Source organism: Oncorhynchus clarkii, chromosome 26, assembly GCF_045791955.1.
Source record: "Oncorhynchus clarkii lewisi isolate Uvic-CL-2024 chromosome 26, UVic_Ocla_1.0, whole genome shotgun sequence".
Classification (NCBI taxonomy): domain Eukaryota; kingdom Metazoa; phylum Chordata; class Actinopteri; order Salmoniformes; family Salmonidae; genus Oncorhynchus; species Oncorhynchus clarkii.
In genome coordinates, this window is record NC_092172.1 from 14,944,202 (window position 1) to 15,005,149 (window position 60,948).

Genomic DNA, 60,948 nt, shown 5'->3' on the forward strand with positions numbered 1-60,948 from the left:
TATAATTGAATTTTAAAGAATGTTCATTGAACTTACCAGACTAGGTTGTTGTTGATATCAATTTGGTTTTGTGGTTGGGGTGGTGGGTAAAATGTTCAATAAATTGTACATCATTTAATTTATTTTGTTAAATGAATGTATGGTGGCAGGCAAGTAATAAATATTGTATATTTAATTATAAATCTTCTTGCTCTCTGTGTTTTGAGTCATGCAGACCAGAAAGTCACACAATTTAAGATACTTTTAGGGTAGAGAGAGTTTAAACAAAATTTTAACACCATGATCATGTTAGTCTTTATCTTGTGTGAGTATATTTAAAATAAAGAACCTATTTTATCATATTTTTGTAACAATATTAACTTTAAATTTGTTTCACGTTTTGCAATGTATTCCTTGTCATAAGAGGCCATACCCCAAACAAAAGGTATGTCAACGTTGTTTCATTAACGTTGTTATCGTTAACCAAAAACGTTCTAGTATGTTTTTGACATTTTTGAAGATTGAATTCTAATTTAAAGGTGCTACACAGGTTTTTTGTTGTTGTTGAGTTTATGTATTTTAATTTTAAAAAATATTCATAATATATCTGTAGTAATAGTGGAATGATAGTGTTTCACAGTATTTCTTACCCACTAGTGTTGTGATTGGCTGTGATATTCGCCTATTGATTTTGTTCTTCCGTCTGTAAGGCCCAGTACATCACCGGGAGCAAGCTTCCTGTCATCCAGGACCTTTATACCAGGCGATGTCAGTGGAATGCCCTATTTATTGTCAAAGACTCCATCCACCCTAGTCATAGACTGTTCTCTCTGCTACCGCATGGCGGTACCGGAGCGCCAAGTCTAGGTCCGAGAGGCTTCTAAACAGCTTCCACCCCCAAGCAATAAGACTCCTGAACAGCTAATCAAATGGCTACCCAGACTATTTTCACCCCCCAATACTTTATAGAGCCACCTTTTGCAGAAATTACAGCTGCGAGTATCTTGGGGGTATGTCTCTATAAGCTTGACACATCTAGCCACTGGGATTTTTGAATTATATTTTCAATATAATATGGAACACAAAAATACTGTATATGCATGTTCTATGTGCCAACTACTTTTCCTTTTTTCAGATATTAGTTAAGGACATTTTTCCAGCAAAGATCTATGGGACAGAAACAAGAATAATGGAGGACAGTGACCGAGTAGTAAAATATAGTACATTTGGGTGCAAGGATGAGTCAGAAGTGGTACATGTGTACTTGTGTTTGGATGGGGTTGCAGTATATGTGGACTAGCCAACAGAAGGGCAATTACAGTTGTGTGTTCTCTAAAACCCAATATCCACTCTCTGAAGAGCAAGAAAAAGGAGATCATTCACTTTCCATCCAAGTGATAGGATCTTTTTACTCTCTGGATATGTTATCGTTGTTAGAAAGAGTGAACATATGGATAAAATACAGTTAGAGTCAGAGGTTTACATACACCTTCGCCAACTACATTTAAACTCATTTTCACAATTCCTGACATTTCATTCTAGTAACAATTCCCTGTCTTAGGTCAGTTAGGTTCACCACTTTATTTTAAGAAAGTGAAATGTCAGAATAATAGTAGAGAGAATGATTTATTTCAGCTTTTATTTCTTTCATCACATTCCCAGTGGGTCAGAAGTTTACATACACTCAAATAGTATTTGGTAGCATTGCCTTTAAATTGTTTAACTTGGGTCAAACATTTTGGGTAGCCTTCCACAAGCTTCCCACAATAAGTTGGGTAAATTTTGGCCCATTCCTCCTGATAGAGCTGGTGTAAATGAGTCAGGTTTGTAGGCCTCCTTGCTGGCACACGCTTTTTCAGTTCTGCCCACAAATTTTCTATAGGATTGAGGTGGCAACTCCAATACCTTGACCAATACCTTGACTTTGTTGTCCTTAAGCCATTTTGCCACAACTTTGGAAGTATGCTTGGGGTCATTGTTCATTTGGAAGACCCATTTGCCAAGACCAAGCTTTAACTTCCTGACGGATGTCTTGAGATGTTGCTTCAATATATCCACAGAATTTTCCTCCTTCATGATGCCATCTATTTTGTGAAGTGCACCAGTCCCTCCTGCAGCAAACCACCCCCACAACATGATGCTGCCACCCCCGTGTTTCACGGTCGGGATTGTGTTCTTCGGCTTGCAAGCTTCCCCCTTTTTCCTCCAAGCATAATGATGGTCATTATGGCCAAACTGTTCTATTTTTGTTTCATCAGACCAGTGGACATTTCTCCAAAAAGTACAATCTTTGTCCCCATGAAGCAGTGGCTTCTTCCTTGCTGAGCGGCCTTTCAGGTTATGTCGATATAGGACTCGTTTTACTGTGGATATAGATACTTTTGTACCTGTTTCCTCCAGCATCTTCACAAGGTCCTTTGCTGTTGTTCTGGGATTGATTTGCACTTTTCGCGCCAAAGTACGTTCATCTCTAGGAGACAGAACGCGTCTCCTTCGTGAGCAGGTTGACGGCTGCGTGGTCCCATGGTGTTTTTACTTGCGTACTTTTGTTTGTACAGATGAACGTGGTACCTTCAGGTGTTTGGAAGTCAGAAGCTTCTAAAGCCATGACATCATTTTCTGGAATTTTCCAAGCTGTTTAAAGGCACAGTCAACTTAGTGTATGTAAACTTCTGACCCACTCGAATTGTGATACAGTGAATTAATTATAAGTGAAATAATCTGTCTGTAAACAATTGTTGGAAAAATTACTTGTGTCATGCACAAAGTAGATGTCCTAACCGACTTGCCAAAACTATAGTTTGTTAACAAGGAATTTGTTAACAAACTATAGAGAATTAAAATGACCAGTCATTCTTACCTCTGCAAGAATGGCTCTGCTGTTCAGATGGAGGAGTTTGATGTTAATCGAATGGGGGCAACTTTTACGATTAAAAGTGTTATTAACATTGACACAGGCAACTACAGTTGTGTGCTTGATCTGCAATCAAAACCCCTGGAAAATGCATTCAGGAAATGATATGGAAATAATTCAGCCTTTCTTCAGGTTAATGGTGAGAATGTATAGCTTAAAACTTTGCAAAACACTTTTTATTCATAGTCACTATATGAAAGGAAGAGTTCAAGAGACCAACAAATTGACAACAAAAAGGGTAATTCATCCATCTACTCTGTATTTCAGAGGCTGCACATAATGTGAGACTTGTCAATGTAATCTGATTGATAAGTTCAACTGTTGTGGTCGTACTTCTACTGACTGTTAGTTACTACTGTCCAGACATGGTGAGCTCAATGTCTTGATATATGGGACACAGGGAACTTTGGTATAGTTTGGGGATTTTCACAAAAGTCAGGTAGTAAGTTTTACGTTTCTCTGTTGGGGGTGTTATTTCTGATCATGAGAGGTGCAAGAGGCCGTTTGCATAGAAAACCTGTCCAGATGTAGACCTATTCGGTCACATTCCTATTTTTAGCCACGAGCTCTGTCTCACAGTATTTCACACGCTTTGCTGTTTACAGAGAAGCACTGAAGTGAAAATGTATAATGGTGAACACAGGAATATAAATAGGACTTGGGGTCTCTCCACACATAGCTTCCATCCACATGTCAAGTCACAATGAAGGACGTGGACCTGACGTTTTCTGTGGTTTTTGTTCTCAGATGCAGCAACTGAAGGGCCTTAAGCAGAAGCCGTGTACCAGACCACACACATAGACAGGATGTTATCAGTACATTTAATAACAGCAGACTGCAATCTTTTGTCAAGCCATACACGTGGACTGTTCATCTTGCATTGTGCAAGTGTACAATATCAGTCTTGTCTACTCACTCCTTGCATGCTGTAGTTTAATGTAGTGAACATTATTGTTAAGTCCACGTTATTGTCAAGTCCACATTTTCATTATGTTGATAACTGATACACTCAGCATTCCATTTCATGTTTCACTCGTGCACTAGTTGAGCTACTGAGCTAGTGAATAACAATGTATGGATCCCTGCAATGGTTTCAGTAAAGTTCAAAGGATATCAAAGGCCCGACCTCCATTCGTATAATCATAAGACATACAACATAAATAGAGACGTTACATATGCTCTCTTGCAAACTCTAGTTGATATGATTGCCTATTTTTGTGGACTTCATTTTGTGAAGTAGTGGAACTTGAATGAGAGTTTTGAAAGGGATGAAAACATTTTCTAGAGTACTACATACTACAGTATCATTGTTGGACACTATTGTTGGAAATGTTTCTATTCATTATAAATGTGTTGGTGTGAGCTTTTTATAAGCTCAGTATCATAGGCCTGTTGAGTTTGGAACCCAGCATTTGAAAATGAATAGGAAGACTGTGTGTTACACATTGCAAAAAGGTCTAATGTAACACTGTCACGCCTGCGGTGCCAGACTGCCTTCATTACTTACACCTGTCACCATCATTACGCGAAGCTGCGCATCATTGGACTCACCTGGACTCCATTACCTTGTTGATTTCCCCTCCTATATCTGTCTGTTTCTTTGGTTAGATCCCTGTGTCAGCATTAATGTCATTGTGTGTTCCTGTCCAGACCCTGTCCTGTCCTGTTCCATGTCCGTGGATAATTAAATGTTCACTCTCCTGTACCTGCTTCTCATCTCCAGCATCGTTCCTGACAGTGACTCCCCATCACTTACAAAGCCCTAGCTAAAACAGACTCAAAGATCTAATGTTGCTGAAAATCCACATCAGTAGATACCAACCTACACCATTAGTCACTACATATGAATCCCACAGCCTCTAACTGTAATGATACAGGTATCGAGGTGACGGAGTACTAGAAAGTCAAAGAAGATGATAAAGTAGTAACCCATAGTAACTGATTGAACAAATACATTACATGTTTGGGTTGCATTGTAATCAGAACATCATATCATAGAAATTGTCCAAGTCACTGCTTCTTAAATGCTGCTGCATTAGCGAGCATTTACCATACATTTAGCTGTAGTTAAATTCACCACAATATACGCATGCACACAGGTTCTCTCTTAAAGATGGATAGCCATTGTAATATATTATTTTCATGATCTCTTTTCTACTGACTATGTGTGTGTAAACAATCACACAGGTTATAAAAAGCAGTCGTGCTGCGTCCAGCCATCTCACTCAATGTATTACCTGGTGTTAATCAGAAAGGTGTGTGGTAGTTGGGAGAGAACTCAAAGGTAATACCTAAGTACTGGTGCTTGTTATGGTGAATCAAAAAGAAGTAACAACTAGGTAATTATTATGTAACTACTAGATGAAATGAACTAAGACATTTGACTATGTGTGTCTTTAATATAAGCAGGGCGAAGTGGGTCATTGGAAGCTCTGTGATGCAACCTCTCATCATGATCAAAGACGCTTCTAATAGGCCCCTATTGTTTCCCAGATATGTACAAAACATTAAGAACACCTTTCCATGACATCGACTGACCAGGTGAAAGCTATGATCCCTTATTGATGTCACTTGTTAAATCCACTTCAATCAGTGTAGATGGGGCTCCCGAGTGGAGCAGTGGTCTAAGACACTGCATCTCAATGCAAGAGGTGTTACTGCAGTACCTTCTTCTAATCCAGCTGTCATTGGGAGTCCCATAGGAAGGTGCACAATTGGCCCAATTTCAGCTAGGTTAGGCTGTCATTGTAAATAAGAATATGTTCTTAGCTGACCGTCCTAGTTAAATGAGGGGGAGGAGACTGGTTAAATATGTTTTTTTAAAGCCTTGAGACATGGATTGAGTATGTATGCCATTCAGAGGGTTAATGGGCAAGACAAAATATTTAAGAGCCTTTGAATGTGGTATGGTAGTAGGTGCCAGGCGCTCTGGTTTGTGTCAAGAACTGCAACACTGCTGTGGTTTTCCACATTCAACAGTTTGCTGTGTGTATCAATGGTCCACCACCTAAAGGACACCCAGCCAAACTGACAACTGTGGGAAGCACTTGAGTCAACATGGGCAGGCATCCCTGTGGAAAGCATTCGACACCTTGTAGGAACGTTATACCCCGACGAATTGAGGCTGTTCTGAGGTTAAAGGGGGTGCAACTCAATATTAGGAAGGTGTTCATAATGTTAGGTATACTCACTGTATAATGCCTTATGAGACATGCATAACACATTATAATTGCAGCAGCTAATAACTGCTCCTAAATATAACTACATTCATGAAGCATTAAATACTAGTTTTACTGTACTCCTCACACATGGCATAATTGTAATTGAACCTACAACAAGGGATTATGCTGTTACATTTTAGTGGGATATACATTATCAATAGGCTTTTATTTGTCTTTTGGCAAAAGGATATTAATAAGATGCTAAGATGCTAAGACATGCTAAGATATGTGTTAATATATTGTAGAGAAAGGAGCCAAGCAACGAGTGCCCAAGGAAGATACTTGAGGTAAGCCTAATAATAGTCTATTATCGTCTCCATACTAGTGTTACACAACAAGAGATATTGTAACAATGGACTTTGTTTCATTTTCACAGGCACTGAAGCTAAAAAGGACTACAGCAGTATGTACTGTAATCTGCCAACCTGGTCCAATGGAACAATATGACAGTGAACGCAGGGGGCAAGTTAGCTTTACAGGGCCAGCCTTTTGTCAAGAAAATGAGGGAAATGAATGAGCAGCCTACAATCAATAACCAACGTTACTTTGCTCAATGGTTATTTATAGTACTGTAACGGGATTCTTCCTGTGAAGGAGAGGCGGACCAAAATGCAGTGTGGTTATAATTCATGGTTCTTTAATAATGAAACTATACATGAAAAAACGACAAAACAAGAAACGTGAAAACCCGAAACAGTCCCGTGTGGTACAAACACTGACACAGGAGACAACCACCCACAAAACCCAACACAAAACAGGCTACCTAAATATGGCTCTCAATCAGAGACAATGACTAACACCTGCCTCTGATTGAGAACCATATCAGGCCCAAACACAGAAACAGACAAACAAGACATCCAACATAGAATGCCCACTCAGATCACACCCTGACCAAACAAAACATAGAAACATACAAAGCAAACTATGGTCAGGGTGGGACAAGTACTGTTTTTAGCATTCTTTGCTATAAGTTTGTTGTTTGATGCTATGGGGTAGTGACATTCACTATGAAGGAATTCATTCAGAATATATTAACAGAATGCTTAAGAATGTATAGATTGTTTATTGTTATAATTAAGAAATAAGGCATGAGGAGGTGTGGTTTATGTCCAATATACCACGGCTAACGGCTGTTCTTATGGATACCATATACATATACAAACCCCAGAGGTGACTTATTTCTATTATAAACTGGTTAAAATTTTAATTAGAGCAGTAAAAATAAATGTTTTGTCATACCCGTTGTATAGGTCTGATATATATCACGTCCTCTCAGCCAATGAGCATTCAGGGCTGGAACCACCCAGTTTATAATGCATCTTAAGATTCAAGAGTATAATGCGTTTTTTTTGTATATTGAAGGAAAACTCTACCCAAAAACTATATTTTGGTATTTGTTTAATTAGTCCATTGTTGATATTGTCCCAAAATGTTTTGCATGTCATCAATCAAGTTTTGAAGATAAGTGCCAGATATCTGTATTTTAAAGTTATTTCTGATACATATTGCATCATATAATGAATGCCAAATGCAGCATCTGATACAAAATGCATCATACAGGCCAGATTTCTGTATTTTGAAAGTGACACATCTTTAAAACGTCATTGCTGACATACAAAACATTTTTGGACTCTATCAACGACGGACTAATGAATATATTTTTTGAGTGGACTTTTTCTTTAATAGCCATTTAAATTCACACAGTTTTTGTCTATGCAAAGATACATGCACAGTTCTTCTCTAATTTGTCTTTCGTCATTTTCAGTATAGCTACATGTGAAACTGTATAGTTAGCCATATAGCACAATGAATATTACAGAACCTGTTAATTTCTCTAATGACACGCCTACTCTTGAAACTGAACGTATAATAAGGGATTGAACACTTTGTTACTTTGTTATTCGTACAATGTGAGGTTACTGTTATGAGTTTACATTTGTGAGGCACATCAACATTGTATTTCTCTGAAACCAAACCTCTACCCAATGTCTCAGCCAATACATCATGGCAGCATTAGGACTCACATGGTGTCACACTCTGGCCATAGAGAGGCTTTTATTCTCTATTTTGGTTCGGCCAGGGTGTGACTAGGGTGGGCATTCTAGTTTTTTTATTTCTATGTTTTCTATTTCTTTGTTTTTGGCCGAGTGTGGTTCCCAATCAGAGGCAGCTGTCTATCGTTGTCGCTGATTGGGAATCCTACTTAGGCAGCCTTTTTCCCACCTGTGTTTTGTGGGTAGTTATTTTCTGTTTAGTCTCTGTTACCTGACAGAACTTTTACTTTGTTCGAGTGGTTTTGATAATAAAAAACCTTTTGCCACATTTCAGGCTTCAAACATAAAGATATAAAACTGTATTTTTTTGTGAAGAATCAACAACAAGTGGGACACAATCATGAAGTGGAACGACATTTATTGGATATTTCAAACTTTTTTAACAAATCAAAAACTGAAAAATTGGGCGTGCAAAATTATTCAGCCCCCTTAAGTTAATACTTTGTAGCGCCACCTTTTGCTGCGATTACAGCTGTAAGTCGCTTGGGGTATGTCTCTATCAGTTTTGCACATCGAGAGACTGACATTTTTTCCCATTCCTCCTTGCAAAACAGCTCGAGCTCAGTGAGGTTGGATGGAGAGCATTTGTGAACAGCAGTTTTCAGTTCTTTCCACTGATTCTCGATTGGATTCAGGTCTGGACTTTGACTTGGCCATTCTAACATCTGGATATGTTTATTTTTTAACCATTCCATTGTAGATTTTGCTTTATGTTTTGGATCATTGTCTTGTTGGAAGACAAATCTCCGTCCCAGTCTCAGGTCTTTTGCAGACTCCATCAGGTTTTCTTCCAGAATGGTCCTGTATTTGGCTCCATCCATCTTCCCATCAATTTTAAGCATCTTCCCTGTCCCTGCTGAAGAAAAGCAGGCCCAAAGCATGATGCTGCCACCACCATGTTTGACAGTGGGGATGGTGTGTTCAGCTGTGTTGCTTTTACGCCAAACATAACGTTTTGCATTGTTGCCAAAAAGTTCAATTTTGGTTTCATCTGACCAGAGCACCTTCTTCCACATGTTTGGTGTGTCTCCCAGGTGGCTTGTGGCAAACTTTAAACGACACTTTTTATGTATATCTTTAAGAAATGGCTTTCTTCTTGCCACTCTTCAATAAAGGCCAGATTTGTGCAATATACGACTGACTGTTGTCCTATGGACAGAGTCTCCCACCTTAGCTGTAGATCTCTGCAGTTCATCCAGAGTGATCATGGGCCTCTTGGCTGCATCTCTGATCAGTCTTCTTCTTGTATGAGCTGAAAGTTTAGAGGGACGGCCAGGTCTTGGTAGATTTGCAGTGGTCCGATACTCCTTCCATTTCAATATTATCGCTTGCACAGTGCTCCTTGGGATGTTTAAAGCTTGGGAAATCTTTTTGTATCCAAATCCGGCTTTAAACTTCTTCACAACAGTATCTCGGACCTGCCTGGTGTGTTCCTTGTTCTTCATGATGCTCTCTGCGCTTTTAACGGACCTCTGAGACTATCACAGTGCAGGTGCATTTATACGGAGACTTGATTACACACAGGTGGATTGTATTTATCATCATTAGTCATTTAGGTCAACATTGGATCATTCAGAGATCCTCAATGAACTTCTGGAGAGAGTTTGCTGCACTGAAAGTAAAGGGGCTGAATAATTTTGCACGCCCAATTTTTCAGTTTTTGATTTGTTAAAAAGGTTTGAAATATCCAATAAATGTCGTTCCACTTCATGATTGTGTCCCACTTGTTGTTGATTCTTCACAAAAAAATACAGTTTTATATCTTTATGTTTGAAGCCTGAAATGTGGCAAAAGGTCGCAAAGTTCAAGGGGGCCGAATACTTTCGCAAGGCACTGTACATTATATACAGTACTCAGAAAACAAAAAAATGACATTTTATTCAGACAAACAGTTGTTTATCATCCACTTATTCTTGGGAGTTATCCACTTATTGAGTATTCTGATCTATGCAGATACCTACCCTTTGAGGCTCTTTGTCCCAACGTTCATGGTGAGATAAGGGGGTAACATAGTGCTACATTTAAAATCTGTCGGCCTGGAACAACACTGGGTCAAGGTTCAGATTTACCTTTGCAAGAATGGAGTTGGGATAAGAATGACAGTTCTGGAGGAAGGTGAAGATGACACCAGTTTCACCATCATGGATGTTACAAAAGAAGACTCCGGGATCTACAGCTGTGTGTACCCCAGAGATAACCTTCTACCAGATGAAATGAAGTAAACAGGCGAATTTAATAGCCGTCCAGGTCTACGGGGAAGAAAGTAAGCTTTTGTTAATGTGTGTGTATGTTTGTAATGATTAGAAATAATGGTGAGTGAATTGCTGTGCATATTCAGAATTTATCAATTTGATGTCTGGTTGAGTATTTTTTTCTTTTCTTCAGATGCAAAAATACCTCATACTATTAAACCATAAATTACATTTTTGATACTAAATCAACTTACACTTAGGGACAAATCTCGTGGTATCCAACTGTTAGTAGTTACTATCTTGTCTCATCGCTACAACTCCCGTATGGGCTCAGGAGAGACGAAGGTCGAAAGCCATGCATCCTCCGAAACAGAACCCAACCAAGCCGCCTCATCCAACCCGGAAGGCAGCCACACCAATGTGTCAAAGGGAACACCGTGCACCTGGCAACCTGGTTAGCGTGCACTGTGCCCGGACCGCCACAGGAGTCACTAGCAGCTGGCTGGCTGCGACAGAGCCTGAGGCGCGAACCCAGAGTCTCTGGTGGCACAGCTAGCAATGCAGTTCCCTAGACCACTGCACCACCCAGGAGGACTTATGGACACATTTTAACTTACACGTTGGCATGAATGATTCGGGAGACAGGCGCAAGAATGCGTAATAGGGGTTTTATACTCAGCCCAAATTGCGGTGTGCCATGTAAAGGCACGGGGACGAAGACTAAACAAACATGTAACAAAACACAGGGTTGAAACCCACACAAAAAAGCGAGGAGTACCTCGAATAAATGACACAAATGATTATTACACGGGACGAGACCAGTAATCATCTGCGCAATCCACAAGGGTACGAAAGCCCAGAACACACTGCACAGGTTCTCACACGACTAACGGACATAGTAACAATAATCAACACCACTATGGTGAACAAAGGGGACATATATATAAATACGATCAGTGGGAATAGGGGCCAGGTGTGCGCAATGAAGGTTCCAGGGGGATCCATGACACCACTTAAATTAAATATTCAGCTTTTTCTTTTTTTAGTAGAAGTTACGGTTCACCCCTTATTTAGTATTTTGTTTCATGCAGAGATCTACCCCACAAAGCTCTATGGACCATCTAATGTGAGTGAAGGGGGGACTGTAGATTTTAAATGTAGCACTACTGGCATCAGAGGACCTGAGGACAAGGTTCATGTTTACTTTTGCAAGAATGGAGTTGGGATAAGAATTGCGGCGCTGGAGAAAGATGAAGATGATGCTATTTTCACCAATATAGAGAAGACTCAGGCAACTACAGCTGTGTATACACCAGAAATAAACTCATACCCAGTCAGGTGAACTCAACAGGGGAGAATTATCTTGTCTTTCATGTCTGGAAGGCAAGATTCTGAAGCTAAGCAGAGTTGGTCCTGGTCAACCTCTGGATGGGAGACCAGATGCTGCTGACAGTGGTGTTGGAGGGCTAGTAAGAAACACCATTTCCAAGGTAAAAAACAAACAAACAATTCCACAGGCCAGTGATTGGGGACAATGCCCTGTGTAGGGGGCTATCTTTCAGATGGGACATTAACAGGAATTTAAGCTTTCTGACAATATCAGATATGTCGATGTCTGGGGAAATGTTCTTGTTACTTACAACCTCATACTAATCGCATTAGCCTACATTAGCTCAACCATCCCGCAGGGGACCCACCAATCCTGAAGAAGATTTAACATCCCTACTCTTACGATAACTTCCATGGGATCTTTAGTGACCACAGAGATTCAGGACACCCATTTAACCCTTGTATCCTGTCGAAATTCACGATCTGGCCTTCCTACCATCATGGCTACCTAATCCTCCCCAGTTTACAATTGGCTCATTCATCCCCCCTCCTCTCCCCTGTAACTATTCCCCAGCTTTTTGCTGTAAATGAGAATGTGTTCTCAGTCAACTTACCTGGTAAAATAAGGGTAAAACATAAACAAATAATAAGGTGTCCAACATTAGCAGCCTGCTCCTGTTAGCTGAGCCAGTCAGTGAAATGATGCTGCAAACCAACCAGCTACCTGCTTAGTGCTGCCCACAGTATTGAATGCTTTCAACAAAAGCTATCTAACTAGCAAGTTACTGTAGTAGTGCTGATTCTAAAATTATTCAGAGTTTTCATGAAGCAGCTGTTCTGCCGTGAGATATTGTAGCCTTCTGTCCCGAGTAAGCCGTTGTGATAAGCTGACCCAACAAAGCAAGGTAGACTAAGGTAGCTATGTCACTAAACTAGCTAGCTAACGTTTACAGCAGTAAACTAAGCAGCTGGTCAACTTGATTCACTGCACTGGAGGCCAATGTCCTTGCATATAGTTTTTGCAGGAGATAGCCAACGCTTTGTTTTGAATTTTTCACAATGATAAACTATTAAATCACTGTCACCGCTTTTGTAGTAAAAACATATGGAACAATGTTTTCATAATTTGAATGGTGGATGATCAATATTTGAATATGAGTTCCACATCCTACAAGACAGATTGATTGAGGGACGAGCGTCGCATAGAAGTGACACAGTCTGACACAAGATAATGCTCTGATATAGCATCAAGTGAAACACCAGAGTCTAATATATCAATGGTCTTTACAGAGGGGCCAGAGAGTGAAGAAGAAGTTGGTGACGCGTATGGAGTTGAACATGTGAGACTGGTTAATGTAATCCAATTGATAAGTTCAGCTGTTGTGGTCATACTTCTACTGACTGTAATGCACTGACATATAAATATTTTTTATTGAGTAATATGTGGTTATACCATATAAAATACATGTTTTACTGTACTTACCACATATGGAACAATTGTAATTGAACCTATAATTGGTTATGTATTTAAAACTGTTACTTATACAGTGGGACACATAAAGTACCAGATGGTTGCGCACACAGTCAGTTGAATCTCTGACTGTAGGATGGGTGATAGGTGAAATGTTCAATAAACTAAGAAACTGAGATTTTAATCATATCAACTGTATTGAACTTGTCATTTGCCAAATTGGTTTACTGTTTGGAATGTGGAATATGGAATTTTAATAAACAAATCTGTTAACAGTGAAGTTAATCAAAATATAGTAATTGTTCTTTGGTGTAAAATGAACAGCTTAGAAGATAAGATATTTGTTTACATGTTATAATGGTAGATTAGTCCACGAGCAGTTCTGCAAGGAAAACATGTACATTCTACAGTACATGTAACATTTATTAAATAAACAAATTTGATATAATGTTCTTCATGTTTCTGATTTCATTTGATAACTTTATGGGCATGTACAGTGGGGCAAAAAAGTATTTAGTCAGCCACCATTTGTGCAAGTTCTCCCACTTAAAAAGATGAGAGGCCTGTAATTTTCCTCATAGGTACACTTCAACTATGACAGACAAAATGAGAAAAGAAATCCAGAAAATCACATTGTAGGATTTTTAATGAATTTATTTGCAAATTATGGTGGAAAATAAGTATTTGGTCAATAACAAAAGTTTATCTCAATACTTTGTTATATACCATTTGTTGGCAATGACAGAGGTCAAACGTTTTCTGTAAGTCTTCACATGGTTTTCACACACTGTTGCTGGTATTTTGGCCCATTCCTCCATGCAGATCTCCTCTAGAGCAGTGATGTTTTGGGGCTGTTGCTGGGCAACACTGTTACAGGAATTAAATTCCTCTATGTTTTAATACCCAATTAAAATTAAACACTCTGTCAATTCCCAAGAATTTGTAAGACTCTTATTTGCATAAAATGGACAGAGACCAGTCTCAAAATCAACCAGCAGCGTTTATTCTCGAGAGTACTGAACATGATACAGTTTACCACAGGTTATAAACTGAAAATGACGTCATTAGTTTTCGTACTACCCTGTCTCGTCTCCTCTCCAGTACAATGGCTGTATAGTTCTCAAGCCTTCCCTACTAAGATAATTTACGACCCGAGCCAACGTCTGCCTGTGTAGATAAGCATTCTAGCCAGTCTGGCTATAAGTTCATTCATTTCTACCAAGGAACAGACAGTCATTGTTCTAATTCTTGATTATATTTACACATATTATATTCAGTACTAGGGTTAAAAGAAAATTCATACATCTATACAGTAACATAATAGTATTCTGATTAGTCAGTCCTGATTGAAATGTATACATAATTAGTCATTATTGATAAAAAATCCCTTAACAAACACGACTTTCAACTCCCTCCAAAGATTTTCTATGGGGTTGAGATCTGGAGACTGGCTAGGCCACTCCAGGATCTTGAAATGCTTCTTACAAAGCCACTCCTTCATTGGTGTGTTTGGGATCATTGTCATGCTGAAAGACCCAGCCACGTTTCATCTTCAATGCCCTTTCTGATGGAAGGAGGCTTTCACTCAAAATCTCACGATACATGGCCCCATTCATTCTCTCCTTTACACGGATCAGTCGTCCTGGTCCCTTTGCAGAAAAACAGCCCCAAAGCATGATGTTTCCACCCCCATGCTTCACAATAGGTATGGTGTTCTTTGGGGACAACTCAAAATTCTTTGTCCTCCAAACATGACGAGTTGAGTTTTTACCAAAAAGTTATATTTTGGTTTCATCTGACCATATGACATTCTCCCAATCTTCTTCTGGATCATCCAAATGCTCTCTAGCAAACTTCAGACGGGCCTGGACATGTACTGGCTTAAGCAGGGGGACACGTCTGGCACTGCAGGATTTGAGTCCCTGGCGGCGTAGTGTGTTACTGATGGTAGGCTTTGTTACTTTGGTCCCAGCTCTCTGCAGGTCATTCACTAGGTCCCCCCGTGTGGTTCTGGGATTTTTGCTCACCGTTCTTGTGATCATTTTGACCCCACGGGGTGAGATCTTGCGTGGAGCCCCAGATCGAGGGAGATTATCAATGGTCTTGTATGTCTTCCATTTCCTAATAATTGCTCCCACAGTTGATTTCTTCAAACCAAGCTGCTTACCTATTGCAGATTCAGTCTTCCCAGCCTGGTGCAGGTCTACAATTTTGTTTCTGGTGTCCTTTGACAGCTCTTACGCCTTGGCCATAGTTGAGTTTGGAGTGTGACTGTTTGAGGTTGTGGACAGGTGTCTTTTATACTGATAACAAGTTCAAACAGGTGCCATTAATACAGGTAACGAGTGGAGGACAGAGGGGACTCTTAAAGAAGAAGTTACAGGTCTGTGAGAGCCAGAAATCTTGCTTGTTTGTAGGTGACCAAATACTTATTTTCCACCATAATTTGCAAATAATTCATAAAAAATCCTACAATGTGATTTTTCTGGATTTTTTTTCTTCTAATTTTGTCTATCATAGTTGAAGTGTACCTATGATGAAAATTACAGGCCTCTCTCATCTTTTTAAGTGGGAGAACTTGCACAATTGGTGGATGACTAAATACTTTTTTTGCCCCACTGTAATTGTCAGATTAGGATAGAAAACACTAAAGTTTCCAAAACGGTCAAAATATTGTCTGTGAGTATAACAGAACGGATATTGCAGGTGAAAACCTGAGGAAAATCCAACCAGGAAGTGCCTCTTAGTTTGAATGCTCCCTGTTCCATTGCATGCCTTCCCTCCATTTAAAGGGATATCAACCAGATTCCTTTCCCTATGGCTTCCACATGGTGTGAACAGTCTTCAGACATAGATTCAGCCTTTTATTCGGAAAAATGTGCGAGAACGATCACATCGCTTTGGTAGATGGCTGGGTGCCAGCAGAGTTTTGCATGCGCAACAGCTTGGAGCAGACATTTTCTCTCTCTCTCCTATTGAAAAAGCTACGGTCTGGTTGAAATATTATTGATTATTTATTGTTGAGTGTAGGGGACAGTACCCTCCCTTTGCAACCCTAAATCTGATTGATATGTTCAGTCATTGTGGTCATACTTCTACTGACTGTAGTGACTGATAGTTACTGAAAAGTAGGCTAATCATGATGTCTTTTTCTCTCATGATGATAAACGGTAGTAATGCACTGACAGATACATATTTTTTTATTGAGAACTACACTATATATACAAAAGTATGTGGACACACCTTCAAATTAGTGGAAGCAATGTCAGCACAAGAACTGTTAGTTGGGAGCTTCATGAAATGGGTTTCCATGGCCTACCAGCCGCACACAAGTCTAAGATCACCATGCGCAATGCCAAGGGTCGGCTGGAGTGGTGTAAAGCTCGCCACCATTGGACTCCGGAGCAGTGGAAACATGTTCTCTGGAGTGATGAATCAAGCTTCACCATCGGTCAGTCCGACAAACAAATCTGGGTTTGGCGGATGCCCGAATGTATTGTGCCAATTGTAAAGTTTGGTGGCGAAATAATAATAGTCTGGGGCTGTTTCTCATGGGATGGGCTAGGCCCCTTAGTTCCAGTGAAGGGAAATCCTAGCACTACAGCATACAATGACATTCTAGATCATTCTGTGCTTCCAACTTTGTGGCAACAGTTTGGGAAGGTCCTTTCCTGTTTCAGCATGACACAGCCCAGCCCATGTGCAAAAAGCGAGGTCCATACAAAAATAGTTTTTTCAAGATCGGTGTGGAAGAACATGCCTGGCTTGCACAGAGCCCTGACCTCAACCCCATCGAACACCTTTGGGATAAATTGGAACACCAACTGCGAGCCAGGCCTAATCGCCCAACATCAGTGCCCGACCTCACTAATACTCTTCTGGCTGAATGGAAGCAAGTCCCCGCAGCAATGTTCAAAAATCTAGTGGATAGCCTTCCCAGAAGAATGTAGGCTGTTATAGCAACAAAGGGCGGACAAACTCCATGTTAATGCCAATGATTTTGGAATGACATGTTCGACAAACAGATGTTGTAGGTTCACATTTTAGTGTGAACCTATAAAGAATTGTATTTAAAACTGTTACTTCTACAGTGGGATACATAAAGTACAAAATGGTTGCAGTCACAATCAATTGGACCTCTGGTAGGATGGGTGATAGAATGTTCAATAAAGTATATAAACTGAGAATTGAATCAACTGTATTGAACTCCTTAACTTGCCAAACTGGTATACTGTTTTGAATGTAGAATTTGGAGTTATTATAAACTAATCTGTAAACAAGTCAAGTTTAGCAAGATATTTGTTTATATATTGTAACTGTAGATTAGTCCACTAGCAGATCTGTAAGGAAAGCCTGTAAATGTTACTAAAAATGTGATATTTAATAAATAAACAAATTTGATATAAAGTTGCTGATGATTTCAATGGTAGCTTATGTACCAGGCCACTTCTCCTCTGCAACATAAGGGTGTAACACTGTAATGACAAAATGGCTTTGTTACGAAAGTATGCCTAAATATGTCTAAAGTATTTGAGAAAACGCAACGAACAGACCTATGTTCCGGGTTTTGACTTGTACAATGTGTGGTTACCATCATTAGTCTGAATAGGTAAGGTACGTCAACAATGCATTTCGCTGAAACCACCACTGAAGTCTCAGTCAACATCATGGCAGCATTAGGACTCCTATGGCTTGTGAGCTGTGAGTATTTTCTACTTTTCAAATAATACAAACATTTTCAAATAAATATTTATGTTAATTTCCTGAACAAAATACTTTCCCTGAGTGTATTCATTTGTCCATGCAGCCGTAGCATCCATCCTTGTCAAATGTGAAGATGCAACATCTGAACACAAAAGTAAAGTATTTCTGTTTATTGTTTTGTAGTGATTAGTGTTTTGGAAATATTTAACACATCAGTGTATACAATACATTATATATTTTTACAACAGAAATTACATTCTTAATAATACACACACTTACACTTAAGAGAAATCCTAACTTCCACTTAAGTCACATTTTCAAAAAGAAAATATTGGTATTTTTTTTATGCAGAGATCTACCCAGCAAAGATATTTGGACCATCTAGCGTGACTGAAGGGGTAAACATCAATTTTAAATGTAGCACTACTGGCATCAGAGGACCTGAGGACAAGTTCAATTTTTACCTTTGCAAGAATGGAGTTGGGATAAGAATTGCGCTGCTGGAGGAAGGTGAAGATGATGCTATTTTCGACATGGAGAATGTCACAAGAGAAGACTCAGGCAACTACAGCTGTGTGTACACCAGAGATAAACTTGCACCTAGTCACTTGAGGTCAACAGGGGAGAATTTAGTTGTCTTTCAGGTTGATGAAGAATGGAAAGGTAAGATTCTGTCAATATCTTTGTATATTGTATGTTTGTAATGATAAGATAGCTATCCATACGGTATATTTGTCCATTTGTTGCAGTGCTGTTTGAATATTCGTAATTCAGTCACATTTTCAGCCAATACATTGCTTTGTAATGAAAGGCTACATACTCTGACTGAGCAACAAGTTAAATATGTGAATCTCACAGACAGTTGTTTATTTTTTACTTTTATGCAACTAGAAAGCCCAGTGATAAATAATACATATATTAACATATGGATTTATATTTGAATATCCACTGCTGTACAACATAGACATAGTCCAACTGCAACCTACGGATAATTATATCAGGGAATTAGACTGGCACTGCAAGGGTAATCATTATTTACACTGTATCAGACACATTTCAATGTTGCTGATGTGAACACCATAAACAATGAAGAAGAGGTCAGAGGACTGATGTGTTTCTTCAAATTGAATCATTCAGTTGACTACACTCTGCCCATATTTGGTAAAGATGTCTGTCTCTATAGAAAACTGGTATTTTGGCCCATTCCACAAGTACACAAGGTAGAGATAGTTATCTAATGTTTCAACAAAACTTTAACACCATGATCATGTTGAGTATCCTGGGTGAGTATATTTCAAATAATTAACCTATTTTATCATATTTTTGTAACAATATTAACTTTAAATTTGTTTCACGTTTTGCAATGTATTCCTTGTCGTAAGAGGCCATACCCCAAACAAAAGGCCAGCCCGTCAGGGTCGCCTAGGTGGGACGCCGGGTGGTGCCCCTAGAAGGACTCACCTGGACTCCATTACCTTGTTGATTTCCCCTCCTATATCTGTCTGTTTCTTTGGTTAGATCCCTGTGTCAGCATTAATGTCATTGTGTGTTCCTGTCCAGACCCTGTCCTGTCCTGTTCCATGTCCGTGGATAATTAAATGTTCACTCTCCTGTACCTGCTTCTCATCTCCAGCATCGTTCCTGACAGTGACTCCCCATCACTTACAAAGCCCTAGCTAAAACAGACTCAAAGATCTAATGTTGCTGAAAATCCACATCAGTAGATACCAACCTACACCATTAGTCACTACATATGAATCCCACAGCCTCGAGTCTCTAACTGTAATGATACAGGTATCGAGGTGACAGAGTACTAGAAAGTCAAAGAAGATGATAAAGTAGTAACCCATAGTAACTGATTGAACAAATACATTACATGTTTGGGTTGCATTGTAATCAGAACATCATATCATAGAAATTGTCCAAGTCACTGCTTCTTAAATGCTGCTGCATTAGCGAGCATTTACCATACATTTAGCTGTAGTTAAATTCACCACAATACACGCATGCACACAGGTTCTCTGGCCTATTATATACTTTATACTTCCATTGAAGTAAGATTTGTCCTTATTGATGTTATAGGGGAAGTTTTAGGGTGTGAAAGATTGAGGGGGGTTTATTCCATGTCATTGACCACATGGATACACTTAGATAGAATAAGATCTGTCTAAATGATGATGCATCTGTCTACATTTGGTCTCTATTTCAGAGGCTGCACATGGTGTGATACTGGTCACTGTAATCCGACTGATAAGTTCAACAGTTGTGGTCATTCTTCTATTGACTGTGGTGGCTGTTAGTTCCTGCTCTTCAAAAAGAGGTAATTAAGATGATTAATATGTCTTTCTGGATGACATACAGTAGTGATCTACTGACAGATAACAACTGTTGGTAACCCTTCGTGTTAATACTCTCTTCATAATGCATTACAAACAAGTACACTGAGTGCACAAAACATTAAGAACACCTTTCCATGACATCGACTGACCAGGTGAAAGCTATGATCCCTTATTGATGTCACTTGTTAAATCCACTTCAATCAGTGTAGATGGGGCTCCCGAGTGGAGCAGTGGTCTAAAACACTGCATCTCAATGCAAGAGGTGTTAATGCAGTACCTTGTTCTAATCCAGCTGTCATTGGGAGTCCCATAGGGAGGCGCACAATTGGCCCAGCGTAGTCTGGGTTTGGATGGGTTAGGCCATCATTGTAAATAAGAATATGTTCTTAACTGGCCTGCCTAGTTAAATGAGGGGGAGGAGACTGGTTAAAAAAGTGTTTTAAGCCTTGAGACATGGATTGTGTATGTATGCCATTCAGAGGGTGAATGGGCAAGACAAAATATTTAAGAGCCTTTGAATGTGGTATGGTAGTAGGTGCCAGGCGCTCTGGTTTGTGTCAAGAGCTGCAACACTGCTGTGGTTTTCCACATTCAACAGTTTGCTGTGTGTATCAATGGTCCACCACCTAAAGGACACCCAGCCAAACTGACAACTGTGGGAAGCACTTGAGTCAACATGGGCAGGCATCCCTGTGGAAAGCATTCGACACCTTGTAGGAACGTTATACCCCGACGAATTGAGGCTGTTCTGAGGTTAAAGGGGGTGCAACTCAATATTAGGAAGGTGTTCATAATGTTAGGTATACTCACTGTATAATGCCTTATGAGACATGCATAACACATTATAATTGCAGCAGCTAATAACTGCTCCTAAATATAACTACATTCATGAAGCATTAAATACTAGTTTTACTGTACTCCTCACACATGGCATAATTGTAATTGAACCTACAACAAGGGATTATGCTGTTACATTTTAGTGGGATATACATTATCAATAGGCTTTTATTTGTCTTTTGGCAAAAGGTTATTAACATGCTAAGATATGTGTTAATATATTGTAGAGAAAAGAGCCAAGCAGCGAGTGCCCAAGGAAGATACTTGAGGTAATCTTAATAATAGTCTATTATCGTCTCCATACTAGTGTTACACAACAAGAGATATTGAAACAATGGACTTTGTTTCATTTTCACAGGCACTGAAGCTAAAAAGGACTACAGCAGTATGTACTGTAATCTGCCAACCTGGTCCAATGGAACAATATGACAGTGAACGCAGGGGGCAAGTTAGCTTTACAGGGCCAGCCTTTTGTCAAGAAAATGAGGGAAATGAATGAGCAGCCTACAATCAATAACCAATGTTACTTTGCTCAATGGTTATTTATAGTACTGTTTTTAGCATTCTTTGCTATAAGTTTGTTGTTTGATGCTATGGGGTAGTGACATTCACTATGAAGGAATTAATTCAGAATATATTGACAGAATGCTTAAGAATGTAGAGATTGTTTATTGGTATAATTAAGAAATAAGGCATGAGGAGGTGTGGTTTATGTCCAATATACCACGGCTAACGGCTGTTCTTATGGATACCATATACATATACAAACCCCAGAAGTGACTTATTTATATTATAAACTGGTTAAAAATGTAATTAGAGCAGTAAAAATAAATGTTTTGTCATACCCGTTGTATAGGTCTGATATATATCACGTCCTCTCAGCCAATGAGCATTCAGGGCTGGAACCACCCAGTTTATAATGCATCTTAAGATTCAAGAGTATAATGCGTTTTTTTTGTATATTGAAGGAAAACTCTACCCAAAAACTATATTTTGGTATTTGTTTAATTAGTCCATTGTTGATATTGTCCCAAAATGTTTTGCATGTCATCAATCAAGTTTTGAAGATAAGTGCCAGATATCTGTATTTTAAAGTTATTTCTGATACATATTGCATCATATAATGAATGCCAAATGCAGCATCTGATACAAAATGCATCATACAGGCCAGATTTCTGTATTTTGAAAGTGACACATCTTTAAAACGTCATTGCTGACATACAAAACATTTTTGGACTCTATCAACAACGGACTAATGAATATATTTTTTGAGTGGAGTTTTTTTTAAAATTCACACAGTTTTTGTCTATGCAAAGATACATGCACAGTTCTTCTCTAATTTGTCTTTCGTCATTTTCAGTATAGCTACATGTGAAACTGTATAGTTAGCCATATAGCACAATGAATATTACAGAACCTGTTCATTTCTCTAATGACACGCCTACTCTTGAAACTGAACGTATAATAAGGGATTGAACACTTTGTTACAAAAGTATGGCTGAATCCATTCTCAGTATATGAGGAACGTTATCAGCTATAGTCTGTTTTTTTATTCGTACAATGTGAGGTTACTGTTGTGAGTCTACATTGTGAGGCACATCAACATTGGATTTCTCTGAGACCAAACCTCTACCCAATGTCTCAGCCGTCATAATGAGGAGGCCAAGGCGCAGCGTGATAAGATAACATAACTCTTTTAATGAGAAGAACAAACACTGAACAAAACAATAAAATGAACCATGAAGCTATATGACTAGTGCAAACAGGCAACTAAACGTAGAATAACAACCCACAAACTATCCAAGGAATATGGCTACCTAAATATGGTCCCCAATCGGAGACAACGATAAACAGCTGCCTCTGATTGAGAACTAATCTAGGCAACCATAGACATACAAACACCTAGACTAGAAAACCCCATAAACATACAAAACCCCATAGACAATACAAAACTACACAAACCACCCTTGTCACACCCTGACCTAACCAAATAATAAAGAAAACAAAGATAACTACGGTCAGGGCGTGACAGCCAATACATCATGGCAGCATTAGGACTCACATGGTGAATATGTTCTACTTTTCGAGTGATAGAAAGGATCAAGAGCAACATTTATTTTAATGATCTATGTTTATAGTATCTTACAAAGCTCATCTGCATCATAGAGAAACAGGACTTGATCAAGTATTCTAGTTCCAAGTAGTCACAGCATCCAAACTTGCCAAATCTGAATACACAGGTAAAGTATATATGTTTAAAAATATAGCATCTACATTATATACAGTACTCAGAAAACAAAAAAATGACATTTTATTCAAACAAAAAGTTGTTTATCATCCACTTATTCTTGGAAGTTATCCACTTATTGAGTATTCTGATCTATGCAGATACCTACCCTTTGAGGCACTTTGTCTCAACATTCATGGTGAGAGAAGGGGGTAACATAGATTTTAAATGTAGCACTGTCGGCCTGGAACAACACTGGGTCGAGGTTCAGGTTTACCTTTGTAAGAATGGAGATGGGATAAGAATGACTGTTCTGTAAGAAGCTGAAGAAGACACCAGCACCTCGAATAAATTACACAAATGATTATAAATGATTATCACACGGGACGAGACCAGTAATCATCTGCGCAATCCACAAGGGTACGAAAGCCCAGAACACACTGCACAGGTTCTCACACGACTAACGGACATAGTAACAATAATCAACACCACTATGGTGAACAAAGGGGACATATATAAATACGATCAGTGGGAATAGGGGCCAGGTGTGCGCAATGAAGGTTCCAGGGGGATCCATGACACCACTTAAATTAAATATTCTGCTTTTTCTTTTTTTAGTAGAAGTTACAGTTCACCCCTTATTTAGTATTTTGTTTCATGCAGAGATCTACCCCACAAAGCTCTAGGGACCATCTAATGTGACTGAAGGGGGGGACTGTAGATTTTAAATGTAGCACTACTGGCGTCAGAGGACCTGAGGACAAGGTTCATGTTTACCTTTGCAAGAATGGAGTTGGGATAAGAATTGCGGCACTGGAGAAAGGAAGAATGATGCTATTTTCACCCATATTGATGTTACAAGAGAAGACTCAGGCAACCACAACTGTGTGTACACGAGAAATAAACTCATACCTAGTCAGGTGAACTCAACCAGGGATAATTATCTTGTCTTTCAGGTCTATGCAGATGTGGAATGTAAGATTCTGACAATGTTTGTGTATATTGTATAATGTACACTACCGTTCAAAAGTTTGGGGTCACTTAGAAATGTCCTTGTTTTTGAAAGAAAGGCACATTTTTTGTCCTTTACAATAACATCAAACTGATCAGAAATACAGTGTAAAGGCGATTCCGTGATGCAGTTCCTCTGTGTTCTTTTGCCCATCTTAATATTTGATTTTATTGGCCAGTCTGAGATAAGGCTTTTTCTTTGCAACTGTTGACATTGAGACTGGTGTATTATTTAATGAAGCTGCCAGTTGAGGACTTGTGAGGCGTCTGTTTCTCAAACTAGGCACTCTAATGTACTTGTCCTCTTGCTCAGGCCTCCCACTCCTCTTTCTATTCTGGTTAGAGCCAGTTTGCGTTGTTCTGTGAAGGGAGTAGTGTACAGTGTTGTATGAGATCTTCAGGTTCTTGGCAATTTCTCGCATGGAATAGCCTTCATTTCTCAGAACAAGAATAGACTGATGAGTTTCAGAAGAAAGTTCTTTGTTTCTAGCCATTTGAGGCTGTAATCGAACCCACAAATGCTGTTGCTCCAGATACTCAACTAGTCTAAAGAAGTCTAGTTTCATTGCTTCTTTAATCAAGACAACAATTTTCAGCTTTGGCAACATAATTGCAAAAGAGTTTTCTCATGATCAATTAGCCTTTTAAAATGATAAACTTGGATTAGCTAACACAACGTGCCATTGGATCACAGGAGTGATGGTTGCTGATAATGGGCCTCTGTATGTAGATATTCCATTTAAAAAACAGCCGTTTCCAGCTACAATAGTCATTTACAACATTAACAATGTCTACACTGTATTTCTGATAAATTTGGTGTATTTTAATGGACAAAAATGTGCATCTTTCAAAAACAAGGACATTTCTAAGTGACCCCAAACTTTTGAACGGTAGTGTATGTTTGTGTTGATTAAATGCATAGATTGCTATACTATTATATTTGTCAATTCAGATTTTATTTTTGCCAATATATTGCTTTGTAAAAAAAGGCTACATGTACTCTGATACCATTGTTTTACATTAGACAGAGCGTCAATTCTGCCTGCACTGATCTGTCTTCTATGTCACAAAGAGTAATGGATTGATCAAAAGTACTGGAGTTCAGCTGCAATGTGCTGTCTAAAATTCCAAAATATTATCTAGGTGACATCGTCTGCTGAATCCCATTTCTGCCTCATGACAGTCTGATTTAAAGATAAAACAATAATTCCGTCATTTTGTAGTTTTTTGGGTGAGGAAGTCTTAGTCGCCCCATTTTCCATCTAGCTAAGGATGTGTGCTTCAAAAAATAGTATTTCTCAAGTTTGACAATAAAGCTAACATAAACAGGCCAGCAGCATACCACAACGCATCCCACTGCTGGTTTACTTCTGAAGCTAAGCAGAGTTGGTCCTGGTCAACCCCTGGATGTCATTCCAGACAGACACAAGCAAAAACTTATGATATAAAGGTTGCAGCAGCATAGGCTACACCTAAACATTAGAAATCTGACATGCGCAGTGGTCTAAGGCACTGCATCGCAGTACTAGATGTGCCACCAGAGAAACTGGGTTCGAGTCCAGGCTCTGTCGCAGCCAACCGCAACTGGGAGACCCATGGGGCGGCGCACAATTGGCCCAGCTTCGTCCAGGTTAGGGGAGGGTTTGGCCGGTTGGGATGTCCTTGTTCCATCGCGCACTAGTGACTCCTGTGGTCGGCCGGGCACAGTGCATGCTGACACGGTCGCCAGGTGTACTGTGTTTCCTCTGACATATTGGTGCGGCTGGCTTCCGGGTTAAGTGGGCATCGTGTCAAGAAATAGTGCGGTTTGGTTGGGTTGTGTTTCGGGGGACGTTAAGCTCTCGACCTTCCCCTCTCCCGAGTCCGTACTGGAGTTGCAGCGATGAGACAACACTGTAACTACGAATTGGATACCACGAAAAAGGGGTGAAATATTTGTTTTAATAATTCAAATTCTGACATGCTGTATGGGATGAAAACTAAACAATTTTTCAGTCTGATCAACTGTAGGTTACTAATAAGAGCAGCTTTATACAGCCTATGTTCCCTGTCCATCTGGTCAGGGTAAACTAATTGGTAACTTAATGTATTTTTAGTCCATTTGTGTGTCAGGGGAAAATGTGAATGTGATCAAATTTAGTTTATTTTCAAAATTGGGCTGGCTAGGCTGCCTATACGTTTTTAATCCTACATCACTAACTGGAATTAATGAATCCACATAATAGTGATGGCAGTACATTTTTTTGTAAGGCCTACAGTTGCATAGGCCTGCATGATGCAAACATGCATATCTTTCAGTTGTTGTCACGACTTCTGCCGAAGTCAATGCCTCTCCTTGTTTGGGCGGTGCTCGGCGGTCGACGTCACCGGTCTTCTAGCCATCATTGATCCATTTTTCATTTTCCATTGTTTTTTCTTGTCTTCCTATACACCTGCTTTCAATCCCATTCATTACCTGTTATGTATTTAACCCTCTGTTTCCCCTCATGTCTTTGTCAGAGATTGTTTGTTGTTCAGATTTCGTGTTGTTTGTATTGGTGCGCGACAGGTCCTCGTACCTACTTTGTTTTATATTATTCATCGTTTTGGAGTTATGTTTTGTTTAAAGTCATTAAACAACTCCATTCCACTAAGTTTGATTCTCCTGCGCCTGACTTCCCTGCCACCTATACACACGACTCTGACAGTTGTTGTCTATGTGTCTGAGTAGAGGATCTCACCCTCCTAATCTCGTCTAAATCTAATTTATTTGAACAATTATGAGGTAGCTGCAGTTTGACAGGGTTTTCTTACGGAACTACGTGGCTAAGAACTGCTGTAACAGGGATTATTATCGTAGCAACACACCTTTGGTGTGAAGGCAATCCCGTGCTGTGTTAGTTACATTTTCACGCCTTCGGGTGTAGTTCGTAAAGGTTGAAGTGTGTATGTTAGGATGGGAACGTTATAATAATTAAGGATGAAGCATGAATTCATGCCAGTAATAATAAGTGTGAAGATTTGATTTCCTCCCTTCTGTAATAAGCAGCCAATGAGGTATTTTTCCTTCATTCATGTGTTTAATCTGATACTGTTATAGCTCCGGCTAAACTGTTTATGCATGTAAGCACTTCAGAGTTATATCAAGCTAATAAATCACTCGTAAGACAAGAAGGTTGTACGAGTGTGCTTAACTGAATTTTCATTTGCTTTATAGTTCTCACGGAAGGTGATAATTCTGACTGAAACTACAGAATAAATCGGCCAGTTAAAATCAAGGAACAGTTGTGCTCGTGGTTACTGGAGGAAGCCACGTGTGCAAATGGTCAATGTAATCCGATTAGGGTTGCAAAACTACTGGTAATTTACCAAGGTTACAGGAATCTTCAGTAACTTCCGTAATTAACAAAAAATCTATGGCAATCTATCATAACTTTGACAATCAAATAATGTATAATATAAATGTATTATATCTGTGTTCATATTGTCCATGAGTTTCTAGTAGATAGAGCATACGTTTCAAGAGAAAATAGCTTAATTAATGAAGAAAAACTATGGTATTCAGTAAATTGATGGTTTATATTTAAGATTGTGTTTTACAGCTTTGTCATGAATTTCTTTACATATTATTATTTATTTTTTCAAATGATAAGGCAACACTGAGGTCCAGAGATTATTACAGACATTTGTGAGTACCCAAAAGGGCCACTTGATGTCTTGTGATAGATTACATAAAATCCTTAAAGGATACCAACATTCTGGTAGTTTAATGGTCAAATTTGAAACTTTTCAGTAATCTACCCTCCCTTTGCAACCCTAAATCTGATTGATATGTTCAGTTATTGTGGTCATACTTCTACTGACTGTAGTGACTGTTAGTTACTGAAAAGTAGGCTAATCATGATGTCTCTTTCTCTTTCTGGAAGACAAACAGTAGTAATGCACTGACAGATAAAACGTAATTATTGAGAACTACACTATATATACAAAAGTATGTGAACACACCTTCAAATTAGTGGATTCAGCTATTTCAGCCACACTCGTTGCTGAAATGTGTATAAAATCGAGTACACAGCCATGTAATCTCCATGGACATACATTGGCAGTAGAATGGCCTTACTGAAGAGCTCAGTGACTTTCAATGTGGCACTGTTATAGGATGCCACCTTTCCAACAAGTCAGTTCATCAAATTCCTGCCCTGCTAGAGCTTCCCTGGTAAACTGTAAGTGCTTTAAGTACAAGAAGTGGTAGGCCACACAAATTCACAAAACGGGACCACCGAGTGCTGAAGCGTGTAGTGCGTAAAACTCATCTGGTCGCAACACTCATTACGAGTTCCAAACTGCCTCTGGAGGCAATGTCAGCACAATAACTGTTAGTCGGGAGCTTCATGGAATGGGTTTCCATGGCCAACCAGCCGCACACAAGGCTAACAACACCATGCGCAATGCCAAGGGTTGGCTGGAGTGGTGTAAAACTAGCCGCCATTGGACTCTGGAGCAGTGGAAACGTGTTCTCTGGAGTGATGAATCAAGCTTCACCATCTGTCAGACTTACCCCCATCGCGACATCCCCCAAAGGCTAACTTTCTAGCCCCTGCTATCTGCTTGCTTGCTAACCCGGTCTGCTAACTGCTAGCTTGAATGCCCGGTCTGCTAACTGCTAGTTTCCGGCCCCGGCCTGCTAACTGCTAGCTTACCTGCCCGGTCTGTAACTGCTAGCCCATGCTAACTGCTTGCTTGCTAACCCGGCCTGCTAACTGCTAGCTTGCCCCGGTCTACTAGCTGCTAGCTTGTTTAGCCCCGGGTCTACTAACTGTTAGCTTGTTAGCATCACCCTGCTAACTGTCTAAATTGCTGTGTCCCCAGCCAGCCCAACCACTCACTGGACCCATATATTCACTTGGCTACGCATGCCTCTCTCTAATATCAATATGCCTTGTCCATTACTGTCCTGGTTAGTGATTACTGTCTTATTTCACTGTAGAGCCTCTAGCCCTGCACAATATGCCATAACCAACCATGTTGTTCCAGCTCCTACATATGCGATGACATCACCTGGTTTAAACATCTCTAGAGACTATATCTCTCTCTTCATTACTCAATGCCTAGGTTTACCTCCAATGTACTCACATCCTACCTTACTTTTGTCTGTACACTATGCCTTGAATCTATGCTATCGTGCCCAGAAACCTGCTCCTTTTACTCTCTGTTCTGAACGTGCTAGACGGCCAGTTCGTATAGTCTTTAGCCGTACCCTTATCCTACTTCTCCTCTGTTCCTCTGGTGATGTGGAGGTTAATCCAGGTCATGCAGTGCCTAGCTCCACTCCCACCCCACAGGTGCTCTCATTTGTTGACTTCTGTAAACGTAAAAGCCTTGGTTTCATGCATGTTAACATTAGAAGCCTACTCCCTAAGTTTGTTTTACTCACTGCTTTAGCACACTCTGCCAACCCAGATGTCTTAGCCGTGTCTGAATCCTGGCTTAGGAAAACCACCAAAAACCTTGAAATTTCCATTCCTATCTATAACGTTTTCCGCCAAGATAGAACTGCCAAAGGGGGCGGTGTTGCAATCTACTGCAGAGATAGCCTGCAAGAGTTCTGTATTACTATCTAAGTCTGTACCCAAACAATTTGAGCTTCTACTTCTAAAAATTCACCTTTCCAGAAACAAGTCTCTTACTGTTGCCGCTTGCTATAGACTTCCCTCTGCCCCCAGCTGTGCCCTCGATACCATATGTGAATTGATTGCCCCCCATCTATCTTCTGAGCTCGTGCTACTAGGTGACCTAAACTGGGACATGCTTAACACACCGGCCATCCTACAAACTAAGCTTGATGCCCTCAATCTCACACAAATTATCATGAACCTACCAGGTTCAACCCCAAATCAGTAAACACGGGCACCCTCATAGATGTCATCCTAACTAACTCGCCCTCCAAATACACCTCTGCTGTTTACAATCAAGATCTCAGCGATCACTGCCTCATTGCCTGCATCCGTAATGGGTCTGTGGTCAAACGACCACCCCTCATCACTGTCAAACACTCCCTAAAACACTTCTGCGAGCAGGCCTTTCTAATCGACCTGGCCGGGGTATCCTGGAATGACATTGACCTCATCCCGTCAGTAGATGATGCCTGGCTATTCTTTAAAAGTGCCTTCCTCACAATCTTAAATAAGCATGCCCTCTCAAAAAATGTAGAACTAGGAATAGATATAGTCCTTGGTTCACTCCAGACCTGTCTGCCCTTGACCAGCACAAAAACATCCTGTGGCGTTCTGCATTATCATCGAATAGCCCCCGTGATATGCAACTTTTCAGGGAAGTTAGGAACAAATATACACAGACAGTTTGAAAAGTTAGCAAAGGCAAGCTTTTTCAAACAGAAATTTGCATCCTGTAGCACAAACTCAAAAAAGTTCTGGGACACTGTAAAGTCCATGGAGAATAAGAGCACCTCATCCCAGCTGCCCACTGCTCTGAGGCTAGGAAACACTGTCACCACCGATAAATCCACTATAATTGAGAATTTCAATAAGCATTTCTCTACGGCTGGCCATGCTTTCCACTTGGCTAGCCCTACCTCGGACAACTGCCCGGCACCCTCCACAGCAACCCGCCAAAGCCCCCACAATTTCTCCTTTACCCAAATCCAGATAGCTGATGTTCTGAAAGAGCTGCAAAATCTGGACCCCTACAAATCAGCCGGGCTAGACAATCTGGACCCTCTCTTTCTAAAAATATCTGCCGAAATTGTTGCAACCCCTATTACTAGCCTGTTCAACCTCTCTTTCGTATCGTCTGAGATTCCCAAAGATTGGAAAGCTGCCGAGGTCATCCCCCTCTTCAAAGGGGGTGACACTCTAGACCCAAACTGCTACAGACCTATATCTATCCTACCCTGTCTTTCTAAGGTCTTCGAAAGAAAAGTTAACAAACAGATTACTGACCCTTTCGAATCCCACCATACCTTCTCCGCTATGCAATCTGGTTTCAGAGCTGGTCATGGGTGCACCTCAGCCACGCTCAAGGTTCTAAACGACATCATAACCGCCATCGATAAGAGACATTACTGTGCAGCCGTATTCATCGACCTGGCCAAGGCTTTCGACTCGGTCAATCACAACATTCTTATTGGCAGACTCGACAGCCTTGGTTTCTCAAATGATTGCTTCGCCTGGTTTACCAACTACTTCTCTGATAGAGTTCAGTGTGTCAAATCGGAGGGACTGTTGTCCGGTCCTCTGACAGTCTCTATGGGTGTGCCACAGGGTTCAATTCTCGGGCCGACTCTCTTTTCTGTATACATCAATGATGTTGCTCTTGCTGCTGGTGATTCTCTGATCCACCTCTACGCAGACAACACCATTCTGTATACTTCTGGACCCTCCTTGGACACTGTGTTAACTAACCTCCAGACAAGCTTCAATGCCATACAACTCTCCTTCCGTGGCCTCCAACTGCTCTTAAACGCAAAAAAAACGAAATGCATGCTATTCATTCGATCACTGCCCGCACCTGCCCACCCATCCAGCATCACTATTCTGGACGGCTCTGACTTAGAATACGTGGACAACTACAAATACCTGGGTGTCTGGTTAGACTGTAAACTCTCCTTCCAGACTCACATTAAGCATCTCCAATCCAAAATTAAATCTAGAATCGGCTTCCTATATTGCAACAAAGCATCCTTCACTCATGCTGCCAAACATACCCTCGTAAAACTGACCATCCTACCGATCCTCGACTTCGGTGATGTCATCTATAAAATAGCCTCCAACACTCTACTCAACAAACTGGATGCAGTCTATCACAGTGCCATCCATTTTGTCACCAAAGCCCCATACACTACCCACCATTGCGACCTGTACGCTCTCGTTGGTTGGCCCTCGCTTCATACTCGTCGCCAAATCCACTGGCTACAGGTTATCTACAAGTCTCTGCTAGGTAAAGCCCCGCCTTATCTCAGCTCACTGGTCACCATAGCAGCACCCACTCGTAGCACGCGCTCCAGCAGATATATCTCACTGGTCACCTCCAAAGCCAATTCCTCCTTTGGTCGTCTTTCCTTCCAGTTCTCTGCTGCCCATGACTGGAACGAATTGCAAAAATCTCTGAAGCTGGAGACTCACAACTCCCTCACTAGCTTTAAGCACCAGCTGTCAGAGCAGCTTACAGATCACTGCACCTGTACATAGCCCATCTGTAAACAGTCCAAATATCTACCTACCTCATCCCCATTCTGGTATTTATTTATTTATTTATTTTGCTCCTTTGCACCCCAGTATCTCTACCTGCACATTCATCTTCTGCCAATCTACCATTCCAGTGTTTAATTGCTATATTGTAATTACTTCGCCACCATGGCCTATTTATTTCCTTAACTTACCTCATTTGCACTCACTGTATATAGACTTTTTGTTTTCTTTTGTTCTACTGTATTATTGACTGTATGTTTTGTTTATTCCATGTCTAACTCTTTGTTGTTGTATGTGTCGAATGTATGTGTCGAACTACGCTTTATCTTGGCCAGGTCGCAGTTGCAAATGAGAACTTGTTCTCAACTAGCCTACCTGGTTAAATAAAGGTGAAATAAAAAAAATCATTTACAAAAAGTCTGGCGGATGAATCTGGGTTTGGCGGATGCCCGAATGCATAGTGCCAATTGTAAAGTTTGGTGGATAAATACTAATAGTCTAGGGCTGTTTTTCATGGGATGGGCTAGGCCCCTTCGTTCCAGTGAAGGGAAATCCGAGCACTACAGCATACAATGACATTCTAGACGATTCTGTGCTTGCAACTTTGCGGCAACAGTTTGGGGAAGGTCCTTTCCTGTTTCAGCACGCCACTGCACCCGTGCACAAAGCGAGGTCCATACAGAAATGTTTTTTTTTCGAGATCGGTGTGGAAGAATATGACTGGTTTGCACAGAGCCCTGACCTCAACCGCGGCAAACACCTTTGGGATGAATTGGAACACCGACTGCGAGCCAGGCCTAATCGCCCAAAATCAGTGCCCGACCTCACTTCTTCTGGCTGAATGGAAGCAAGTCCCCGCAGCAATGTTCAAAAATCTAGTGGATAGCCTTCCCAGAAGAATGGAGGCTGTTATAGCAGCAAAGGGGGGACCAACTCCATGTAAATGCCAATGATTTTGGAATGACATGTTCGACAAACAGATGTTGTAGGTTCACATTTTAGTGTGAACCTATAAAGGCTTATGTATTTAAAACTGTTACTTCTACAGTGGGATACATAAAGTACAAAATGGTTGCAGTCACAATCAATTGGACCTCTGGTAGGATGGGTGATAGATAGAATGTTCAATAAAGTATATAAACTGAGAATTTAATCATATCAACTGTATTGAACCCCTTAATTTGCCAAATTGGTATACTGTTTGGAATGTAGAATTTGGAATGATTATAAACCAATCTGTAAACAGTCAAGTTTAGCAAGATATTTGTTTATATATTGTAACTGTAGATTAGTCCACTAGCAGATCTGTAAGGAAAGCCTGTAAATGTTACTAAACATGTGATATTTAATAAATAAACACATCTGATATAAAGTTCTACGTGTTGCTGATGATTTCAATGATAGCTTATGTACCAGGCCACTTTTCCTATGCAACATAAGGGTGTGACACTGTAATGACAAAATGGCTTTGTTACGAAAGTATGCCTAAATATGTCTAAAGTATTTGAGAAAACGCACCGAACAGACCTATGTTCCGGGTTTTGACTTGTACAATGTGTGGTTACCATCATTAGTCTGAATAGGTAAGGTACGTCAACAATGCATTTCGCTGAAACCACCACTGAAGTCTCAGTCAACATCATGGCAGCATTAGGACTCCTATGGCTAGTGAGCTGTGAGTATTTTCTACTTTTCAAATAATACAAACATTTTCAAATCAATATTTATGTTAATTGCCTGAACAAAATACTTTCCCTGAGTGTATTAATTTGTCCATGCAGCCGTAGCATCCATCCTTGTCAAATGTGAAGATGCAACATCTGAACACAAAAGTAAAGTATTTCTGTTTATTGTTTTGTAGTGATTAGTGTTTTGGAAATATTTAACACATCAGTGTATACAATACAGTATAAAACAGAAATTACATTCTTAATAATGCACAGACTTACACTTAAGATAAATCCTAACTTCCACTTAAGTCAAATTTTCAAAAAGAAAATGAAGGGTTCACCCCTTATTGGTATTTGTTTTTATGCAGAGATCTACCCAGCAAAGATATTTGGACCATCTAGCGTGACTGAAGGGGTAAACATCAATTTTAAATGTAGCACTACTGGCATCAGAGGACCTGAGGACAAGTTCATTTTTTACCTTTGCAAGAATGGAGTTGGGATAAGAATTGCGCTGCTTGAGAAAGGTGAAGATGATGCTATTTTTGACATGAAGAATGTCACAAGAGAAGACTCAGGCAACTACAGCTGTGTGTACACCAGAGATAAACTTGTACCTAGTCACTTGAGGTCAACAGGGGAGAATTTAGTAGTCTTTCAGGTTGATGGAGAACAGAAAGGTAAGATTCTGTCAATATTATGTTTGTAATGATAAGATTGCTATCCATACAGTATATTTGTCAATTTGTTGCAGTGCAGTTTGAATATTTGTAATTCAGTCACATTTTCAGCCAATATATTGCTTTGCAATGAAAGGCTACATACTCTGACTCGGCAGCAAGTTTAACACCAGCGTGTACTGTACACCAGAATCTATTATATCAATGTTCTTCACAGAGGGACTAAAGAAAATGGGAGGACAAGGGAGAGCGGGACTGGCAGCAGCCTTGGTCCTCCTGTTCATGACGCTGTCTGTACTGCTCTTAGTGTGGAGGTACTGGGGAATCCTGAAACAAAGTAAGTGAAGTTGGCAGTCTGTTCAGTTTAGGCCAGGAATCCATTCTTAACACAGTGCGCTGGACAGCCGACAATTCAGCTTTAAAAGGCACTTTCACCGCCGTTTACGGAGATCTCATTCACAAAACACTGCAGATGACGCCTCAATCGGAAATTCCCTTTAAATGTCAACCAAGCAATGTGGAATTTGGAATTTTGATAAACTAATCTGTAAAGAGTCAAGTTTAGCAAGATATTTGTTTATGTATTTTAACTGTAGATTAGTCCACTAGCAGTTCGCATTCACAAAACACTGCAGATGACGGCTCAATCGGAAATCCCCTTAAATATCAAGCAAGCTATAACGCAGATCAAACGTGGATATTTGAATCCCGGCCTTACAATCACCATGTCTAGCTATGTGACATGGTGGGGGAAAGTGAACAAACGCTTGATGTTAAACTAAGTGTCGATGTATTTTAACACATTGCTTTAAGTCATTCCTTACTGTTGCTTTCTGTTACAGTGATAAGCATTGACCATCAACCAAGGTATAGAAAACCTACCAAATTAAAACAAAATACTACTTGATTTATCAATGTCCACATTGTTGAGACAGGGCAAAAAATATTTGTATTCTTCCCTTAGTGAGAATCAGGATACGGATCAAACATACAGTCTACTCTCAGTTGTACCAGGTATTGTATATCAGTTCATATTTTTACATTGCATATTTTGCATCACATATTGTTCCTTTCCTTAAGTTCTAACTAAGTTATAATGTATGTTTTCTGTCTTTGATTTTCATATCCTGGATGTTTTAGTCGCAGCTGGTGTAATGTAAGTTTCTCTTCAGCACCATTTTTTTTTTTATGGGCAATTTTGCTATTTCACTATACTATTGAGATGACACCGTTTTCATAAAAGTGTCATAAGCCTGGGTTAGTTTTCCCTATTTTGGTAAAGAAAATATCTGATATGCAGTATCTTTGATGAAACAATGAAGTTACCATATAGGTTTAGTATGTATTTTTAAAGAGTACTTTTCATACAATAACCCTTTTCATAGTCTAAGATGATATCCCTTTTCCATGGCTTCTGTAAGTTGTTTACAATGGTGTCAATGTCTTGTCTGTAGTGAGGTCCCCTTTGATGGTGAGGAAGGACACTATTCTATGATAGGTGAGTCGAGAGGTACAGTTTGTCTAATCATGACATTATTAATAATACCCTAGCCGAGAAAACACTTTGTGTATGATATACTGTATCTGACTATTAAGAAAGACATTCTAATACAGGGCTGGAATCGTCAGGGAGACTACGGTAAGACATTTTAGTAACTACCACATTATTTCTAAAGATATGACACAAATAATAATAATAATATTTCATTTGTAAAGTGCATTTCCCACACTCAAGATGCACAAATGATCAATGATATATGCCAAATGATCAATGATATATGTAATATTTCCCTTACACAGAAAGAATCCTGAGCCCTTGGGTTCACAAGGTGTGTCAGGTATGTATGCAATCTCAAAGTTGTTCCTCTCTTTTCTGGAGTCCCTTAGACTTTACAGTACATAGAACTGATCTCAGTTTTATTCCCAGCAGGCATGGGATCGGTGGTTCATCAGTAAGTCTGAATCCTGCTCTTACATTTCCTTCAGTATCAGGGACATTAACGAGGTGTATTGTTGATATTTCTCTAATTACATATTTACATGTCTGAGTTTGAAGTTCATTTTCTGTTTCTGTAGCTCTCCAACTGATCCTACAGGAGATGAGGCTCTTTACAGCGTAATAACTAGAGGTAGGTACTAAAAAAGAAACCAGTAGAATAGTATACGTACATGTACTGTCTGATGGGTTACAAAGGTAGGTTCACATCATACCTATTTTTGTCTGTCTACTGACGTAGAGGCAGCCCTGAGCATCCCACGTAACCAGATACTACACAGGTTGAGGAATGTTTAGCCACATACACAGAGAGACCAACAGGCCTGCAGACAGAGGAAGGCAATGTGAGCAAAGACTCATAACACAACTCAAGTCCCTCACCACTCAAACCACAGTGCACTGACGCAGCTATATTTATATAAAGATACACTTAACTGTAGCGATTTGGTTTTCCACAGACACTTCATTCTCAGAACACTCAGTTAACTTTCTCTACATACAGTGTCCAGCATGTTTGACTAAATCTAGCAACCTCTCCCCTCAGTGAAAAGACCAGAACAGCAGGGTGAAACTGCCATCTATGCCAAAGTGAAAACAAGGAAGGAGAAAGAAAAACAGGATCCTGTTTACAGTCTGTGTCATTACAAATACAGTAGTGCTATACAGTAGTATACGACATGCGAAATGACATGACAGAACATGTGGTTTATCTGCCTTTTTGGTCATAGAAGTATGGGGATAGTAATACTGTACACCTAGGTGTATGCTAAGATGTGTTTTTTTAAATACTGCTTCGGTTTTGAACATGTTACTCTTTGATGCAGTCTGCAGTCTGGGTGCTATCTTTGAGCCTAGCAAAGATGTAGAGGACATTATTCCACCTTTTATTCAATAAAAACAAACCAAGCTTGAAATGAAAGCAATATAAATTCAAACAAAGTGTTAGCCAATGTTTTCCACGTGTTTGTTATGCCAACATGGAAGTATGAATTAAGACACACAAATGAATGATAAGACGAGACCGAGACATGCATAGAGAAAGAGACAAAGGAGAATATGTGGCAGGCTAATGTGGTTACAGTGTTTCTATAGAAAGCTCAGTCTAATGGGAGAGGGAGACAGAGCTTAGTAATAGACAAGCCACCATCATAATTTCTCCTAGCAGAGGGGAAGAGGGGAGGAGAAGTGGAGAGGAGGGAAAGAGTGGGAGGCTGTCTGCAACATATTACCATTTCTCCACACACACCATGACCCAGGGGCTAGGCAGAAGAGATTTTTTCCTCCCAGCATTTTCCATTTGCTGTCACTCTCACAAGGCATTGTCATCATAGACCCATGTCACACACCAGATGGTTTCACTCCTACGTGACGCTCATCCCTCAACTCAACAGTGCAGACGGCCGTCCCGCTATCTGACGTGAGACAATGCATAATAGACATGATGGAGTTATGTGGCTCACAGACATGCATACACACACAGACACACACACAAACACAAAAACACAAACAAACACACATACACACAAAATAACATCTCAAAATCGAAATCTTCTCATCCCACAGGTACTCGCTGTATATTAGACAAGCTCTCAATACACACATACAGATGCACACTCCTCCACCCCTATTAACCCTGACATTAAACCTGAAGCAACAGTCTGAAGCTACCTTAGTTAGACGTATGGCTGAGGCAGCCTCGCTGCTAGCCACTGTCTGTGGGGAGAGAACGAGAGAGAACAACAGCAGTGTGCTGGATCTATGTAGGTAGAGCTGCTGGGGCAGGGCTTGCAGTGTAGACACTTGGCTGTGGATGGGCTACAGGCTGCAGGGAGTGTGCTGCTGGGGAAGATAACTGGTGGTGATTAGTGATCAGACTATTCTGGGGGAGAGAGGGGGGCTGTTTTTTCCTGGAGGAGGTTGAGGAGGAGGAAAAGGAGGAGAGAGAGTGCACTACCATTCATTTAGAGGCAGCAGCAAGGGACTGAAGCATCGCCTGTCTGAGCTGAGGGAATATGGGGGAATACTAGAGAGCAGCGCTGCCTGTCTGTCTGTCGATACTGCCTGGACTCTCACGCTGCATCCCGGATAGATTGTGTGTTGAGTGGATGATAGGAATAGAGGATGCAGGTCTGATATGCACAGTATGTCTGTCTGTGATCATATGTGTATTGGTTTGTGTGTGTTCACTCCATCCAAGCAGGTGAGTGTAATGTGTTCGCATGTACACTGTTGTGCATGTGTGTGTGTGTGAAATGTGTAAAATGAAATGTGTGTATATGCAAATGTAAAATGTGTTTCTATGTGAATGCAGTATGCGTCTGTATTCATGTTTGTGTGTACATGTTCGGTATCTATACGGATGTATACATGTCCCATAACTTCTTCTGTTTGTGAACTGTGCCGTGATTTTAATGCTGTGTTTTCCTAGGCTCCAGCTGTGTTGTAGTCATGGCTGCCTGAGGGACTGCTCCCTGGCTGTGTGGATCTGGAGCCCCCTCTGATATCATGCTGAGAGTTGGGCCAGCGGCCACCACTCTACTCCTGCTGCTGTCATACTGCTGCTGCCACCTGTGTCACTCTCTGGGTAAGTTGGGATGGGAAGTCTGGGGATGGGAGATAGTGAAGAGGCAACGCCAGCTGAGACTAATACTAAATTAAAAGAGGAACTGATTAACAGATGGGCTGAGTAATGTCAATATGACCACTCAGTATATCCAGACCTAATGTCCCTTTTAAGTAGATTTCTAATCAAGGTGTATGGTCTCAGAGACTTTGCGAACATGTATTATGAAGGTCAGTGGTTTGGTATCCTGCTCTCAGTTAATTCAGTATATATGATACGCAGCACTGTCTGGTTTAGTGCAGTAATTTCCTGTGGTTGGTGACCTTCTGTTCAGCTGGGAGAGGTGATAAGCTGAATAAGGGAAGAAATATCTCTGTTAACGACTTGGGGAAAGAACCTCAGAGTTCAAACAACTCTGTCCAGTCAATATCAGAAATATAAGCTGGCCAGCCCAGATAGCTCCACACGGCTGCCTCCATGCCAGCCAGCCTGTGCAGAAACAAGATTGATTCTCGCACTGACTGTGAGACGATGATTGTAATTTGTTTTGGATAAGAGCGTGAGCGTCCGCTGAATAACTAAAATGGAAAAATGTAATGGAGCTCCTCTTCTGGAATTATGTCCTTCATTAACGGGCTGGGTTTAATAACATGGGCTGTGTGGACAGCAGAAGAGGGTTATGAGATGTGTACGGTCACAGATTTTAATCTGCCATCTCTTAGGGCGTTTTTGTAAACCCCACATCTTCGAGGTGACTCATAAAATATGAACATCTTTCATCAGTACAGTACACAGGCAGGGATCCTCTGGAGAGATGGACTGGCCTAATGCCTCACTGGCCACACACTCAGGTTACGCTAATTGTAGATACAACCAGTGATTGAACATAATGAAGATACGACTGAGCATTTATAACACAATCTATACACTGGATTAGAGATATTGTAAAGGGTTGGGAAGTGGTCTTTAGATTGTGTTTATCATTCAATCATGACAATTCATGCTGAATTGTTGCTCCATTACAAAAATCAAAGGAAGCACCTATAGTGTAGTCCATGTATGTAATGCCCTTGCTCTGTGAGGATTTTCCAGTTGTGCAGACTCTTCCCCTCTGCTTTGGAATAGATGTTTTTGCTCAGTTTAAATGAATAGTGACCCGTGGTTCTCAGCGTACTTGCTGGTGTTAGTCTAATGAAGGACGTCAGAGCTAGCTGCAGAAGAGATTTGGCACGAGTTGTCTTTACTCACTTAAATTATTTTTATTTCATATATACATTATTTAAAAAGTATTACTTAAAGGTATCTCATTGCTAAGTTACTACTTGTAATGACATACAATAGATGATGGTTGTACTATAGGTGTTATATGACACATTGTTGGATCATATTTATAGTGTTTTCACAAAGGGTAGTGTTCAGAATCTCCCAGAGAAGCCAGACATGAAGCAGGATGTTCTGCACAGTGACAGAGAGTGACAGAGACAAAGTCTAAGGATGATGAATCTGCTAATCCCAGTGATATTGACTGAGGTCTAAGAATGCTGCTATTGATCCTGAGCCTGAGGATGACACAGGGGTGTAATTAACTGTCGTCAGCCCCGTCATGGGCCTGTCATCCTCAGGTAAATTTGCGGCCAAATTGAACGCACAGAAAATAAGCCCATAAGCATATGGGGAATGATTTAAGAGCGTTGTGTCCGTTAAGAATTGAATCAATACTTCTTCATTTTCTCCTTGCGCTGGAGAGTTGTTTCCAGCGGTAATACAGCAACGTTACATCCTTCGTTTGAACTGAAGTGCTGAATATAATAAATGAATCCTGAGAATTGCTTGTGCTTAATTCTGCATTTACAGAGGCTAACTCTAGATTTTCCTCCCAGTCTGCAGTTGTATGTGGACTAGAGTGACGGCTGACATCCTTAATATGAAAGGTGCACCTCCATTCTCTCTCTGTCTAAAACCCAGCGAGCCCTTAGGGGGCACAAAGACCTCACTGTGTCCTTCAGACGTAAAAAGTATCATCTATCTATAGATCCATCCTCCAGCCCTTCTCTCCATCATCAACCCCCCTAGGGCCTACACCACCAGGCTGTCATGGATACCAGCACGTCACCGAGGCCAGCTGATGCACTAATACAATGAGGTATCCATCAACCACAGTCACACGATCAGACCCATCTGTAATGAAGTTATGGAGAGTAAAACTCATTGGAGCTTCCTTCCTCATGATCCAGATAGACAACACACTGAGACAAATGAAATTAGAAGAGCGAGGGATGACTGACTGAGGATTTACAGAGAGAGAGACGCCACATAAAACAGAGCTGATAGGAAGAAACACATTTGTTTTTGGATGATGGAGGGAGGCTGACTAGACTGGCAGACCACACTATTGAACCCTTCCCACTTGACACTGATGGTGGCATCACACACATGGAACAATGGAGTCATATTTCATCTCTCCATGTCTATGCAGCCCGCTAACAGTGAGTCATCAATTACGGAGGAAATAGGTGCACAAATGCTACCCTGGCTGCTATCTTTAGTTTATACTGTGCCAAACCTTCATCAGCTTTTAAAGGTTTGGACAGCCTTTTGTTACCTTTAATCACTGTTAGATTGTTTATAGGCCTACTTCCATGGCGAAGAGCTGGAGATAAAGCACCACTGTATTGGTAGCAGAGGAGTCTCGTCCATGGAAGAAGAGGATTCATTTGAGGGAAAATACAATAAAATATATTATTCAAAAATCCTCCTTGTAAATAAAACAAACGTATTTGATCAAATGTACTAGTTTGCAGAGAATTCTAACAGGAAGGACACATTTGACCTTTGTCTCCTTCCATGAAGAGTGGAAAACACCAAATCATGAATAAAATGTATTGACTATGTTGCCATGACAAAGTGACAGTTAGATTTCTTCCTCTCTAGAAAGTGGAATGTCTGGTCCTGATCTGGGGATAACAGAGACCAGAGATGTGATTGTCGTGATGCTGAGAGTGCTGGGGTGATTTCCTGCATGTTAAACTGGAGATTGATGGGGTTATTGACAACGTGTCAGGTGCCAGGGACTATGAATCATTGTCAATGTGCTTTAGCGGGGCTGAACATGGGCCATGAGCTGTTACCAGGATAATGCCCACTGTTAACACGTCGCTGACATGATGCAGCTTAAGGAAGGCTAATGTGGTGTTTCCCTGCCTCTATAGGAATCCCTAAACTGTCCTCCTATGCCAAGACAGAGGACAAACTGTTCAAGAACCTCTTCAGAAACTACCAGAAATGGGTGAGGCCTGTGGAATACCTCAACGGCACAGTACGGGTCAGATTTGGACTGGCCATCTCCCAGCTAGTGGACGTGGTGAGAAAAATATGATTATTATGGGATATTGTGGTTTGTGTCTTCCTGATGATTATTTTGATGTTTGTCAATGCAAGCTGGACTTTCAAGGCAAAGAATGAGTGGTAGAAAAAGTACCCAATTGTCATATTTGAGTAAAAGTAAAGATACCTTAATAGAAAATGACTCAAGTAAAAGTGAAAGTAACCCAGTAAAATATTACTTGAGTAAAAGTCTACAAGTATTTGGTTTAAAATATACCTAAGTATCAAAAGTGAAAGTATAAACTATTTCAAATTCCTTATATTAAGCAAACCAGACGGCACCATTTTCTTGTTATTTATTTATTTATTTATTTATGGGTAGCCAGGGGCACACTCCAACACTCAGACATCCTTTACAAATGAACAATGTGTGTTTAGTGAGGCCGCCAGAGGCAGGGGATGACCAGCGATGTTCTCTAAGCGTGTGAATTGGACCATTTGCCTGTCCTGCTAAGCATTCAAAATGTAATGATTACTCTTGGGTGTCAGGGAAAATGTATGGAGTAAAAAGTACATTTATTTTCTTTAGGAATGTAGTGAAGTAAAAGTTAAAGTAATCAAAAAAATAAAAACAGCAAAGTACAGATACCCAGAAAAATGCTTGAGTAGTTGAAAGTATGTTTTACTTAAGTACATTACATCACTGGAAAGAATATATCACTATAAATACATTTAGGCTAATTTACATTGTTGATTTTTTTTACCACATTTACACACATACTGACAGTATAACAACACAAAGGTACAGAAAAAACCTTTACAGTATGGTCTCTCCATTACAGGACGAGAAGAACCAGTTGATGACAACCAATGTGTGGATGAAACAGGCAAGATCTTAAACATATTTTGGGGGGGCATAGCATATTTAAGTGATCATTCCCGAGAAGCCAGTGTTAGGAGGATTTATTGGCACGGGTGATGTTAGGCAAACCATGCCAATATGTCCTCCAATCACTGGCTTTGAGGGCATTATCACTTTTATACAACGGGTTACCAACATATTTCAATAATGATTTGCATATTTTCATTAAAAAGTTATTTTGAGGAATGTATTCACACTATTTTATCGTTCCACAAGATATAGTCCCGACACAAATCTAGGTGTTGCTACAAGCCTGCTGGTCGTTCGTTCTATCGGTTCGGTTCCCAGAGACGTGACCCAGTTGTTAAGTCTTTTTGTTCTGTATATATGGACGAGACCCAGTCGTTCGTTCTAAATGTTCACTATGGCAAGGTTTATACAAATCTCCACTATTGAAAACCAATTGCTAGTCTAAAAGAAATGGGAGATAATGTCTAGACGCTTTTTACATTCAAGGTCAAGTTTATAAGTTGCCTGTTTGGGCTGATCAGACAGTGGATTGTGCATTGAGATTGAACAGTGCAAATAGGCATTTCAACGTCATAGCTTTAGATGGTGGTAACTTGTGGAATAGACAACAGCTAGAATACGGTTTTAACCAATCAGCGTCCAGGATTAGACCCACCCATTGTTTAATTCATAACACTCTACAGCATGGTTCCCAACCAGGGGTACTAGGACCCCCGGGGGTACTTGGCCTATCCAGAGGGGGTAATTAAAAAGACTCATAAGTCTATAGGGTTACATGCACGTAAGCGGAAACTTCAGGCGTACTGAAGGCAGAGCAAAATTCAATTGGGAGGAAAGTAACCAAAAAAGGTTGGGAACCACTGCTCTACAGCAGCGTCAGCTTTACAAACAAAGGCGATATGGAATTTAGAGTAACAATCAATCTCCCTCCCTCCTGCATGTCCCCTTGTTCTGGTGGCATTTCACGATGAGCTCACATCTTCATTTCTCACGAGCAACCCAGTTTGCAACTCCCGCCCCCCGGCAGCCTGCCTTGCCCCCAGCCCTCTTGGCAGCTTAATTCATATCCTCTGACTGCATCTGCTCTCTGCAGCCAGGGAATCCTCACTCCAGACTAGGGTCTGCAGGTCAGCCACTCACCAGTATGTCACAATGACAAACAACTCCATGCAAATCAGAGAACAGAGGGCAATTGCTAACGTGATGGCCACATCTATTCATCAGCAGTGAATGAGGAGATAAGATTGAAAATATGTCTCTGTCCACATCAGTGCTTCTCTCCCACTATCTACTTTATTTGGCCATACATTTTTATATCCACCATGTGACAATGCAAAAACTCTGAGATATTACATCTGCTTATCACAGATATGCAGTTGCATTGTTACACATACACCGAGTGTACAAAATATTAAGAACAGAACTGTTGAGTGTGAAAAACCCAGCTGTGTTGCAGTTGTTGACACGAACCGGTGCGCCTGGCACCTACTATCATATCCCGTTCAAAGGCACTTAAATACTCTGTCTTGCCCATTCGCCCTCTGAATGGCACACACACACAATCCATGTCTCAATTGTCTCAAGGCTTAAAAATCCTTCTTCATCCTGTCTCCTCCCCTTCATCTACACTGATTTGAAGTGGATTTAACAAGAGACATCAACAAGGGATCATAGCTTTCACCTGGTCAGTCCCATGTCATGGAATGAGCAGGTGTTCATAATGTTTTGTACACTCAGTGTATACTGCAGTGGAATCAATTTTCTCTCAGGGGGAGAAAAGTAATTTATGGTGATTTCCAGTAGCAGTCTGGTCAAAAGAATCTGCTTGTAAAAAGAGATGGCCATTCATGAATGATGATAAGGTTGTATCATCTGTGATCTACATCTGTTCATATCCTATGCTGTTACTAAGTAGTAATGTATTACGGCAAAGAACATTTCAAAGATGGCTACGGCGAAATACAAGACTTCACAGCAAAAGTCAGAGTGCAAGAAGGAACCAAGCCAATCTTTCACAAGCCACGTCCAGTTCCCTATGCAGGAGTAAGGCACATCCTGTCACCACCTTACCATCCGGCATCAAACGGAGCAGTGGAGAGAGCTGTGCAAAACTTTAAGAAGGACTAGACTCGAGGTTCAGTCTGTGCCCACCCACCAAAGGCTTCCTCGGTTCCTGTTTACTTACCGTAACACACCACACACAGTAACGGAATGTACACCAGTTGAAATGTTTCTGAAACGCCAACCATGTACCCGCCTGACATTGTTGAAACCAGACTTGTCAAGCACTGTGGCAAAGCACCAGCTACAACAGAAGAAAGCTCATGTCAGACACTCAAATATGTCAGAGAATTCAAAGAGGGAGAGAGGGTGATGGTACGTGATTTCAGACACCCCAAGCACCTGTGGAACTCGGGTGTGATCTTGCAATGCAGAGGACCTTTGACTTAAGTCCAAATTGATCATCGCCAGGTCAACGTTCATGTGGATCATCTGCTATGGTCCAATGCCCCAGCAGAGACCCCCAGGACTATTCTCCTGACGGTGGACAAACAAGAGAGACAGAGCCTGATCTTCCACCCGAAACTGGCCCACCACCGGAAGCCTAGGAGGAACGGAGATATCCTATTTGACAGCGAAGGGCACCTCAAAAGCTTGACCTGTGAGTTGAGCTGTTTCAGGAGGTAACAGACAGTAAAACAAACAAACACTTTAATATGTCCTAGATTAAAGGAAAGATAAAAGGACATTACCTGGGTTAGTTATTAGGACACAAATTCCATCTTCAGGGCAGAATAATCCCCTGGATTTGTGCTGGGCTCTGAAAAGTCTGCTTCAACCCAGTGAAAAATGTTTAAGAATGCATTGTTCAGATATTGCATTAGTAGTTCCCTAACATATTTACCTTGTTCTCTGGGAGTTAAACACTATGGGGGAGGGGTGTAGAATCTGTGATCTACAGCTGTTTATATTAGTTACTATGCTGTTACTAAGCAGTAATGTATTATGGCAATGTTATGTTACTACACCTAATAGGAAATGCACATGCGCACTATTGTGCCGGGGGCGGTTGAGCACGAGAGGTTTTGACTAAACGAAACTAACTGTGTCTCCTGCCTGGTCATTTCTCCACAACACAAATATTAAAAAGGTGACTCATCCATCTCTCTCTCGCTCCTGTTTAGGAATGGTTGGACATGAAGCTACGCTGGAACACTGATGACTACCTGGGCATCACTACCATCAGAGTCCCATCGGACTCCATCTGGATCCCAGACATTGTGCTCTATGACAAGTAAGTACCATGCCTATGACTTCCACACAAGGGTTGCAAAGGGAGGATATATTATCTGTGGTTGACTTGGGGAATAGCTGTCTGGTGTTGAGATATAAAACTGTATTTTTTTGTGAAGAATCAACAACAAGTGGGACACAATCATGAAGTGGAACGACATTTATTGGATATTTCAAACTTTTTTAACAAATCAAAAACTGAAAAATTGGGCATGCAAAATTATTCAGCCCCCTTAAGTTAATACTTTGTAGCGCCACCTTTTGCTGCGATTACAGCTGTAAGTCGCTTGGGGTATGTCTCTATCAGTTTTGCACATCGAGAGACTGACATTTTTTCCCATTCCTCCTTGCAAAACAGCTCGAGCTCAGTGAGGTTGGATGGAGAGCATTTGTGAACAGCAGTTTTCAGTTCTTTCCACAGATTCTCGATTGGATTCAGGTCTGGACTTTGACTTGGCCATTCTAACACCTGGATATGTTTATTTTTTAACCATTCCATTGTAGATTTTGCTTCATGTTTTGGATCATTGTCTTGTTGGAAGACAAATCTCCGTCCCAGTCTCAGGTCTTTTGCAGACTCCATCAGGTTTTCTTCCAGAATGGTCCTGTATTTGGCTCCATCCATCTTCCCATCAATTTTAACCATCTTCCCTGTCCCTGCTGAAGAAAAGCAGGCCCAAACCATGATGCTGCCACCACCATGTTTGACAGTGGGGATGGTGTGTTCAGCTGTGTTGCTTTTACGCCAAACATAACGTTTTGCATTGTTGCCAAAAAGTTCCATTTTGGTTTCATCTGACCAGAACACCTTCTTCCACATGTTTGGTGTGTCTCCCAGGTGGCTTGTGGCAAACTTTAAACAACACTTTTTATGGATATCTTTAAGAAATGGCTTTCTTCTTGCCACTCTTCCATAAAGGCCAGATTTGTGCAATATACGACTAATTGTTGTCCTATGGACAGAGTCTCCCACCTCAGCTGTAGATCTCTGCAGTTCATCCAGAGTGATCATGGGCCTCTTGGCTGCATCTCTGATCAGTCTTCTCCTTGTATGAGCTGAAAGTTTAGAGGGACGGCCAGGTCTTGGTAGATTTGCAGTGGTCTGATACTCCTTCCATTTCAATATTATCGCTTGCACAGTGCTTCTTGGGATGTTTAAAGCTTGGGAAATCTTTTTGTATCCAAATCCGGCTTTAAACTTCTTCACAACAGTATCTCGGACCTGCCTGGTGTGTTCCTTGTTCTTCATGATGCTCTCTGCGCTTTTAACGGACCTCTGAGACTATCACAGTGCAGGTGCATTTATACGGAGACTTGATTACACACAGGTGGATTGTATTTATCATCATTAGTCATTTAGGTCAACATTGGATCATTCAGAGATCCTCACTGAACTTCTGGAGAGAGTTTGCTGCACTGAAAGTAAAGGGGCTGAATAATTTTGCACGCCCAATTTTTCAGTTTTTGATTTGTTAAAAAAGTTTGAAATATCGAATAAATGTCGTTCCACTTCATGATTGTGTCCCACTTGTTGTTGATTCTTCACAAAAAAAAACAGTTTTATATCTTTATGTTTGAAGCCTGAAATGTGGCAAAAAGGTCTCAAAGTTCAAGGGGGCCGAATACTTTCGCAAGGCACTGTAATTTCCTTAATTTTGTGGCTAGAGTCAAATACTTTCTGTGGCACACATCAGAGTCAAATAGTTTCCATAGAACAAACTTCTATAGAACAAACTTCACGTCAGGATAGGCAACTGAAAATAATAATTAATGTATGTGTGTTATATTAAACATAGAGGGAGTATAATGTTGGCAAGCAATAAACATTTCAGAACAACTATGGCTAAATTATTATCCTTACATTTTCAAAAATACTAGTCGAATGAGACATGAGAGATGACAAATACAGCGACATGGGGCTCTCCCTGGTGCGGGCGGGGGAGGGTGCTGAAGGCGGGGTTCGAACCGCGACAAACACTTGAAACAAATAGCCAAATGGAAAAACTGCAGACAAAAATGCTTTCTGCTTCTAAGATCAGTGAAATGTAAGAAGAGCAGAAATCTCAACTAGCAAGCAAGTCGCAGCAACGAAGAACGCGAAGAGGTGGAGAATTTTGGCAGGGGGAGATTTTCAGCACAACCCTGGAACGCCATGTTAGCACGCCATACCGGAACTTCACATTTTTGGGGAATTGCGTACCAGTTTCTCTATAAAAAAAAAGTAGCCTTTCGCTGGCCCAGATTCACACACAGAGGTAAAAAATGTTGATCAAAGCAGAATGAAGGTGGGATCTTAACTGAACAGCAATGGTAAGTGGGTATTCGTTTCCTGATTCTGCTTTGTTCAAGTTTATTTGCCGCTTGAATCTGTGAGTGGCAATATAGGCTATTCGAGATAGCGCAGATTGAAAATGTGGCATGATACCTGCTCCAAATTGTCAAATGAGATTTTGTAAGGTCATGAAAAGTCTTGGAAATTAGCTTAATAATTGTTTCTAATGTAATTTATAAAAGCACACTTTTAAATATGGTCAATCAATTTTAAAAAACGACATATCAGCCATTATCGGAATGACCCTTTAGTGCATGTCTGTGTTGTTGCGTGTGTGCCAGTGTGGGGTTGCGTGTGTGCCAGTGTGGGGTTGCGTGTGTGCCAGTGTGGAGTTGCGTGTGTGCCAGTGTGGGGTTGCGTGTGTGCCAGTGTGGGGTTGCGTGTGTGCCAGTGTGGGGTTACGTGTGTGCCAGTGTGGGGTTGCGTGTGTGCCAGTGTGGGGTTGCGTGTGTGCCAGTGTGGGGTTGCGTGTGTGCCAGTGTGGGGTTGCGTGTGTGCCAGTGTGGGGTTGCGTGTGTGCCAGTGTGTTGTTGCGTGTGTGCCAGTGTGGGGTTGCGTGTGTGCCAGTGTGGGGTTGCGTGTGTGCCAGTGTGGGGTTGCGTGTGTGCCAGTGCGAGTGGGCGGTTGCCGGAGGAGAGAGTGCGCGACATTTCAGCAGAAGGTATACAGTAATGAACGACAGACTAACTAGATCACCAATTCAAAATATAACTTGTAGCAGTTATCTCGCTAGTTAGCTATCGTTAACTAAGCGTTCATTTCGTTGTTGCCTTTCCACCTGCACTGTAGAGCCTAAATATATCTGCAACGTTAAACAACTTGGATTCGCCTCTATTATTATTTTTTATTTTTTATTTTTTTATTTACCTTTCTTCAAACAGGGAGTCACATTGAGATTAAACATATATTTTACAAGAGAGCCCTGTACACATTACAATACAAACAGATTATTAAAACAACATACACATGTATAAAACAAAACAATTCAGCACCATAAAAATGTCAATAAGCATTTAATAAAAGCAATCACATTCAACTGTATCCTCAATCAATAATGGAAACTGCCCGAGTGGCACCAGCACATCTAACTGCAGTGAACTTTGCAGAATATTCCACAAATTTGGGGCATAAAAACACAACGGAGATTTTCCCAAATCTGTGAAGACTGGAGGGATCTCTAGTGTTATCCATTCCTGTGAATGGGTTTGGTAACTTAAGTTTCTTATCTTAACTAATGATGTTACTGTCACGAGAATTTTCAATCCCAATGATAATAACTGACAATCAATAGCTCTGACCAATCCCCGAGATCTGTAAGACCATGGGTTTAATAATAATTAGTCAAAGACTCAGTTTATGCAAAAAGATAGTCCATTATACAAAGACATCCATTTTATAGCTGCGCACATACTTCCACACAAACAGTTCGGTATCCTACGCACATACATACACACCAACAGTAGGTGAGTTTTATCCTTCTCCATAGTTCTCACCACTGTGTATCACTACCCAGCCGACAGTTCCATTCCCCCGAGATTGGGGAAACCTTGAGAAGTACTCCCTGTCCTCATACATTTTCTCAGAGTTCCTGCCAGGTCGGTTCAAACAGTTGAATTGTTCTTCGGTATTTTCTTAGGCACACACACACACACATACAAGTTCAAATCCTAAGCTACACCTTGCTCAGACAGTCTGTGTTTTTCCACTATACAGAGACATTGTTTAATCTAATTCTGACTAAAACTACACACATCATCAGATTATAATTTTATGATTCTAGTCAATTTCATACAAGTATAAGGTTTCAGAGTGGAATTATTTTATCATTATCTTTCAACATAGAAATTATTTTATCGGTTACATATAGAGAGAGGGTTTCTGTAAGATTGCTTTGTAAATAAATAAAAGAGAATGCAGCTTCCTTCTTACAGACAGAGAGGTCCATCCCACATTTTATACAGACTAGAATGATGAGTCCTAAAGTTGTCCCCCTGTGATAAAACTTATTGCTGAATGGTAGACTGCATCCAAGAATTTTAAAACATAGGTTGCCGCATGCATGTAAACAATATCACCAAAATCCAATACATGGAGAAGCGTTGTTTGAACAATCTTTCTCCTATTTTTAATACTAAGACAGTTTTTTTATATAGAAATAAATCCTATCTTGGATTTTAGCTTCTTAGTCAGATTTTTTATATGCGTTACGAAGGACAACGTGTAATCAATCCAGATACCCAGGTACTTATATTGAGAAACAAGCTCAAATTGGGCTCCATTTATAGTGCACATATGCAGGTTCTTTATTATTTTGGTTAGGTCAGGGTGTGACGAGGGTGGTTTGTGTAGTTTTTGTATTGTCTAGGGGTTTTTGTATGTCTAAGGGTTTTTGTATGCCTAGGGGTTTATATGTCTATGGTTGCCGAGATTGGTTCTCAATCAGAGGCAGCTGTTTATCGTTGTCTCTGATAGGGGACCATATTTAGGTAGCCATATTCCTTGTGTGTTTTGTGGGTTGTTATTCTATGTTTAGTTGCCTGTCTGCACTAGCCATATTAGCTTCACGGTTAGTTTTGTTGTTTTTGTATAGTTTGTTCAGTGTTCGTTCTTTCATTAAATAAGTATGTACGCTTACCACGCTACGCCTTGGTCTCCTCATTATGACGACTGTGACAGTGAGCTTGGTTTACCTTGTATTTAACACTAATTTAAGATCTGTAAGTGATTTCTAAATTGAATCAAAGTCATGCTGAAGTTCACAAATGGCCTGCTGCACTGAGGTGGCACAGGAATACAAAACTGTGTCATCTGCATATAGAGATGAATGTTACAACTATTAACAGTGTTTCCTATGCCATTAATATACAAAGTGAACAATAATGGACCCAAAATCGAACCCTGAGGAACATCTTTATGAATCTCAAGAAATTCAGATTTAACCCCATCTATGAAGATGGCCTGAGTTCTGTTGCTAAGATAATTCTGAAACCATAAACAGGCTGTATATCCCAGGACTACCCTTGATAATTTCTTCAATAAAACAGAATGATCAACCGTGTCGAACGCCTTTGACAGATCAATAAACAAGGCAGCACAGTTATTTTTAGCATCCAAGGCATTGACAAGATCATTAACAACTAGCGTGGTTGCTGTGGTAGTACTATGCCCAGGCATGAACCCTGATTGGTTTATATTAAGAATACAATTATCAGATGAAAAGGAACAAAGTTATACGTTAACCAAGGATTCAAGAATCTTAGCTTAACAAGGTAGTCTTGAAATGGGGCGATAGTTGTCAAGATCATTTGTACCCCCCCCCCCCCCTTATGGAGTGGCAGCACATATGTGGATTTCCATGCTTCTGGAATACTTCCTGATAACAATGTTAAATTGCAAATGTGGGTTACCGAGTCAGCAATACGTCTGCACACATAAGCAGACCAGGCTCCAAATGATCAGCCCCTGTAGATTTGTTTTGTCTAATGTTAGCATAGCATCCAGGACTTCTTTATCAGTGAATTTCCAAAAATAAAACTCCTGACCAGCATTTTCAGTATCATTCAATAGATTTTCACCATCTACATCTGAACTACTCTTTTCAAGAGCTGGCTTTGAAATACATTCAGATATAAAGCCTGCAGAGATAAAATGGTGATTAAATGTATTAATGATGATCAATTTTGTCAGTAAAAGAGCCTGAATCTAAATTAATTTGATGGGAGAGAGAAGAGGAGACACAACCCTTCAGCGATTTAACAGCTTTCCAGAATAGTGTAGTGTACACACAGAATAGTGTACATATTAACATAATAATCCAATTTTGCTTTTTTAACTAGTTTTACACACAGATTTCTCAATTGCCCGAGTCTGTGAATCTAGCATTGGCCAAGGCAGCATCTCTGTTGTGTATGACTTCAGATAGCTCTGGACTGAACCAAGGGTAAGACTGATTTTTAATTCTCAGTTTTTGAAAGGGAGCATGTTTATCATGTTTATTTAAAACATTTGTGAAGTGGTTCAGAGCCAACTCTGGGTCAGGTATAGATGCAATGCAATCAAAGTCACAAAATAAAGGTCACAAAAAAAGGCCTGTTCTTTGAAATGCTTTCAATTCCTCTTGTTGATTAAACAAGGTTTGGATCGAGGCATCTGTATATCCCTGACACATACAATGGGACAATGGTCACTAATATCTAAAGCAAATCCCCACTCCCAGCATATTTCTCTGGAGTATTTGTAAATATGAGGTTAATCAAAGTACATTACGTAGAGTCATTTAAGTTTGGACAAGTGGGCTTTGTAATCAGCTGGGTCAAATTTAAATTAGTAAAAAAATAATTTAAACAGTCAGCATCCTGCGTTCCCCATGCAAGATTAAAGGTCATGGAGAAGTCTGAGTTCAAATCAAATCCAAATAAAATGTTATTTGTCACATACACATGGTTAGCAGATGTTAATGCGAGTGTAGCGAAATGCTTGTGCTTCTAGATCCAACCATGCATAATATCTAACAAGTGATCTAACAATTTCACAACAACTACCTTATACACACAAGTGTAAAGGAATGAATAAGACTATGTACATAAAAATATATGGATGAGCGATGGTCGAACGGCATAGGCAAGATGCAGTAGATGGTATAGAGTACAGTATATACATATGAGATGAGTAATGTAGGGTATGTAAACAAAGTGGCATGTTTAAACTATTAACAGTGAATAATCAGAAGTCTCTAAAGCATAATCTCTAATGGACTGACATGAAAAATTCAGCTCCTGCACTACTTCCATCCCAAGTCAAGCACTGTATAATACTGGAAACTTTCTAAGGATTTTCAGGGATTTTATGTAATCTATTACAAGATTTGTGGCCCTTTTGGGTACTTATCACAGGTGTCTGTAATCATCTCTGGCCCTCTGTGGCTGCTTTTACACAGGCATCCCAATTCTGGGATTCTTTTTTCTACCTATTGGTGTTTTGACCAATCACGTCAAATCTTTTAACGTCAGATATTTTTCAGAGTTGATCTGATTGTTCAAAAGATCAATTAATAGCCTCCCGAGTGGTGCAGTGGTCTAAGGTACTACATCGCAGTGCTAGCTGTACCACTAGAGATTCTGGGTTCGCCACCGGGAGACCCATGGGGCGGTGCACAATTTGCGCAACGTCGTCTGGGTTAGGGGAGGGTTTGGCCGGCAGGGATGATTTTGCCCCATCGCGCACTAGCGACTCCTGTGGCGGGCCGGGCGCAGTGCACACTAACACGGTCAGGGGTGTACGTTGTTTCCTCCGACACATTGGTGCGGCTGGCTTTCGGGTTAAGTGGGCAGTGTGGCTTGGTTGGGTTATGTTAATACTATATATGTATTCTTTTTTAAAAATATATATACATTTTTCAAGAACAAATTACGAAAATTACGATAGGTTGCCATAGATTTTCTGTTATTTACCAAAATGACTGAAGATTCCAGTAACTTTGGGAAATTTCGATTAACTTTGCAGCCCTACACAGCATAGACTATATTTTAAACAGCACAAAATTCAATTAATCCAACACATCAAGGAAAGCCTGATTCGACCCTGTAGAAGAATAACAGATCCATTCCTCTAACAGTGCCGATGGACGTTTTGAGGGCTCTGTCACCAAGGCTGTTGTCAAGTATGATGGCACCATCACCTGGACACAGCCCGCTAACTACAAGTCAGCCTGCATCATCGATGTCACCTTCTTCCCCTTTGACCTGCAGAACTGCTCCATGAAGTTTGGCTCCTGGACCTATGATGGCTCACAGGTTGTAGCCTACACAGCATTGTGAAACAGTCTACAGTATATTAATGACCATACAGTCATTAATTTATGTCAGAAATGTGTTAATCTCTTGTTTATACTTTGGGGAGTTGAAGGGAAGATACGTCTGTTGATGTTTCATCTTTTCTAACCTTGTATTCATTCAACAGGTTGACATCCTCCTGGAGGACTTTCATGTGGATAAGAGGGACTACTTTGACAGTGGCGAATGGGATATAGTGAAAGCAACAGGCAGCCGTGGTCTGAGGATGGACGGATCCTGCCACTTCCCCTTCATCACCTACTCCTTCATCATCCGTCGACTGCCGCTCTTCTACACCCTCTTCCTTATTATCCCTTGTATCGGCCTTTCCTTCCTCACCATCCTGGTCTTCTACCTGCCCTCCAACGGTGGGGAGAAGATCTCCCTGTGCACCTCTGTGCTGGTGTCCCTCACAGTCTTCCTTCTCGTGATCGAGGAGATAATTCCGTCCTCCTCCAAGGTCATCCCTCTGATTGGGGAGTACCTGGTGTTCACCATGATCTTTGTCACGCTCTCCATTGTCATCACCGTCTTTGCCATCAACATCCACCACCGCTCCACGTCCATGCACCAAGGCATGGCGCCCTGGGTGCGTCGTATCTTCTTGCACAGGCTGCCTAAGCTGCTGTGTATGCGCAGCCACATGGACCGCTATGCTACCCCCGGTGGGGCCTGGGCAGGACTGGAAGGGAGAGAGGGGGCAGGACTGGCAGGGAGAGAGGGGGCAGGACTGGCAGGGAGAGAGGGGGCAGGACTGGCAAGGAGAGAGGGGACAGTAGGGGGCATTATGAAGTCCACCCCTCATCTCTCCCCCACGAATAACCTGCAGGCTGCTTTGGACTCTATCCGTTACATCACCATGCATGTGGTCAGGGAGAACGAGGTCAGAGAGGTATGATCCCATAGAGTTACAGAGAATCAGTCTGCCCCTGCAGTATCAATGACACGGTTGGCATGAGAGAATATTGTGTTTGTTATGATACAAAATCAATCATACAGTACTGAATTTAGGTTTTTGAAGTCTTACTGTAATTCTCTCTCTATATTAATCTTCTCCATATTGTGTATTTGTCTCCATCCTCTGATTGTCACATGCAACTGCACCTCTGACTGCAAAGCCCTCGCAGCCTGTGTCAACGAGGTCATGTGTTGGAGTCTGAAGGGCATGTTTGGTCTCTCTCTCTCTCCAGGTGGTGCAGGATTGGAAGTTTGTGGCTCAGGTTCTGGATCGTGTGTTCCTGTGGACCTTCCTCCTGGTCTCAGTACTGGGCTCTGCTCTGCTCTTCATCCCTGTCATCTACAAATGGGCAAAGATCATTGTCCCCAACCATGCAGGCGGCAGCGGATAAGACTAAACTGAGTCTATGTACACTGAGCACAACAAATTCAGAGACACTACAGTCAGTGCAGAGATGGAGACACTTACTCACATGTGGGTGTGGGAGAGCAATGGATTCTAGTTCCATCATCATTTTTGATTTGTGTATATGAATGAGGGATTATTGTCTCTATGTTGCTGTATCTGTTTCTAGATTAAATTAACATAATTGTTTTATATGAAATAATCCCTCTATATTCTGGAAGGAGGATACCTCCCTATAGACATATCTCACAAAGTATAACAATGAATACAATTATCCAGGTTATGTCAGGACCGACGCTGGAGAAGAGAAGCAGGTACAGGGAGTCGAACATTTAATATGGAACAGACATCAAACGGAGACAGCGTCAGAACCGGGTATGCAAAGACAAACAAACATTAATCCAGAAGCAGGGAACAGAGCTTGGTAACAAACAGATATAGGGGAGGTAATAACACAGGTGATTGAGTCCAGGTGAGTCCAATAATTGCTGAAGCACGTGATGAGGGAAGGCAGGTGTGCGTAATGATGGTGACAGGAGTGTGTAATGCTGGGAAGCCTGGCGCATTCGAGCGCGAGGAGGGGGAGCGGATGCAGGTGTGACAAGTTATTGTTTTTCTTGCCTCTGAAAAACAGGCTTCTCACGGTTAACGAGACAGGATTATGGAAGGCTGGCCACATGAGACTAGCTAATAATTAACAGGGGTGAATAAATAACTTTTAATCCCCCCTTTATAAATAAGTGTACAGTAAATAAGTATATGTATATGACCCCATTACCTTTTGAATTTAATTTATTTATATTTAATTATATTTTATATTTAAGTCGACATTCCTCTTTTATACACATTACCCTTTTATATTACATTTTTAAATATATTACCTTTTTATATACACTACCCTTTTACAGTATATTACCCTTACATTACTCTTTTATAATTTATTAACATAATGGCCAAAACGTAATTAACTGGGCCCTAGGTTGGTAAAATACAAAATAAATTGCCAGTTTTTTTGACAGTGGCTACTTTCTCAGAAAAACAATATTACATAACAAGATCAAGCAAGAGTTTAATTATAATCCTCTTTGAATAAGCTTCACTGAAGAATTCAGCTGTGAATGCTCTTGTATGATCAAAAGCTACAACTGTTTGGCTTGTGGGATACAGTTAATTTAGCAGACAAATCATTGTTACAGTGAATTAATTTTCCTACTTTCCAGCTTCGAAAACCATCTATTTGTATTAGAAAGGTGTCTTGAGATTAGCTTTTAAATCTGTGAGTCTGTTAGACACTGGAAGACTTAGTTGGGGACTTAAAACTTCTTCAGGATTGGTGGGTCCCCTGCGGGACAGTTGAGCTAACGTAGGCTCATGCGATTAGCATGAGGTTGTAAGGAACAAGAACATTTCCCAGGACATAGACATATCTGATATTGGCAGAAAGCTTACATTTTTGTTACTCTAACTGCATTGTCCAATTGACAGTAGCTATTACAGTGAAATAATACCATGCTATTGTTTGAGGAGAGTGCACAGTTTTGAACATGAAAAGTTATTAATAAACAAATTAGGCACATTTGGGCAGTCTTGATACAACACTTTGAACAGAAATGCAATGGTTCATTGGATCAGTCTGAAATGTTGCACATTTCAGACTGCTGGGGCGGCAGGGTAGCCTAGTGGTTAGAGAGTTGGACTAGTAACCGAAAGGTTGCAAATTCAAATCCCCGAGCTGACAAGGTGCAAATCTGTTGTTCTGCCCCTGAACAGGCAGTTAACCCACTGTTCCTAGGCTGTCATTGAAAATAAGAATTTGTTCTTAACTGACCTGTTAAAAAAAATACACTGCTGTTATCTAGTGGCCAACATCTAAATTGCACCTCAGCTGGACTTACATTATGGCCTTTCTCTTGCATCAAAGATGATACAAAAAAAAGACAAAAACGGTTGTTGTTTTTTCTTTGTATTATCTTTTACCAGATGTGTTATAATGTGTTATATTCTCCTTTCAAATTGTACCAAAAAATGCATATCATTGCTTCAGAGCCTGAGCTACATACAGGCAGTTAGATTTGGGTATGTCATTTTAGGCGAAAATAGAAAAAAAAGGGTCCAATCCTTTTTAAGTCGGTCAGAGTCCACCTGATACAACAACAAGAGTTGTTGTTTTGCATTCTGTTCAACCTGCCGTCTGATTTCTCCTATCATTCAGATGAAAAATGGCAAGCTACAATGGAAGCATAAGCTCATACCTTCTCATATCTTTACTGGTTGCTTCTTGGAGAATCTACGATGGTGGGAAAATTCTGGTATTTCCCTTAGAAGGTAGTCACTGGGTGAACATGGACATTCTGATCAAGGCTCTTCACTCTCAGGGACACACCATCACCGTAGTACGGACAACTCAAAGTTGGTATATTAAAGAAGAGTCTCTACATTACAGTTCTATTACAATACCTGTCATTGATGGTGTGGAATTTGAGGAATTTGTAAAGCCAATCGTAAAGAAAGTAATTGATATAGAGAGAGGAACTAGCTCTGTATTAAACTTTATACATTTGCAAATCGAGATGTTCTCTGCAATGTCTAAGGTTCATAGACTGGAATGTGACATGGCAACTGCTGTATTGGAAGACAAGGATTTAATGAAGACCCTGGAAGAGAACCAGTATGACCTGGTGCTTACTGACCCAGCATGGGGGACCGGTATTTTGGTGGCTTATTATCTTCAGCTACCTCTAGTCTACAATGTACGGTGGATAACCAGTGGAGAGGGACATTTAGCCATTGCGCCATCCCCCATGTCTTATATTCCAATGACTGGATCAGGGCTCTCACACAAAATGACCTTCACAGAGAGAGTAAAGAATATGATTTTCTATTTGCTTTGGGAAGTTCAGTACAGACTTGTAATCCAGCCACATTACCAGGCTGTTTGTGATGAGTTTTTCCAACCAGGTGTGGACTTCTATGAGTTGTTACAGGGGGCTGATCTATGGTTCATGAGAGTTGACTTTGTGTTTGAGTTCCCTCGTCCCACCATGCCTAATGTTATCTATATGGCAGGGTTCCAATGTAAACCTGCAAAGCCTCTTCCCCAAGAACTAGAGGAGTTTGTTCAGAGTTCTGGGAATTATGGAGTCATTATCATGTCTTTGGGGACTTTTGTGTCTGAGTTTCCACATGATATAGCTGATGTGATAGCTGATGCTTTTGCCCAACTGCCTCAGAAGGTAATCTGGAGACACAAAGGAGACAGGCCAGCTACTCTGGGCAACAATACCTTACTAGTTGACTGGATGCCGCAAAATGATCTGTTAGGACATCCAATGACGAGGCTGTTTGTAGCTCATGGAGGAACAAATGGGGTTCAAGAGGCTATTTACCATGGAATTCCTGTTGTGGGTCTACCTCTGTTTTTTGATCAATATGACAACCTCCTTCGTCTGAAAAAAAGAGGAGGAGCGAAGCTTTTATCCATGGCAACAGTAGACAAGAACAATAACTTCCTGGAGGCCTTGCAGGAAGTTCTGGATGAGCCATCCTACAGGACGAACATGCAGAGACTCTCCAGGCTACACAGGGACGTGCCAATGGAACCCCTGGACACTGCCCTCTTCTGGATTGAGTTTGTCATGAGACACAAAGGTGCTGCTCACCTGCGTACAGAGTCCTACAGAATGCCTTGGTACTCCTACCACTCTGTAGATGTTGTCCTGATATTGTTGGCTGTTGTAGTAGTGCTTATTCTTCTTCTTGTTGCAATAGTCAGATATTTAAGCGTTAGAAGTTGCTTGAAAATAAAGATTAAAAGTGAATGAACAGATCCAATTCTCCACATTCTGGTACACAAAAATAATAGGATAAGTATGAATCAAAGCTGTAATATGTAGCTTTTAGGGTGAACCAACAAACTTCACATAGATATGTGTGTTATAGATCTGTCATTCTCATTGAAAGCAAGTCTAAGATGCCGTAGATATATTCTATGTGCACTATTTCTATGATTCCCGTGTTTAAGTTTAGTTTTTGCGTATTTTACCTTCGGTTTTGTACACCAGCTTCAAACAGCTGAAAATGCAATATTATTCGTTAAGGAAATATATATTTCACAATCTTTAGATGGTACAATGATTATTTACACTAAACGTGTTTGTTTTGTCACATAAACTGAAATTAGGCGAACTATTACAATTTTATCAACCAGGAAATGGCAGAGCGATTTCTGCATAGTGCATCTTTGAATCATGAAAATGTATAATGTTGAATTGATGCCAACATAATAAAATGTTAATGTGGAATTTAGTGTGGAATATATTTATTTGTCAAGTATTTCCAGTTGTTTGTGCATTTTGTGATTCAATGCCACACAGCAAACATTTACTGTATGTGTTAAATTCACAGTGTTAATGTTTTTTTTTACTCTGTGTAGTGTAGAAAAATATAAATAAAATCCTGCCCATCATTATCACATTTCTCATCATGCTCTATTGCAGGTTGATGATTAGAATGATTTGTTTCAATATCTGTGTTTTTGCA

At 40.5% G+C, this 60,948-nt stretch overlaps 1 protein-coding gene and 1 pseudogene across 1 annotated transcript; both read left to right on the forward strand.

Annotated features, from left to right (window-relative positions):
* The first annotated feature begins 39,270 nt into the window (after nucleotides 1-39,270).
* On the forward strand, nucleotides 39,271-56,479 carry LOC139384501 (neuronal acetylcholine receptor subunit alpha-5-like). Its single transcript, XM_071129312.1, has 7 exons — nucleotides 39,271-39,394; nucleotides 42,583-42,734; nucleotides 43,540-43,584; nucleotides 46,775-46,884; nucleotides 54,830-55,007; nucleotides 55,174-55,938; nucleotides 56,237-56,479. Exons 1-7 carry the CDS (start codon nucleotides 39,316-39,318, stop codon nucleotides 56,393-56,395), a joined length of 1,488 nt encoding a protein of 495 aa, XP_070985413.1. The 5' UTR covers nucleotides 39,271-39,315; the 3' UTR covers nucleotides 56,396-56,479.
* A 2,099-nt stretch (nucleotides 56,480-58,578) lies between these two features.
* LOC139384901 (UDP-glucuronosyltransferase 2A1 pseudogene) lies at nucleotides 58,579-60,710 on the forward strand (annotated as a pseudogene).
* The last annotated feature ends 238 nt before the right edge of the window (nucleotides 60,711-60,948 follow it).

Excerpts from the sequence above, each read along its gene's own strand:
- LOC139384501 (XM_071129312.1), top strand. The coding sequence starts at position 39,316 with ATGCTGAGAGTTGGGCCAGCGGCCACCACTCTACTCCTGCTGCTGTCA. Across the intron at positions 43,585-46,774 it reads CCAATGTGTGGATGAAACAG|GAATGGTTGGACATGAAGCT; the intron begins GCAAGATCTTAA and ends GCTCCTGTTTAG. Across the intron at positions 55,008-55,173 it reads GGACCTATGATGGCTCACAG|GTTGACATCCTCCTGGAGGA; the intron begins GTTGTAGCCTAC and ends TTCATTCAACAG.